The sequence below is a fragment of the Cynocephalus volans genome, chromosome 4 (genome assembly GCF_027409185.1).
Source record: "Cynocephalus volans isolate mCynVol1 chromosome 4, mCynVol1.pri, whole genome shotgun sequence".
Classification (NCBI taxonomy): domain Eukaryota; kingdom Metazoa; phylum Chordata; class Mammalia; order Dermoptera; family Cynocephalidae; genus Cynocephalus; species Cynocephalus volans.
This window is the reverse complement of record NC_084463.1, coordinates 149848812-149920900: the sequence shown is the minus strand read 5'-3', so window position 1 is coordinate 149920900 and position 72089 is coordinate 149848812. Positions and strand designations below refer to the sequence as shown.

General features: G+C 33.7%; 5 protein-coding genes and 1 pseudogene across 5 annotated transcripts; 1 reads left to right on the top strand and 5 right to left on the bottom strand.

The window, feature by feature from the left end:
• Positions 1-546: 546 nt before the first annotated feature.
• Positions 547-1506, bottom strand: LOC134376535 (olfactory receptor 5D13-like). The gene has a single exon (XM_063095047.1). It carries the CDS (start codon positions 1504-1506, stop codon positions 547-549), a length of 960 nt encoding a protein of 319 aa, XP_062951117.1.
• A 12060-nt stretch (positions 1507-13566) lies between these two features.
• On the bottom strand, positions 13567-14511 carry LOC134375435 (olfactory receptor 5D16-like). The gene has a single exon (XM_063093865.1). It carries the CDS (start codon positions 14509-14511, stop codon positions 13567-13569), a length of 945 nt encoding a protein of 314 aa, XP_062949935.1.
• An 8071-nt stretch (positions 14512-22582) lies between these two features.
• LOC134375701 (olfactory receptor 5L1-like) lies at positions 22583-23512 on the bottom strand (annotated as a pseudogene).
• A 4330-nt stretch (positions 23513-27842) lies between these two features.
• LOC134376534 (olfactory receptor 5D18-like) lies at positions 27843-28784 on the bottom strand. The gene has a single exon (XM_063095046.1). The coding sequence runs from the start codon at positions 28782-28784 to the stop codon at positions 27843-27845; it is 942 nt and encodes a 313-aa protein (XP_062951116.1).
• A 10834-nt stretch (positions 28785-39618) lies between these two features.
• On the bottom strand, positions 39619-40326 carry LOC134376532 (olfactory receptor 1165-like). Its single transcript, XM_063095045.1, has one exon. The coding sequence runs from the start codon at positions 40324-40326 to the stop codon at positions 39619-39621; it is 708 nt and encodes a 235-aa protein (XP_062951115.1).
• A 5548-nt stretch (positions 40327-45874) lies between these two features.
• On the top strand, positions 45875-46853 carry LOC134376927 (olfactory receptor 1165-like). The gene has a single exon (XM_063095506.1). It carries the CDS (start codon positions 45903-45905, stop codon positions 46851-46853), a length of 951 nt encoding a protein of 316 aa, XP_062951576.1. The 5' UTR covers positions 45875-45902.
• The last annotated feature ends 25236 nt before the right edge of the window (positions 46854-72089 follow it).

Sequence of the window (72089 nt, the reverse complement as noted above, 5' to 3'; positions counted from 1 at the left end):
AAGGTGGTCAAAGGCACAATGCAAGTGAAGACTGTGGACATTACCAAGTATATGTATGTTGTATCATGTACTATATATACTCACAACTATATATATGAAAATACATACAATTACATATGTATATATGTATGTATGTATGTGCATATATATGTATATATATATATAAAATCAATTTCCTGATGTTAAAGTGACAAGATGTTCTATGTTTTTCCTGACTCCTGTGTTTACCCTTAATATGTCTACAGCAAAAGCTCTTTTTGAAAGAATATCGACCTTTTCTAGGAAAATCACTTTTTAAGGAGAGGGGAAAGAAGGTCACAAATCTCCCAAACACACTATCGATAATCATAATGTTGTTCTGCCAACAATATATTAACCGATAATCTAATTTTTTTAATTTTAACTTCTCAATATACATTGTACTCGATTTTCATAACGCTTTATTAACCAATAATCAGTTGATTAAATAATTGGAATCACCACTTGCACTGTAAGAGTTGGGAAATCAGTAACATAGTAAACCACTTTTTGATAAATAGAATAAATCTAAAAATAGCATAAGGAGTAAGAAAGCAATTTGGTGACAATTAATTTTTTGAATGTGTGCTTCACATCTTTGTTCCTAAGGCTATAGATCAATGGGTTCAGCATGGGAATCACCACTGTATAAAACACAGAAGCTACTTTAACTAGAAGTGAAGAAGTTTTAGGGTTAGGAACACAGTAAAGGAAAAGGATGGTTCCATGGAAGATGGTGATGGCAGTCAGGTGGGAGGCACAGGTGGAGAAGGTTTTTCGGCGCCCACTTGCAGAAGGTATCTTCAGAACAGTGATGAAAATGAGTATATATGACATGAGAATAATCATCAGGCTGCACACTTCATTGAATATAGCAATAGTAAAAAACACCATCTGGATAATATAGGGGTCTGAGCATGAGACAGAGATAATAACAGAATGGTCACAGATAAAATTATTCATGATGCTAGACTTACAATAGGACAGTGTAAGAAGAAAATACGTGAGTGTCAGGGAACACACTACACCCCATGTGTAAGACCCACCCACCAGAAGAGCACAAAGCTTCTGAGACATAGTAGTGCTATAGAGCAAAGGGTTGCAAACAGCCACAAAACGGTCATAGGCCATTGCTGCCAGCATGAACGTTTCTGTCACTCCAAAACTGCAAGTGAAACAAAATTGTATGATGCAGCCTGAGAAAGAGATGGTTCTGTCTTCCACAACCAAGTTCTCCAACAGTTTCGGTGTAACTACGGTGGAATAACAGAAATCTACAAAGGACAAGTGACTCAGGAAAAAGTACATGATTGTGTGGAGTTTTGAATTGACCTTGATGATGATTATCATGCCCAAATTCCCCACCACAGTGACTGTGTAGATGGACAAGAGAACCAGAAAGAGTGGAACCCGAAATTCTGGGTATTCTGAAAAACCCATGAGAGTAAAAGTGAGTGTGCTGCTTTGATTTCCTTCAGATAACGTCATGATTCCTGTTGGATAAAATAAAACAAAAAGTTATTTGTGGAAAGCAGACTGAAGACAGAAATGAGACACAGAGACAGGAAAGAGGCTTCAAGTGTTTCTGTGAAGAGTGACACAGAAGAGTGGCTCTCAAAGTGCAGTCCCCAAACAGCAGCCGCAGCAGCACCTGGAACTTCTTAGGATTCCAAATTCTGCAGCCTCATTATGAGACTTCCAAATCTTGCCCACACTTCGCAGTTTCACCTGGCCTCCAAGTGATTTTGATGCATGCTAAAGGGTGAGAACTAGTGGTATGGAAAATATATAGTAATTATGCTATGGTTGAAAATCAGCACTTGCCAGTATTGTTCATATAGAACAGGAATAGAAATTAATGGTTCAAAGGATATTATACAAAACGGAGGCAAGAGAGACAGAACAGAAGCACAAAGAGCCTTGTCATCATTCTAAGAATGACACTAAAGATCAATAAGATGGCTTGACACTGCGATTGGTGGTGCATGAATGTTAGTATTAATATTTTTTGCATTTTCTACCTTTTCTAGGCATAATACAAGATCAAATAAACCTAGAATTTAAGACTTGGGATGACTCTCAAAATTTACCTGGCCCATAGCTTCTGTCTAGTGTTTCAGAGTTTGTGACAGAATCTGATCAATTAGTTGTTTTTATACTGTCCATTAAAACCTTCCACAATGCACATTGCCACCTACTGTATTTTTATGTGTCTTTTATTAACATTTTGTTTAACTTACATTATTTATTAAATAAAGATAATCAATAAAATTTTTATTAACTGATTATTAACATGCTTTAGGTTATCCTTTCTGATATATACATATACATATCCTGATATATATACATATGTGTGTATGTATATATATATATATATTTACCTTAATATTATTAACAATATTTTCGTAAAAATATATGTTCTGCTAAACAACAAAAATTACACAATTAAAATTGCACATTCCTTAACCAATAAAAAAAATCCCTTTTTTATGATTTGGCAAATTTAGGGAAGATAAGGGGTTAAAGGAGGGAGGACATAAAAAGAATGGTCCTGTAATGAGTGAAGCAGAAGGAATGAAGATATAGACACGAGGCTGCAGCAGAAACGCATGTATAATTTCTTCCAACTTCTCAGGTTTACCTGGAACAAGTTCGGACTCCTGACTCAGCCCCGTGAGTTTCTACCTTTACATGAACTATAAGCAACCCGACACAAAGCATTTATCACGAGCATATTATTTCCAGTAGCAAGTGGGCCAGGTATATGCACTTTAACATTAACTATTGTTCACACTTTTAATAAATGAATCCCCCTCAACATTTTATCATATTAGTAAATCCTGCAATTACTACTCTGGCTATTTGGCACACTTATTAGGTAAATAACAAAAAGATACTCAGATAAAAACTTGATATTTAAGCCTTGGCAATTTCAAATAACTTTCTACCACCAATGGTTAGAAATAGACTTGTACTCAAATCAAAACCAGGCCAAGGGGTGTTCAACATCTACCAATACCCCATATTCTGCAACATTTTTCCATTTTACATCACTGATTCCACTGTTGCCAGTTTCTGTAATATAAATTTAATTCTAATAAATACTTCATGCCTTGTTGGTGAAAATTTAAAATGTCCCTGCACATAAAAAGAGACATATGGAATTTTTAGAGTAATCTATACGAACTAGCCCTCCACGTTTTCCACTTCAGTTGAAAGATGTCAAAAGACAAACTAACCTGAAACCAGAAATTCTTGATTAATTTACTGAGAATTTCCTTTTATAATTAATGAACCTCTGGCAGTTTTCTTCCCAGTAATCAAACATTCCTTAAGATAGCAACAGGCTTGGGATTGGCAACGAAAGCGGTGGTACATTTCAATGAAGGTGCCGGTAAAACAGGATTTCATTTTCAGGACATAAGAAATCTCAGAGAGTACAAGGAAAAAACTGAAGGCTGAATACACAGTCATTACTCTGCTTAACTCTGGGTTTTATACCTGTCCCCATGACTATGGAGATGTAGACCTCAGGGAATTGTAATTGGGATATCCCTCAATGGGCCTCCAAACATACAATTTGTTGAAACACTGTGTCTGGTGTCATTGTGAGAGACGCATTTTTCTAAATTATTAGGGATAATTACTTCACCATATCTCTTCCATTAACTGCTGTTAAGTTTTGAATTGCTGAAATCATACATGTTCATTGAAGACTACATTACGGAATAGTTACCAAATCAGAATAAATAAATAAATAAATAAGTATACTTAAGTAGTTGGTATCATGTTAACTGCAGTTTAATTTTTGTACTGAAATATATAGTGGAGAAATCTGGCAAACACTACATAAGGCACAAGATAAAATTATCATCAGCAGTGATATGATGTGCACATCATGTACCCCTGATATGATGTGATTGAGGTGTCCATGTAGATTAAGATGCAGGTGTCCAAAAAATAATCTGTTCATCAATGCTGTGTTTTCAACTTAGCTTAGCATATTAGCCACACTGGGCACCTTGGAAAGACTGTGAACAACCTATCTCTAGCTTTTCCCATCTAGAGATGATGAAGTAGAAGTATTTATTCACTCTCTACAAGTATCATTCATTGAGACCCATTTCTGGAGGTTCCATGTTGGCCTATACATGACTAAACACACTCATGCTACCAGAATAAAAAGCCTCTGGATAGAAAGTGATGGGTAGTTTCAGCAAAATAAAAGAAAAAAAATCTGAAGAAATAAAATATAATAAATAGAAAAAGAAGCCAGAAGAAATTAATGGAGTAAATAGCAAAGATAAAAGAAGAGATAAACAAATCCAAAATTGTTCATTGAGAAAACTGATAAAACTGATTAAAATCTCCTATATTTATTCAAAGAAAAAACAACAGAGATAAGGCAAAAATAACTAATTTTAGTAATGAAAAGTGGGAATCATTATAGATCCTGCCAATTTTAGAAGGAGACTATTATGAAGCATATTGTATCAGCAAATTTGAATACTTAGATATACTGGATGAAGTCTTAAAAGAAACAACAAAATGAATGGACTCAAGAGTAAATAGAGATTTTAATCTTCCTACCAATCTTAGAGAAATTGAATTCATAATTGAAACCTTTTCTGTGAAATAAAAACCTTTTCTATTTTTCACTGAATTCTAACATCATGCATAATTTTTCTGTGGATTGAACAGAAAGAAATACTTCCCAGTTAATTTTAACAGACTCGCATAGATCTCTCCCTCATGTAGTTGATCAAGCTGTAGTTTAAATCCTGCGTTTCTCTGTTGATTCATTTCCTGGAAGATCTCTACAGCTCTGAGAGAAGGGTGCACAGGCCCCCCACACTTATTTCAGGGGGCTTTGTATCTATTTATGTGTAGTAGTACTTGACATGTATATCTGGTTGCTCCAGTGTTGGATGAATTTATATTAATCATTGTTGTGTCTTCTTGCTGAATAGATCCCTTTATCATTATATAGTGGCTTTCTTTGTCTCTGTTTTTAAGAGGAAACACTGGATTATCTTTCTGTTCTCTCTGTAACAAATAATATTATGTACTTGTCATATGAAAAGATGGTCAAAGAGTGTGCGGCCAAAAATATAGGGATAATACTGTTACAGAAAAATCATAGCCAGTTATTTATTTTATAATATTATGTAAATTTTTAAACTTTCATGATATTTGTGGTTTCTATCAGCTTTTTTCCCCTTTTGTATTTTAACTTCTCAATAGACGTTGTAGTTGATTTTCATGTCCCTTATGCTTTAGGTGATGAGGTTTGTCTCTTTTTATGGATTTTGGATTAAAGTCTATTTTATCTTTTATAAGAGTAGCTATTCCTGCTTGTTTTTGGTTTCCATTTGTGTGGTGTATCTTTTTCCATCCCTCCACTCTTAGTCTGTATGTGTCTTTCCATGTTAGGTGAGCCTCTTGAAGACAGCATAGAGTTCGGTCTAGCTTTTATATTTTATTTTCCACTTTTTTTAAGTTTATTTATTTGTTAATATTATTTTTTTTTTTACATTCTTTGATGTTGTTGCAGAGCAGTTGACAGAGAGGGGGAGAGAAGAAAAGGGAAGGAAATAGGGTTGGAGAAGAAGGAAGAAGGAAGGGTGGGGTGAGGCCTGTGGCACCCACCTCATTCCTTCATGAGAAACCAGGGGCTTCCAGCAGTGTCTTGGTCATTGCTGGGCAGGCTGGGTACACATGGCAGGGAGGTGGGGCTGAAGCCCTTGCCACCACGCTGCTCCAGATTGGAAGCCTGGAGCACTTCCTGTGGCAGCTTGGTTGTCATCACTGTGCTGGTTACATGTTTCAAAGGGTTGTGGTTGGCTGAGGCCCTTGGCTACCCACTGCTGCAGCTCAGGAGAGCCCAGGGGCTTTCTGTGCTGGTTACATGTGTCAAGGGGTTGTGGTCAAGTCCCTCAGCCCCACACTGCCCTGGCTTGGGAGAGCTCAGGGTGCTTCCTCTGGTGGTTGTTGCTGGGCTGGTTGCTGTGTCAGGGTGCATGGCTGAGGTCCCCCAGGGCCTCTGCCCTGTCTTGGTAGCCCAAGGGTCTTCCAGTCCTCCTTGATTTTACAGGTGCTCTTTGATGATGTGATAACTTTACTAGTTAATATCAAGCTTTGTCTCTGGTCTGTGGGGATTTTGTTTTTTCTTCTATTTCTGTGTTGGATTATTTGCTGTTCAAATCACTTAAACTCTGCACTGGAACTAATTTTTTTTTCTTTTTCTTACTTATAAAATGGGGGGGCTTTCCTGTGGGGACCAGTACTTGAGCTCTGTGGTTGAGCTAAATTGCTCCTTTGCTGCAGATTCCCTGGGTGCCACAGGCCTCACCCCACCCTTCCTTCTTCCTTCTTCTCCAACCCTATTTCCTTCACTCTTCTTCTCTCCCCATCTCTGTCAACTGCTCTGCAACAACATCAAAGAATGTAAAATCTGAGGTGCAGCTCAGATTTTATTGGTTGACCTTATAGGTATTTCAGGCTCTTGTGAGATTCAGTGCACCTGGGTTGTGTAGAAACTCTGGTTTGGACTTTAGTGTTTTCAGCAAACTGCACCCCTTGCAGTTCTATATTCTTACCTAATAATAAGAATTATTATAATGTGACTCCTTATCTTCAGTTGTTGTGGCTCCTTGCTCCTATGTGCCCATGAAAACACTATTACTCATCTTGCTGTCCTGGGGGCCACCAAGACCCTCTTGTCCACTGCCACTTCCAAGCAACTTCATATGAAGGGTACAGCTGTGGCTTTTGCCAGCTCCTGCTCCATTTAATCACTAGCTCCAGTTTTGAAATGACGGAAGCTCGAAACTGTTGGAGCAGTTTCTTTCTCTCATCGTGGCTTTTCCCACCTCCATGCATCCCATTTTCTGCTTCTCTGTAGAGTTTCAGTTGAGAAGTCTGCTATTAATCTGACGGGGGTCTCACATATACGTGGCTTGATGCATTTTTCATTTGCTTTTAGGATTCCTTCTCTGTCTTTGAGCTTTGCCAGTTTGACTATATCGTGTCCTGGAGATACTTTTGTATTGAATTTGTGTGGGGATCTTTGAGCTTCCTGGATCTGAAGGTCTGTGTATTTCACTATACTTGGGAAGTTTCCCATTATTATAACAATGAATAGATTTTCAATGCCTTTACCTTTCTCCTCCCCTTCTGGAACACCCATGATACCAATGTACATGTGCTTAAGTTTGTCTGCTAGCTCTCATATACTTTCTCCTTTTTTAAAAAAAAATATTTTTCCCTTTTTTAATTTCTATTTTCATCTACCTGTTATTATTATTTTTTTTAAGAAAATTTTTTAGAAATCAGAGATTCTTTCTTCTGCTTGCTGTAAGATTCCACTTCAGCTCTCGGTTGTGTTTATTTCATTGAATGAGGATTTCAGTTCCAGGAGTTCTACTACATTCCTTTTCAAGGTGTTATTCTCTTTGTGAATTTCCTCCTTCATGTCCTGGATATTTTTTCTTGTTTCATTGTGATGTCTTACTGAGTATTCTCTTATCTCATTGAGTGTCCTCAAGATTGTTAGTCAGAATTCCTTTTTATTCATTTCAAAGGTTTCCTGTCCCATAAGGTCAGGTACTTGAGAATTATTATATTCCTTTGGTGATGTCATATTTTCCTGAAATTTTCATTTTTCTCGTATTTCGACATTGATTTCTTGTAATCTTGTAGCTTACTTGCTTCTTCTATTTCTCGGGAGTGGACTTTGAGGAGAAAGACTTCCTCCTCTATTTCTAGGTTCTTCTAGTGACTCTCCTTTGTCAATGCAGTTGAGTATGTGATGAGCCACCTGCATGGTGGTCACAGCTGCTACTGCAGTGGCAAGCTGCACTTGTGGCAATAGAAGCAGTAGTAGCAGTGGTTTTGGATCACCTCTGTGGAAGTGGTTCAAGCCTCCCTGTTCTGTTGGCAGTGCTCCTCCTAGCTCCGGCACTGGCTGGTGGGGTAAATTGGGGCTGACTGGGACACTTCCCTACCTTGAGCTTCCCTATCACAGTGCCAGCTCTCCTGCCTGCTGAGCAAGATGGCAGGGGTGGTTTGGTTCTACCCAGGGTGCTTCTCTGCCTAGGGCCTCCCTCTCATGGTGGTACCATTCCTCCTCTCTAACTTTTTAAATTATTATGTTTCATAGTTTCCAAGACTTTGCTGAAATTCCTCATTTGTTTATGTATGTTGTCGACCTCTTCCAACAAGAGTCCATAGAAGTTGTAGTAATTTTAAATTGTTTTCTAATATTTCTATAATCTAGTTTTTATCTGATGTAGTTCTGTTCATTTGTCTGTTTCATAGAGAGTTGTTCTCTCCTACATTTTTGTATGCCTTGTGATTTTTGTTTTGGAATGAATATAATTTGTAGGATAATAGAAACCAAAGAAATGGTATTTTTCCTGGTGATCAATTCATTTCCTTTGCTTGCTCAGCATTAAGTGTGCAAGTTGAGTGGAGCTTCAGTTCTTCTAATATTGTGATTACCTCAGTATACCACATAACGAATTCCTCTGATTTTGCTTTATATTTTAGGTGGTGACTGGTTTGCCAAAGATTCTGGATGCCTAATTCATTTGAAGCTTTAGGCCTTTCCTTTGCACAGGAACATCTGGAGGACCTCTCTCCAGATATTTTACCTTATCCAGCAATGGAATTCTGTAACTAATTACTCTATGGATATTGTTTGTTTACTCAATGACCTCTGCTATCTTATGGTTTTTAGAATAATTTTAATATTTCAAATTATCTAATTATACAAAAATATCAGTTTTTGTGCCATAATATTGGGACAAAACTCTTTCTAGGTTTCTTCCACTTCGACTTAAGTCAGAAGTTTGATAAAATCGGATTATTCAACTAAATAAAATTAAAATAGGATTATAAAATTTTCATTTAATAAATCATGCTAACAAGTTTTTATAAACTGAGAAACTGAGAAAGTTAATATTTCTAATGACTATCTGTCAATTTCACTTGCCAAAAAGGAGATTACCAGATACACATTTACCAACAAAAACAAAAAATGGACATGAACATATATAGTCAAATATTAAAACTATTATAATATATTCATTGGTGATAAGGTCTCAAGAGATTTTAACATATTATATGTGTGGTGTGAAAAAAAATGTTGACATTGCTATTACAAAAATACAAAAAAACAATTTTTTTTCATCTTTTTCAGTATAAACAAATTTAAGGATGCTGAAACCTATGTCGTTTAAGCAATATAAATAAGAATTTATTCTAGATTAAATTTAGGAAGAATTATTTTTTAAGTTGATTGGAAATTCTACAAATTACATAGATTTTCAAAATTATATCTTTTAAGATGTGCATTACTAAAAAAAATGAATTATACTAATTAATTTATCATGCTCCATAGACCAGCTGTAGGACCTAACAAAGATACATTTATTTTTTTTCTAATTGAAACATGTTAATTAAAAGTATTTTATGCATACAGTATTGACTGCCATCACCTGTATATAACACGTGTCGCTCAAATCAATATCATTAGCATATTCATTATTACAAATGGTAATTACTCTTTGTGCCCCTGCCCAATGTCTCCTCAACTGCTCTCCGCCTCACTCCTTCCACCTCTAGTAACCATACACTGATTCTCTCCTTCTGAAATTCAATGTCTTATTGTGGTCTTTTCTTTCCTTCTTTATTTCCTTCTTTCCTTCTTAGCACCCAGTTATGAGTGAGGACCTGTGACAGAGCTCTTTCTATGTCTGGCTTATTTCACTTAATTTAATTTTGTCCAAGCTCATCCATGTTATTGCAAATGATAGAATTTCATTCTTTTTTATGTCTGAGTAGTATTCCTTTGTGTGTATATACCGCATTTTCCTTATCCAGTTGTCCATTGATGGACACTTAAGTTGGTTCCATATTTGGGCTATTGTAAATAGAGCTGCAATGAACATGGGAGTGCAGGTATCCCTTCAAAATGATGATTTCTCTTCCTTTGGGTATGTGAACAGAAATGGGATTGCTAAATCATATAGTAGTTTTATTTTTAGTTGTTTCAGAAAACTTCATACTTTATTCCATAAAGGATTTACTATTTTACTGTCCCAGCAATGGAATAGGAGGTTTCCCTTTCTCCACATCCTTTCTAGCATTTGTTTTTCTGTCTTTTGGATACTGGCCTATAAAACTGGGATGAGATGATATCTCAGTGTGGTTTTCCAAGTCCTCACCAGCATTTGTTATTCTTAATCTTTTTAATTCGGGACAGTATAACTGGGATGAGATCATATCGCAGTGTGGTTTGATTTGCATTTCCGTGACGATTAGTGATGTTGAGCATTTTTTCATGTACCTGTTGGCTATTTGTATGTCTGTATTTGAAAAATGTATATTCACCTCTTTTGCCCATTTTTTAATTGGATTATTTGTTTTTTCACTGCTCAACCATATTTTAATTGGACTACATATTATTTTCACTGTCAAGTTGTGCAAATTCCTTATATATTCTGGATATTAATCTCTTTTCAGATGTACAATTTGCAAATATTTTCTCCCATTCCATAGGTTGTCTTTCCTCTCTGTTGATCCTTTCTTTTGCTCTGCAGAAGTTTTTAGTTTTATATAATCCCATTTGTTTATTTTTTCTTTTGTTGCTTGTTCTTTTGGTGTATCACTCATAAAATCTTTACCCAGTCCTACTTCCTAAATGGTTCCCCCTATTTTTTATTTCAGTAGATTTATGGTTTCATGTCTTATACTTAAGTCTCAAATATATTTGAGTCGATTTGGGTATATGATGAGAACTGCAGGTCCAGTTTCATTCTTCTGTATATATGTGCCCAACTTTCCCAACAAACTTTATTGAAGAGGTGGTCTTTTCCCTGTTTGTTCTTGTTGCCTTTGTCAAAGATAAGTTGCCTGTAAGTATATGGGTTGATTTCTGGGTTTTCCATTCTTTTCCATTGGTCCATATGTCTGTTTTTATGCCAGTACAATGCCATTTTGATTAAAATAGCTTTGTAAGATATTTGAAGTCACTTAGTGTTATGCCTCTGGCATTATTATTATTATTATTTTTTACTCAGGATTGCTCTGACTATTGAGTGTCTCTTTTCCTTTTTCCATATGAAAGCTAGGATCATTTTGTTCTATTATTGTGAAGAATGTCATTGGTATTTTGATGGGGATTGCAATGAATCTGTAGACAGCTTTGAATAGTATGGGCATTTACACAATGTTAATTCTTCCAGTGCAAGAGCACCAAATGTCTTCCCACTATTTTGTGTCTTGTTTTTCTTAATTCACAAGCATTTTGCAGTTCTCTTTGTAGTGATTTTTCTCCTCCATGGTTAAATTGATTCCTAGGGTTTTTGGTTTTGTTTTGTTTTTGACTATTGTACATAGGCTTGTTTTCTTGATATCTTTTTCTGCAACTTTGTTATTGGGGTATAAAAATGCTACTGATTTGGTGGTACTGATTTTGTATTCTACAACATTCTTAAAACTGTTAATCAGCTATGACACTTTTGGTAAATTCTTTAGGTTTTTCTATATTTATGTTCATGTCATCTACAAACAGGGACAGATGTTAACTTTGTGTTTTCTAGTCTAGACGCCCTTTATTTCTTTCTCTTGCCTTATTGCTCTGGCTAGTACTGCCAATACTATATTAAGTGGGAGTGGTAAGAGTGGGCATCATTTGAAATCTGAAGTTTGAAAATGAAGAAAACAGAATTTTACACCAGTATTCATTGAAAATGTTAGTGCCTGTGTCATTCAATCCTTAAATTATTGTCTTAATTATTTCACCCACTAATTATAAATCTTTGATAAGAGCATATGAATAGTATGCACTCTATTTTCTCAGAATAAAATTTAAGATATTTTCTCCTGTAGTTAATGAAAATGTAATCATCTTTTGCAGTGCAAGGGAGAAAAAATAAGGATTTCCTCTTCGAAAATCACTTATTCCTTATTGCTTCCAATAAAGACTGATATAATTTGCTATTATTTTTCTACCATTATTCTAGATAAGTTAAAGAATAAGAAAGTAGCAATGTAAAGTAGAAGACAGTTTATTTGTGAATATATAATACAATGTTGGTAATCATTAAAATTAATTGGGGAATAAAGGTGATTATAATTTATCATAAATTTATAACCATAAAACCATTGCAAATCATTTATTTGAACTTATATAAAATATTGCTCAGTTTTCAATTTCCTTCCCCAAAACATCCAGAATTTCTTCCCATGATCATTTCTCACTTAATTTGGAAGTTTCATCAAGACACAATGAGTAGAGAACACAGTAAGAATATAAGGAACTCAAGTAAAATTTATGATAGGAGAGATGAAAGAAAAGATAAATAACATATTATCACATTTCCATCTTTGTTACCTGTGTCTGTAAGCATCTCTTATAAATATTATACTTATTAGGGAAATACCAAACCTTCATAATATACACAATAGTCTTGATCTTCATGTGTCTGTGTAGATAACAATAAGAAATGCAATTAATTTACAACAACATTCAAGGGATATCAGCTCTCAATACCTATAACAACTCCATTATTTTACAAAGATTGCCTAGAGAGTTCTGATGAAGAGAATTTTCATATATCCTTGCTCACCCTGCCCTTTGAAACTTTACAAAGAAGAAAAAAAGAAATGTTGAATGTGAACATATCATCTCTATTCCTGTTTTTGGTATTCCATAAAGAAATCTAATATTTCAAAACATCTTATAAATCCATTCATCCCCTACATGGAAACTCTGTCTTAAAATTATTTAGAATACTAGCAACATCTTATTCAAGTGTGCGTTCCTTCAAGCACCTAACAATGTACCTTTCAAGCATATGATATAAAATATTAACTCAAGAATATTTATTGACTCATTTACTTAATAATACATAATCACTTCCTGAACATTGTTTTTTTTTCGTTTTTTTAAATCCTGAATAAAACTTGTTTCTTTCTCTTTGTTTCTCATAAAACCAGGACCATTTGCAAGGCCAAGTTAATATAGCACACAATTCTGAAGCAATCCCTCCTACATCCCAAGTGATATTAATGTACCTCTCCCACCAATCCTACTGTATTTACTGAGATCACTATATTTTAAGTCCTAGAAGGTGAGACTAACTTTTCCCAAGTGCCATTTATTTCATCATATTTACAACACAAAATCAGTTGTTCAATTTAGCACCTACGACCAGAAAACAAGAAATGAGAGAAGTAGACTTTATGACACTTATTCATTACACCAGCATATTGTCCACACTAATATATGCTTTTTGGAACTCTCAATGAACTACATCATATTGTTAAGACTTTATAGGCAAAGTCAAATTCAAGGTAGTTCATCCTCTCTGCTTGATCAAGATGAGCCAAGTGTAGTCTCTCTGACAAGAATCATATATTTATTCCATTGTAAAATGTTTTCTCTCTTTGAAATCTATTTTTTAATAAAATTTGATGCACAGTTCATTAAAAAAATTAATTCCTTCTGCAATAACCAAAAAAAAAAAAAAAGGGATGCAGTCAATGTGAAAAATATTTTCTGTCCATTATCTTGAGGGCTGTATCCTTGACATCTTTATTTCTCAGACTGTAGATCAGGGGATTCAACATGGGGATCACCACTGTGTAAAACACAGAGGCCACTTTGACTGTGTGTCTTGAGTTTTTGGAGTTCGGCACACAGTAGAGGAAGAGGATGGTCCCGTGGAAGATGGTGATGGCGGTCAGGTGGGAGGCACAGGTGGAGAAGACTTTGCGATACCCACTAGCTGAATGCATCTTCAGGGCTGTGATAACGATGAACATATAAGACGTGAGAATGATGAGCAGTGTGATTATTTCATTAAAGGTGGCACCAGTGAAAAGAAGTATCTGGGTGAGATAAGAATCAGAGCAAGAGACGGACATCAGGGACGATAACTCACAGAAGAAGTGATTGATTGTGTTGAAGCCCCGAAAACATAATTTTAAAGCAGAGCACATGAGTGTCAAGGAGCATGCCACTCCCCACAGGTATGATACCACCACCAGCATGGCACAGAGTTTCTGGGACATGGCAACTGTGTAGAGCAGAGGGTTGCAAATGGCCACAAAACGATCATAGGCCATCACAGCAAATAGAATCAATTCAGTGACCACAAAAGTGCAAAAGAAAAAGAACTGCACCATACAGCCTGAGAATGAAATGGTTCTGTCTGCCACAACTAGGTTCAGCAGCATCTTGGGAGCAATGACGGAAGAATAGCAGAAATCCACAAATGAGAGGTGGCTGAGGAAAAAATACATGGGAGTGTGCAGTTTGGGGTTAATTTTGATGATCATAATCATTCCGAGATTCCCGACTACACTGAAACTGTAGATGGCCAGAAATACCACGAACAAGGGAACCTGCAGTTCCGGATAGTCTGAGAAGCCCAAGAGTGTGAAAGTGGCCTCAGAAGACACATTTCTCTCTGCCAGAAACATGTTTCCCTTTGGTGCAACCTGAAAATCTGTCTTGGTAATAAAATATACAAAGTGATTGACACATAGACCACGTGTAACTCTTCCCTCTGTAGAACGTAAGATGAGACAAAATAGATATCTTGTATGATACTCATAGGTATTAATTATCAGAACAGGAATAACTAAACTTTTAGAAATAGAATTACTAGTAAATGTCACTTTCTCAAATATTGCAATATTAATTCTACCATGTGTATCAAGTGTAATTTTAGAAACAAACAAGTGCAATAATTATTAACTTAACCAATTTGTGTGGTAATATGTAATCAAATCCTAATGTGAAACATTTAACTCATTTAACTTCATGAATTCTGCAAAGGAAAGTCTAGAAAAATAAAATGATTTATTATATTGGTCCTACAGTTATTAATGAAAAGTGAAAGCACCTCAATTAACTTCTATAATTGTAGCTATTCCCTATATAACAATGATATGTGCATATATTGTCATATACCAAAAGAGTATATGACATATATATATATACATATATATATATACACACATACATATACATATATGTAGTTTAATTGGTTTGGCATTTTAATCATTACTATTTTTATTGACTAAATAGATCAGACATTCAAGTTAATAACTTATGGTTTTCAACACGATTCCAATTGAACTGCCATATTTTACAGGTGAGCAAACAAAAAGTTGATAAAGCCATGACTTGCCCAATGACAAATAGATATTGGGTGAGCAACAAACCCAGTGTCCTTGACTCCCACTGCTGTATCCATCTTTTTATGCCTGGCTCTGATCTGCATAATAGACAAAGATCTTAACATTTTACTTCGTGAAGATCACATTTTCATACTTTACTTTGCTAAAACTTTTGATCACTTTTAAGGTAATCTTTATATTATAAAACTATGAAAACTAGTTTAGTGAAAGTGTTGAGGGCTTCACAGATGTTCTGAATATTCATGCTGAGATGAAATAAAGAGAATGGAATGTTTAACACATTGTCACCATTTAGGAATAAGTATGATAAAAAACAGACAAACATACATATTGCCGAAAAAACTTGCTTTTCCTAAGCCCCTCTCTCCTCCCCTTGTATGTCACTTAGAACACTCATTCCCTCCCTCTGTTGCCTGTTAAGGCTATGGATGGGAATCTTTAGGAGTCATTACATTCTGATGACATTAATGAGAGAAGTGTTCTTAATAGAGAGAATGCTGGGATTTCTTGAATCGATGCACAGGTAGGGTTGTCAGATACAGTACAGGACCCCAGTTAAATTTGAATCTAAGATAATGAATGATTTGCTATAAGAATATCCTAGATATTGCATGGACAAATCATACTAAAAAGAATTGCAAAATTTAAATTTAATTCAGCATCTTGGTTATCTGTTTCCTAAATCTGGCTACTCTATATGCAGTACAACTGAGAACCTTAGGGCAACCAAAACATCCTGGTTCATCTGGAGCTGTCCGAGTGTTAATACGAGAAGTCACTCACTCCAGAAATTCCATCAGTCTTCTCCCCTTTTAATGAAGACATACTACTCAGACTAACATTTGTGGTAAAGACATCTCGTGTTCTGCAGTATAAGAAATAGGTTCTAGATGTTCCAGCATTAATGGTCTGAGGTCTCATGCAACACTGAGAGCTCTCAATGGCCCTATATGTCCAGATATCCAAGGATTTAAGGACCAATGTGAAGACATCTTTTCCAGTACATTTTCAATATTATAAAACTCTTTCTTATTGCCCTATTTCAGGCTTTCTAAACCTCAGCAGCACTGATACTCTGTGCTAGACCATTCTTTGTCATGGGAAGCTACCCTGTGCATTGTATCATGTATAACAGCATCACTGACTTCTGCCCACTAGATGAGAGTCACAGTACCCCCACAAAGTCATGAAATCATAAATGTCTCCAGATATTGCCAAATCTCTCTTTCAGTGAGAGGAAAAAGGGACACATATACTGCTTTAGTTCATAACTCCTGCTTTTATTAACTTGATTCTGGTATATTTCAGCATTTCTTCTGTCTGAATTCAACTGAAGACTAAGGTGCAATTTAAATATCATGATTCCGTATGACCCAAATTATATTATTTGGGTTAAAATTTTCTGTTATCTGGGAATTCAAGCAGGGTTGTATCTAAAATCTTCTTCCTTATAATATCTTTCCTTCTTTTTTTTCTCATGATTATGCCCTGCCCTAAAATTTTGTGTAGACGTAGTCCTCATTACTATGTTTGACCAGAAGACTCACTTTGTTACTTTAAATTCAATTTTAATTAAATACTTATCTTCCTTGAATAACTTTTCTAAAAGTTAACTGAAGCAAAGGGACAGATATTACTGAAAACAGTCAGGTTCTTGTCATTCTCCAATTGTCAGGAAACAGCTGATCAGGACATTGTTACAGAGGAGAACAGCTCAGCCCTGTACAAAGCTCTGCAGAAAGAGCACACTTCCCATTCCCTGGATGTCCAGATACATAATGTCTTCACTGGCTCAAAATTTCCTCCTAAATTAATATTCCATGAAGAAGTGACAAAACCTAAGCCATCTTCTACATGCATGAAAAAGAATATCCATATTTTCTCTGACCTGCAACCAAACCTGCTCTTGGAAAAGGCAGCTCCCTCCTGCCTCTGGAGAGCTTGTTTATGGGGAAATGCTGAGACTTTTATTTCTACTCCCACTCCCTGTTGCATCGTGATCTGAAGAAAATATATTGCCTTATTCCCAAGGGACCTCAAAACAAGCAATTAAAATTAAGTACTCTTTCTGATGAAATTCTGCCTCTATTGGAAACCTGAAGAAAGACAACATTTTATTTAAACATTTTCTATGAATGTTAATGTAAAAGTTTAAATGTCATCAACTTATGCTCCATGATTATATCCACAGTCTCCAAGTTCTTTTCTGCATAATGATAAATCATAACAATTTGTATCATTTTTATTTACTCAAAACATATTTCTTAAATATCTACAATACTTCTGGGTTTTGCAAACCTTAACTGTCCCTTTTCACTAACAACACTATTAAAAGCAGGGTGATTCTGCCTCTAGGTTCGTTACTTACTTACTTACTTACGTTCCTGCCAAGGATATGAGGTGCAGACCACTTCTTTATATATGTTGAGGTTAGGAATATGAATGCTTGGAATTTATCAGTATCTCCAGGAGAAGCTACATCTGGCTAGAACCAGAATATTAAGGTGTCTAGTGTTATTGCTAGCATTCCATTTATCCTATAGAATAATATAAAGTCTACTCACAGAAGAATCTCTTCTTTGGTTCTGATTGATTGTAAAACTATTCTCAATTCATCCAGACTCTGTCCCTTAAAATCCCACATTTCCACAATTCTAGATTGTCTTCTTCATCACCACTTACATTTCTTTAGATCACATTATTTCACATTTGTACTGTTCAGTGGCCTCCAAATTGGTCTTTATATCTACAAATTTATTCTCTTACATGTCTGTCACACTATCACTAAAACAACTCTTTATAAAAGAAATCAGCTTGTATTTATGCATTTGTTTGAATGTGCATAAACTATCTCTGGATGAATATACTAGGATTTGTTGCATGACTGAGAAACAAATATATCATTTATTTTAAAATAAATACATTAAATAAGCGTAAATTGAACTAAAATTAATAAGTGAAAGGTATAATGATCAAGTCATTCCCCATTTTGTAAAGCTGAATGAGTCAGTCACTTATGCATGCATGTCCATGTTTCTAAAAATGGCATCCAAAGGCTTCTCTACTACACGTGTTCCTTCTCTCTCTGCTGTTCAAATTTCAGTCTCCATAAACATAACTACCTATCTATGTACCGTGTTCTACATATGCCCACTTTATGTAATGTCTCATCAAACTGGGCATCTTTAACTTACCATTCATCTTATTCATCCATCAAAACACCGCTGCAGTGTCAAACTTTCCATAACATTTTTTGACTCGTGCAGATCAAGTTAATTATTCTGTGATAGCCACAACATCTGGATATCAACCTTTATTTAACTACTGTTCAGGCCACTATATGATGCAGTTACTATCTGTTTATGCATTTGTGTGGCTTTCCCTCTTACTAGGGTGTGGTTTTCTGGAGTTCAGGAACAATTTCTCTTTCACCAGTGTGTTCTCACATATTTCTATATCTACTTAAGACTGGATACGTATGAACGTAGCATTAAACAGAATCCTTAGCCTTATTTCCTTCATCTTAAATATTTTCATTATATTTTTGGCCGTGAGACTGTGCCCACTGTTGAAGACCATGTCTTATTATTAAAGCTAAACATAGATCACAAGTCTTATCTTACAGTCCTTTGATATTTTGTCTATACTATACCGACTTTGGTCCTTCAGTATAAGATTAAATATTCATACCTGGGACCACTTGAGTGACCTATGTAAATTCAATTTACAATTCATGGTGGTTTGGAATCTATTGTACTTTTACCTGGCAGAAATCTAGAGGAAGCATTGGCGTTTGCCTGTGATTGGATATATCTTACAATTAATGGTAAGTAAATCGTTGTGCCATAGTTTAGTCAGCTAAGTATATTTCTTATGAAAATATCTGATGATGATGAATTTGGCAATACTTGCACTCTTAAATGCTAATGAACGTAGAAGAAGGGTGCATGGCAAGAAATATTTCAGAAACTTGGAAACGCTGCCCTCATCTGCATAACTATGATCATCATGTCTATATGAAGGCCTAATTTGGTAGTAAAATGGGATTTATTCTTATGAAAGTCCTGTCTTTCAAAGTAAATGTTATGAGGCCAGAGTCTGTAGGTAGATTTGTCTTCAGTCACTGGCAGTGACATAGGCAAAATCTGCAACAGAACCTGTAGTGGTGTTTGCTTGTTTGTTGTGTATGTTCTTTAGCTAAATATCATCACTAGCTACATAAAAATATAATGCAAAAGCACTCTTCTTCAAAGCTGATATCAATGTTATTAATACTAGAAGCATAAAGTGTGTTTTGCCAGCGTCCAAAAATATCCTGAACCTGCTCTTATTCCTACATTTTTAATGCTTAGGTTGCATACAACATCAAAGTGGTTCTAAAAGAATTAAACAAGTTACTAAATTGGAACACATTTTAGAATATGGACAATTTTAACCCTGGAATTTATTTCCACTGTTTTTAAGAAGTCTACTTATTGACATGTTTAGTTCATTTTTAAATTCTGAACATTACTTTTTGCTGGTTGTTGACTTTTCTGTTGAAAAGGGCTTTTTAGTCTGCAGAGAATAAATGCTCATATGGTTGAGTTAATTTATTTCTTGGAGTGGGACTATTAAATAAGATGAACTGATGCCAAAATATAACAAACTGCAATTTTTTGCCATTAAAGGTGGTATTTAATCTTCTTTTAATTGAAGTTAGCCCTCCCCACACTGAGAATTACTGTATGCAGCTAGATGCACAGTATAGATCTGTCCATGTATTACTGTGGCAACGACTGATAGAGGAGAAGTAAGACATGGTGCTGTCTTGCATAGCACCAATGGGTCTTTCAGATAAAATCTGTGTTTTTACTGTTAAATTGCATTATAAAACACTATAACCAGACTCTTTATTAAAAGTTGGGTGGGAACTACAGATGTCTTTCCTGGCCTCATTGAAAGATTAATGCTAATAATGTAGTTTATTTAGAAATGTATGTTTGGGAATGAAATATTACATTCTAGGAGGGAAGGAAAAATTCTCAACAATAATGATGTGACATTGTTATATCATTTGGGATTGGGAGCTGAACAATTACTTTCTATGCATTCATTCATTATTTTTTAAAAATATGAAAAAATAAAATCATTAAATTTAAAACTTCCAATTTTAAGTCAAAATCATGTAAATTTGAGATAAAATATATAATGGACTCAGATTTATTTTTATTGCATTTATTCTTTAAGTTGCCAAAAACTCTGTAATAAATGTTTAAAAAAATACACTACTTATTATACAGTTTGCCTACTACCTAAAATTAAATGATATTACCAAATTAGATTTTTGCATATCTTATCCTTCAGAATTAATTTTTCTTTTTTAAATTTGAAATGTACTGTAAATCATTATGAAAAACATTTAGCACTCAGTGTAAATATAAGCAAAGTGTTGATCAGAAACCTCGCAGAAAATAATTGAAAATATCTCTAGAAATTTGATGTTTCTAGTGTACAAATTCCTCTTCATTTTTTTTTCTCTTTTGTCCTTAATTTTCAGGTGGGACAAAAATAATTTATCCTTTTATAGAAGTCAGCATTAGGATGTCTTCTTCAGCTATATTATATCCAAAATATACTATTATAGAAATATGTTTCTTTAGGAGGTGGGCTATTGAGGAATGGGTCAATGGACACAAAGAATGATTGTGTATTGTAATGATGAATAAGCTTATTATACTGATTTAAACACCACACGTTGAACAAAATTATTGAAAGTCACCATTGTATCCGAGATGTATATATCATAAAAAAATCTTGATGATTTATTTGCTTTGAGTATACTATCTTATTAGACTCAATATATAAAAGATAGAAGTAAAGAACAAGATCTACATGTCCATGACCCAATCAATTCACAATTCCTGAAAACAATTGAAGTGCTATAAATTTATATATGAATGACAATATGTATATCATTAATCCAGCAGTATTTATTCATCTATCCACTTAATAAAAAGTAAAAAAAAACTTAGCATATACTAGTGATAAAGAGGAAAAAATGTTAAAAACCTCTTTCTCCAGTGACTTTATTTGCACACACATTAACTGAGCTCTTTCTAGTTGTCAGTGAGTACTCATTTTTGCCAAAATTTAACCTTAGTAAAATGCTCTGAGGTTAGCAGTATTAGCCAATGTTAAAATGGAGGAAACAGAGGTTTGAAGAAATTAATTTTCTTGACAAATTAAAGAACCTCGGCTGTAACACCCATCCTGGTTTTCATGAACTCAAGCCTACTACTCTTCTAACATTATTATGGATACAAGAAGAGAAGCTTCATTTAAACAAGTAAAGGCAATATTGAAATTGACATAAATCATAATGGACTTACAAAGAAAGTGTTAATGGTACATATGAAAAAGCAATTAATGAAGAGATGTGGTTTAGGTATGTGGGTCAAGGGTGAAAAAGTGGGAATTTTAGAAAGACCAAAAGCACATGTAAATGACATGAACAGGACTTAGAAGTCCACATTCAGAGAAAAGTAAGCATTTCACCCACGATAGATTGTAGAGGTAGCATGAAGATGCGGAGAAGGGATAAAGTGGGAGAAGAAGCTTAACTCAGAAATCTTGCTACTCATAATGATACTTTTTAAATGATTTTTTTATGTGTATGGAGAGAGAGAGAGAGAGAGAGAGAGAGAGAACACTAATTATGTCCCAGGAATTATTCTGTGCTCCATGTACATGCCCCAACTTTGTAATTCAATTTTCCTAAGACGCCTGTGAAATAATGATTCTTTTCTCTATGCATCAGATGACATAGTACCCAAAGTTCCATAGTATTGGACACTGCAGTGACAACAGCAACAAATTTTTTTTTAAATATAAACAATAAACAGAAAACAGAAAAAATGAAAAATACATACGCATATGAGGAATTCCCATTCTGTGCACACACTGTTTGAAATGGTATTATTTTCATTATAAAATAACATAAATTCAATTTTGAAAGAAATGTTAGTTTCCATGATGATTACCACACTACAGTGTGATTGTATGATTCTTCATTTAACTCGTAAAGATTCTACAACTGAATAAAGATGTGTGTCTTAATAGTGCCACTACCCATAACCATTTAAAACATTACAGATTGAAGAAAAACAAAGAAGCAGGCTGCCCATTTTGATATATACTCAATCACACTCATTTTAAATTTAAGATACACAAAGATAAATGAATCAAAAAAAGTCACTCATCACTAACTGGCTCCATCTCTTCTGTCCATTCAAATGCTACAGCTCACCTCATGACCCCACCCCAAGCCTCCACTTCTGAATTCTGAGTCTTTTAAATCGCATCTTCTCTAATTATATATTTTGGATCCAACCACATATGTGAGAGCTTCTTTCACGTCCCTGTTCCTCAGGCTATAGATCAGGGGGTTCAGCATGGGAATCACTACAGTGTAGAACACTGTGGCCACTTTATCCACATCCCCACCATTGCCTGAACTGGGTCGGCAATAAATATAAAGGACTGTCCCGTGGAAGACAACGATGGCTGTGAGGTGGGAGGCACAGGTGGAAAAAGCTTTGCACCTTCCCTCTGCAGAGCGCATCCTCAGGATGGTGATGAGAATAAACAAGTAGGAGCTGAAGATGATCATAATGGTCATGATCTCACTGAAAGTGGCCAGAATGAAAAGAAGGACCTCATTCATAGTAACATCAGAGCAAGCAAGACTTAAGAGAGGGGGGAGATCAAAGAAGTGGTTAATCACATTTGATCTATAGGATGGGATCTCAAGAACCAAGCACAAGTGAATCAGAGAACACACCAATCCACAGAGGTAGCAGCAAGATTCCAGCTCTCCACAGAGCTTCTCACACATGGAGACCATGTAGAGCAGTGGGTTACAGATGGACACAAAGTGGTCATAGGCCATCACAGCAAGTAGAAAGCACTCGTGACCACACATGTGCAAAACAAGTAGAATTGAACCATGCACCCCAGGAAGGAGATGGCTTTGTCCTTGTTTGACATATTAGCCTGCATCTTTGGCACAATGGTTGAGGAGTAGCAGAAATCTACAAAGGACAAGTGGCTGAGGAAAAAGTACATGGGGGTGTGGAGGCGAGAGCTGACTCGAATCAGTGCAACCATGCCCAGGTTGGCCAAAACCGTGACTCCGTAGATGAGAAGCAACAGCAGGAAGAGGAAGACTGTCAGGTCAGGGTCATCAGATAATCCGAGGAGAATGAACTGTCACAGTGCTGCAGTTCTCCTCACCCATGTCCCCACTTTATTTGGGATTGGAAGAAAAAACTAAAAATTATTCTCCATTACATGATCTAAAATTTAGTTTTGTCTTTCTCCTATAAATGGACTTTAGAAGAAGTAAGATAGTTAATTTTATTAGCCAAAAATAGGACTTCTTTTGTAAAATTTATGAAAAGTTCAGAGAGTGTATAATACAGATGCATAAACCTCACAGTTTATTTCAGGGATCAGACAAAAACGTTAACATTTATAAGAACTTCTCTGATACTTTTTATTAGACATTTACAATTGAGAGTTTGACAATCATTATGAAAGAGGTCAATGTATTATTGATATGCTCTGTCAACTTCAAATACTTTTTTTCTGGCAGGCTCTTCAATCAATACTACAATTATTTGGATCTTCAGAAGTAATTCTTAAATTATAAAGTACTCTTCTCTGAGTTTAATACTGAAATGGTGAAATATATGCTTATTTAAGCTTGTTAACTCACAAGTGTATGTATTTTATATATACATTTTACATGGAAAATGTAGTTTTTATAGTCTCTTAGAAATTTTTTATATAATTAGCTCTATGATCTTGTTAATTATAATCTTCACTACTGCCTATGGTTTAGTAAGTTGTGGCTCTTGATTACAGCCTTCTTGCAACTATGACTCTTCAGCCTCAGAAATGGAAAAGGAATTTAATGCTTTGAATCTATTTGAAGAACTGATTAAAGATGTGCACAGAAAATGAAATATGAATAGATCTTACAAACTCTGTCTTATACTCAATACCTCCTTCCTAAAAGGAATAGGGTCTGAAGCCACACCAGAATCCTGCCAAATGCCAGAAAGTGGAGGCAGAAATAAACCTCCTTTGCCGAGAATAAAATAAATTACTCACATTTACTGAGCACTTTCTATATTCTAGTTACTCTTCTAGATACAACTATAAACACATTTCAGCTTTATAAAAATAAGTGAGGTGGTTCTGTTATGCCCTCTTGAAAATGAGGTGACTGAGGCACAGACAGGTATAACTTGCCCAGAGTCACACACAGAATCCCTAGGAGAAGGACACATATGCTGTTGTTTGGTTTGTAGCACCCATGACTGTGAGGACGAGCACAGCTACAGAGAGGTACTGGGGTGGCTTCCTCCCTGCTGAGGGCCAGAGGCCATGAAATGGGAATGCCTCAAGGATCTCTCCCAGGTCTGCTTTCATTCTTGACTCTACACAGTAATGTTGACCGGAACTAATAATAGCACTCAAACCGCATCCTGTGTGTACTAAGGTAAATCAAATATTTCAAGAATTCTATGGATGTAATTAATTACAGGTAACCATTTTTCAATTCTCAACAATCTATATTTGTGTTCCTAAAATTGGTCTATCTGAGAATTCCTTGAATTTGAGGAGTCTTTCTAGATCTCAATTCCCATCTAGGATTCTCACAATCCCTTTTCTTTCTCTCTTGAAAAACAAAGGATTTCTCTTATCCATTCACATCTTACTGTGTAAATTACCTTGATGAGAATAACTAATGCAAACATCCAAAATCCAAAAACATAAAGACAATTGAAACATTGTCCATGAGGCCTGAATTGTTCTTTAGTCAAGGCACTTCAAACCCATGGTATGAGCTCTTGTTTCTCTCTGGTGTGTGTAAATTTCTTCTCATGGAAAAGGATTGCATTAGAGGGGTATTCTAGCCAATATGCATTGGCTATATAGTATAAATACATATGTACAATATGTTTGTATGTGCGTTTATGTGTGTGTGTGTGTATGTATATATATATATATATATGCACATGAGTATCTGTGATATACTATACATAGTCAAATATATAGTCGGTTGTTGAAAATATTTAATACCTATTCATTTTTAACTTAGGGCAGCCCAAACTATTATCACAAAATACATCCATTTTGAAGGAGTCTGATGATAGCAAAGATAAAATAACATCTGTGAAGAATATCATTAGCTGCAGTAATGCCCCATACCATCTGGGCCTCCCACTCACTGCAAAGCTTCTTTGCTTGTCTATTTATCTTAGACTTAAACAGATGAGAGGTGCTTTTAAAAGTTGACTTAAATTTTTTAAATTTCCTTTGAATTAATTTCATGGTCATTATCTACACATTGAATAATGAATATGTGAAGCTCTAATCTTTTGCTGAAAATTATTAAACAACACCATTTTGATAAAATGTTGCATTGGCAAGGTGTAAGGAAAACAACCCTATGTTAACTTTCTAAACTTTTTAATTATATTGTTTTAAACAATTTGACTCTAAGTGGATGAATGACAGATATCTTTAGTTAGTACATGACAAGACTTGGAAAAGTCTTCGTGGGATACTTCCTAGAACTTAGAAAGTGAGTGTCCGCATAACCAACTACTCTAACCTATTGAAACCCTATTACACAGGTCATCTGGGTAGTTTTGCTGATCTGCTCCTGGCATGGCTGACCTTGGCTTGCCTTGCTCATGTGTGCGATATCAGGTGACAGCTGAGAGTCCAACAGGGCTTCACACTCTAGTCTGTAGCTTGCTAGATGGCAGCCTCTGTGAAGGGATGAGAACTATTTTTTCTCATTATCCAATATGCTAGTTTGTGCTTGTTCACATGCAGCTTTTCAATATTATGAGCGTATGAAATTTAACATTCAATTTAAGATAAATATAATGTTCTATTATAAAAGAAAATTGTGTAAATACCAGATATGCATAAAAGGTAAATTTATGACAATCTAGAGAAATAGAAATGAATAGAAAAAGTGTTCCCTCATCAAAATCCATTATCTAGAACACTGTTTCTTACTTTTCTATATACAATGATCATTTGATTCCATATCAAATAGCATGTATGAACTGAATATAACTTGTATGAAATATAACTCGTATGTTAGAACTGGGTAATATATATGAACTTAATAGTGATCATAAGTTCAATGTAATATAAACTTTTCAAATAATTTTATTAGGCTATGTAAAATTGATCCCAAGATTAGTTTTTCTCCCTCACCAAAACACCTGGAAATTTTATTTCTTCCACCATATTGAGGATTTCTTTGGAATTTTATCTGGACACATTAAGTAGAGAAAAGAAGAAGGACATTTTTTAATTTGCTGTGTTCAGTAAGTTCTGATGTTAGTGATTACCTGGTTTTTATTTTGTTTTCAATACATTTATGTAGACAATTAGCTATAAACACTTAGGACAACTGTAAAAACTTCCTTTATGTTTTTGTTTTTGTTTTTCTATCATGGGTGAGAATTCTGTTCAGAAGGATTCAAATATAATTTCTATATGCTCAGCAAAAAAAAAAATTCATAAGAGATTGATAATGTTTCTGATGTCTTTGTAGGCAGAATAATACCATGATATACAGGTTGGGCAGGCACTCTTAATCCCTGGTTTTGTATCTAAGATTTTGTAAAATCTGATCTATAATTCCTAAGTCTCTGGTGGAGGTGGTGTCTTCATAGTTTACCTCACTGTCACACTGGCGCTGTGTTAAAAGCACATTCGGAATATAGACCATGTTTTATTTGAATGTCCACTTATGCCAAGTAGTCTGTATTGTATACATGATACAATCCACATATGTACACACATTTAACATCATAATAGCTCAATAACACACTTGTTGGATCTTTAACTCAGTATTACATTCTTACTTCCTTGATTTTATTTGTGTTGTTTTCTCTTGAATAATGCTCTGTTCTCAATAAAATATATCTCCTAAAACTGAACACATTCTCTTTACAAAGGCTAACTTAAAACAACACGTATTTTATGAAGAGATCCTTCTAAAGTCCATAAAAAGATTTAAACTTTATCTTCTCTCAAACCCTTTATGATACATACTAATTTCTTCCTTACCCAGTGGCCACTTATGTTATTGCCCCATTATCAAGAGTGGGTTTTGCATCCTTAAAAGCAAGGACTATGTCTTATTGTAAATTTTGTTTGTACTTTCATAATAAAAATAACACATATGATTATTAAGAGCCTAGTTTAATGTAGGTATCTTATAAGAAAGGGGGATGGAATTTATTGAGTTACATAGGTGGTGTATGACATGACATACATACTTTTTAACCTTTACAATATGATTATGAGTTACCTCTTGATATTCCACTTTTATAGATAATATATTAAAGATGAGAGAGATTGCTAGTATTTCCGAGCAAGTAAGACACAAATTCAGTCTCTTGAAACCAAAAATCCATTTCTCTCTCATTGCAAAATATTAACTTCATTAATTTGAAAGATATATTTTAAATGAACATTTATAGACACACTTTATTTATATGTCAGGCAGAAACTCCACTAAAATATGCTCAACAAGGAAAGAGTTTAGTGTCCATTATCTTGCTGACTGTATTCTTGACATCCTTATTTCTCAGACTGTAGATCAGGGGATTCAACATGGGGATCACCACTGTGTAAAACACAGAGGCCACTTTGACTGTGTGTCTGGAGTTTTTGGAGTTGGGCACACAGTAGAGGAAGAGGACGGTCCCGTGGAAGATGGTGATGGCGGTCAGGTGGGAGGCACAGGTGGAGAAGGCTTTGCAGCGCCCACTGGCTGAGCGCATCTTGAGGATGGTGACAACAATGGACACATAAGACGTGAGGATGATGAGCAGTGTGCTTATCTCATTAAAGGTGGCAAAAATGAAAAGAAGCAACTGGCTGATAAAAGTGTCAGAGCAAGAGAGGGACAGCAGTGAAGATATCTCACAGAAGAAGTGATTGATTATGTTGGAACCATGAAAAGATAAGTTTAGGGCATAGCACAGGAGTATCAAGGAACATGCCACTCCCCACGCATAGGATCCCACCACCAGCATGGCACAGAGTTTCTGGGACATGGCAACTGTATAGAGCAGAGGGTTAGAAATTGCCATAAAGCGGTCATATGCCATCACAGCTAACAACAGAGATTCAGTTACCACAAAGGTACAAATGAAAAAGAATTGTACTACACATCCTAAAAATGAAATGGTTCTGTCTTTTACCACTAGGTTCACCAGCATTTTGGGAGCAACAGTAGAGGAATAGCAGATATCCACAATCGAGAGGTGGCTGAGGAAAAAGTACATAGGGGTGTGCAGTTTGGGGTTAATTTTTATGATTACAATCATCCCAAGATTCCCTACCACAGTGACACTGTAAATGGCCAGAAAAATCAAGAAGAGAGGGACTTGGAGTTCTGGGGAATCTGAGAAGCCCAAGAGGGTAAACGTGACTCCAGTTCTATTTTTGTTTGACAGTAACATAGTTTCTGAAAAAGTTGGCCCTGAAAGCAAAAATATGAAGGAAAGTGAGGAAATAGGAAGCTTGGTTGACCACCCTCACCAAGCCTGGCAGATGAAGCACATATAGATCAGAATCTATGTGTTTACTGTCCAAGATACACTAAATGTCTGCAATTTTAAAACATCCTGCTACATTTTAATATTTCTTAGCATAGAATAGCTACAATTCCTGAATTAAATTTTCAGTTTTCAAATATAGGTTTTAACATTTCTAAAATATAGTAAAATGAAGTCAATGCTTTTATGGTCATTTTAAATCAAATCTTCACAGAGGACTTTTGACTTTCCTTAAACTTTATGAATTCATAAAAGATAAGCTTAACATAACATGAAGACTGATTATATCAGCCTTATATACAGTAATAAAAACCAGAGATTTCTAAATGAATGCATTTTTATGTGATATGTTCACAGTGACGTTAAATATAAACAGCCCTAACACTGAACCTTTGTGCCTGTATTGTTAACTCCATATAGCACCATATAGTATCTTTGTTTGTCTTTCTGACCCTGTAAATTTCACATCAAAATATATCATAACGTATCTTTTCAGAGTATGCTTCCCTACTGAGGTTGTTCCTTCCTCGGTGCTTTAGGAATAATAAAATTAGAAGAGTTTGTGAATATAATATAGTTTACTTCCTTTTCTCAGAGGTGATAAAACTGAAGCCAGAGTAACCTTGACTTTTACAAATGACAAGCAGATAAAGTGCAATCTACACATCTATCACTAGAGCTGTGATCCTCAGACTCCTAGCCATGCATCTCTTCCTCTACACAAAACCCTGATCCTGTTTTATGAATAATTATATTTCCAAAAAGTGAGCAAACTAGAGACTCCAAATCTATAGGAAATACTCCCATGGCGGGGTTTATTCCACAGAGATACCTTAGAAAGCAGCATCAGCATGAAACATATGAGAACGGGTTTTAGGAAATTTTTCTCATCATGGAACAGCTAACTGCAGTCAACACTATGGTTTAGAATCTTCCTTTGCCTAGGTCTCTCTGTCTGTCTGTCTGTCTCTGTCTCTGTCTCTTTCTCTTCCCTCTCCCTTCTAGGTACATAGGATATTCATTCTGTCCCTATATTACCTGTGAAGGACGATTAAAACTTGAGCTAGAGCTCCACTCTGAAGACATTTCTTGAGAAAACACTAACACAAAGTGTCTTTGTATTTCTCTAATCGGTGTCTAACACCTCTCAGATTCTACCATACCAGGAATCTCTTTTTCTGTCAATTCTGGCAAGATTAGGTCTGGTCACACAATCCAAGATATAGTTTCCAGATGGTCCATCAGTATAGATGTCAGATCATACACAATGGCCCTAACTGTTTCTGTGCATGTGAATTTGAGTATTAAAGAAAAACTCAAAAGATAATCCATCAAATAGCCAGACATTTGAATTATTGAATTTTTCTCTTGATGCTGTGTTTCATTTATGTAAGGCTTTAAAATTTTATTTTAAACTAATGTTATATTTACAGTAGTGGATCTTGTACCGAAAATGCTGTTATTACTATGCTGGTAAAAGTCACTGTATCTTTCAAACCGGAAATATGATAGCTAAAATCTGCCCTGTAGGTTTTATGTTTGTTTGTTTCAATTTCGTTGTTATTATTGCTCTCAGGGGTCACAATGTTTCCTGTTTTATAATCTTAATGAAAGCTTGTCTCTTTTACTTATTTTTTTTTAATTAGGGAGTCTATTTAATCCCAGTTTATTTCATTTTACTTAAATCCTTGTGTATTCTAACTTTATTACTCCTCCAACAATCAACAGAAGCAAGACAATACACACTCCCACATTCTCAGAGCTCTTCTATTCCCCCACCTCAGGTACCTGTTTTTTAGGGACTGCTGCTGAGAACCTTAGCTGATCCAGGCTCTCTAACACAGAGTTCTCAGAAAGAGTGAACTTTCTGCTCCTTATATGCTCATGTATATTTTCCTAGTTCCACTCTCTAGTTTTAAAAGGTAAGTTTCTCTTCATCCAAGTTATTCTCTAGACTGAAATTAGTGTCAATCTGTCTTTAGAATCTTAAAACATACCTGCTGATGGCAAATGTAGTACCTCTGTTGACTGGGAGTTATGCATTGTTCTTATATCTATAGTTATATCCTTGGTGGCATGAACTCTAGAGACTATTGCCCCACTCTCTTGACATCAGAAATAAATTAACTTAATCACTTTTAACTGATGTAATTCTTATATACCTGAAACCCTGGAGAAAAAAAGACAACTATAGCAGTATTGGGGGCATTTCAAGTAAAAAAAACAAATTGTATTTTAAAGTCACATTCACCAGCCCCAGATCACTCCCACACCCTCCTGTAATTATAAACATATATGTAAGTATGAGAATCAACATTATAAAATATGGATTGAGTGGCTATTATTTGCCAGTCATTGCCCTTTTCCTCCATACCACACACTCTGACCATATATTGAAGAAGTGTGAAGATCCAGCTTTCAGGTCATCATGACCCATTGAGAGTTAAGGCAAAAGAATTTAAAAAGTGAACATTCAATGGATGAATGATCTAATCCCTGTTAAATCTTTGTCCTACTACTCCTTTTCCTTACTGTCTCCTCTAACTATTCTGACCTCCTTGCTACTCCTTATGTCCTTTTTACTGGTGTTTTCTCTGACTGGGATTCTTTCCTGTAAGTAATTTTTCCCCAAATGCTCTTTTCAGTGAAATCTTCCATGAACACACTATGAGTATTGCCCTATAACTCACCTTTAGTGGTTAAATTATTTAACATGGTTAATTTTTTAAAAATCCTTATTTACTGCATTATTTACATATAGTTTGTTCCCTCTGATAGAATAAAAGTTATAGGGATGCAGGGATTTTTCATTGTTTTGATAACTAATATGTTCCAAGCTTTTAGATCAGTGATTAGCACAAAATAAGCATAATATGAATATTTATTAAGTGACAAATATATAACATGAATATTTATTGAGTGATACATATGACTTTCCATGTAACTGGGAATCGAGTCAACTCTACCAGAAGTATGGAAAGTTACAGAGTGGAGAGAAGGTAGATCACACACACACAAGGGAGGTCTGGATGTTTTTATAAGAAGTGATTATTTCAAGTTAAATATGTACAATTGTAATTAGTCAATTAAAATAAAATTAAAAAGTAGGCAATCAAAAGTAAACAAAATAAAAGAAATCTTCGATCTACTGGATTTCCTATGTTTATTGAGGTTCATTAGAATAAAAACACTTAATTTTCTAAATCAGGTAGAGCATGGTGAAATTACTTTTAAGTGAAAAACAATACCTCAGATATTTTTCTTTATAAAATCATAAAAGTAGCTTCACCAAAGTTTTATCACATTCGTTCATGAAGCAAACATGTTTCCAAACCAATTATATCCAAGGTTAGGCTATTGATATGTGAATAATACAGAAATAAATCACATTAAAACTTATCTTTCAAAAGATACATAATCGTCCTGTGGTAATAAACATCTCTGAGCATGAACAGCTTGAAGATTATATATTTTTTAATCAAAATAAAATAGCTGCAATTTTGTTAGCATTGCCTTCTCATACCACAACAAGGGAAAGGAAGTTGAGTACATAATAAGAATATATTCATTACTCATGTATTTGTCTACTATTCATTAAACAAATATTTATGACGGGTAACCCTGAGACAGTTATTATCTTAGGTAATGATGGATGGGTAAGAGAATGTCTCTTTGTTGATAAAATTTATATATATTTTTATTTTAACTTCTTATTATACATTCAACTTGGTTTTCATGACTCTGGACATGTTGCTCTCCCACCCTCTTTTCTCTTCTCCCCCTCCACATCATATCTGTTCACTTGTCATAAAAAGTTCAAGGCATTGTTGTGATTGTTGTGTCTTATCCCCCCATTTGTTTGTGTTTGTTTGTTTGTTTGTTTATTTTTACCTCCCACAAATAAGTGAAAATATGTTGCATTTCTCTTTCTGTGCCTGATTTGTTTCACTTAAAATAATTTTCTCTAAGTAAATCCATGTTGTGAATGCTAGTATGTCATTCTTTTTTATAGCCGAGTAGAATTCCATTGTGTAGATGTACCACATTTTTCATATCCACTCATCTGATGACAGACATTTGGGCTGGTTTCAACTGTTGGCTATTGTAAATAGCACTGCAATAAACACTGTAGTACAGGTATCCCTTCTGCATGATGATTTCCATTCCTCTGGGTATATTCCCAGCAGTGGGATAGCTGGTTCATATGGTAGATCTATCTGTAATTGTTTGAGGACCTCCATAACATTTTCCATAAAGGCTGCACCATTTTACAGTCCCACCAACAATGTATGAGAGTTCCTTTTTCTCCACAACCTCTCCAGCATTTATCGTTCTCAGTCTTTTGGATATTAGCCATCCTTAGTGGAGTAAGATGGTATATCAGAGTAGTCTTGGTTTGCATTTCCTGGATGCTGCGTGACATTGAGCATTTTTTCATGTGTCTGTTGGCCATTCTTATACCTTCCTTTGAGAAATGCCTATTCAGTTCTTAATACCATTTTTTAATTGGGTTATTTGTTTTTTTTGTTGTGAAGTTATATGAAATCCTTGTATATTCTGGATATTAATCCATTGTCATATGTATATTTTGCAAATATTTTCTTCCACTCTGTTGGTTGTCTTTTTTTCACTCTGTTGATTGTTTCTTTTGCTGTACAAAAGCTTTTTACTTTGATATAATCCCAGTTGTTTATTATTCCTTTGGTTGCCTGTCTTTTGGGGTCCTATTCATGAAGTCTGTACCCACTCCTACTTCCTGGAGAGTTTCCCTTATGTTTTCTTTAAGGAGTTTTATTGTTTCAGGATGTATATTTAGTTCTTTACTCCATTTTGACTTGATTTTTGTATACGGTGAGAGGTACAGTTCTTCATTCTATCCAGTTTCCCCAGCACCATTTGCTGAAGAGGCAGTCTCTTTCCGTTGTGTGTACTTGCTGCCTTTGTCAAAGGTCAGATGGCTGTAGGTGTATGGGTTGATTTCTGGGTTCCCTATTCTATTTCATTGATCTGTGTGTCTGTTTTTATAATAGTGCCATGCTGTTTTGGTTATTATAGCTTTGTAATATAGTTTGAAGTCACGAAGTTTTATACCTTAAACTTAATTTTTTTGCTCAGGATTTCTTTGGCAATGTGTGGTCTTTTGTTATTCCATTTAAATGTCTGGATAGTTTTTCTATTTCTGAGAAAAATGTCATTGGAATTTTGAAGAGGATTGCATTGAATCTGTAGATCCCTTTGGGTAATATAGACATTTTCATAATGTTAACTCTTCCAATCCAAGAGCACGGGATATCTTTCCATCTTCATGTGTCTTCTCTAATTTCTTTCAACTGTAATTTGTGTAGTTCTTATAGAGATATTTTACCTTTGTTAAGTTGAATCCCAGGTATTTTATTATTTGTGTGTGTGTGTTCATGTGCGTGTGCATGTGTGTGTGTGTTTGTGTGTGTGTGTGTGTGTGTGTGTGTGTGTGACTATTGTAAATGGCTTGCTTTCTGGATCTCTTTTACAGCCAGTTCATTGTTGGAGCATAAAAGCCCTATCTTTTTTTGCTTGTAGATTGTGTATCCTGCAACTGTACTAAATTTGATTATCAATTTTTAAATTGTTTACATTGTTTTTGTAGACATTTTAGGCTGTTCTGCATGAAAGATCATGCCATCTGCAAACATACTATTTGACTTCATCTTTTTCAATCGGGACACCCTTTATTTTTAATAGTAGAAGTTCTAAAATCGTGGTTTTCTAATTTCTTTCTTTTTCCTGCATTTATTTCTTCCGAACTTCCTCTCATTAACTGTTAGGTAGCCCTGGAATATAATTAATGTCATAGGAAAGATAAAACAAATGTTTGTTTCCTTGAATTTAAAATTTTCAGAGTATTGAGTTAATACACCAGTGACCTTTAATTCCAACCATTGTATTTTATTTTTTTCTTCTTTAGAATCTACATTTAAGCATATTTGATGCATTTAAAATAATTGCAGTCAATATTAACTGTTAATTTAAAATTGTCTAGCCATAAACCTGTGGGAGCCCCTTCATATTTTCTCCTAGGTCTCTTCTAGATGATTTGATTAGCTGTTGAGTTCATTTTAGCTTTCATAAATATAATCTGCCCAATGCTCATCTTGTATATTTGTTACCATAGAATCCAAATTAGCCATTTCTCCAAGAAGCACTAGTTCTGTTTGGAAGGAAGAAGGTTTTCTTTTAAAAGAAATTTGGAGAACAGAAATTTTCATTACTACTGAGTTATAATTTTTAGTGGTATGTGTTTCCAAAGAAAAACATTATTTCAAACTATATTTCTAATTCTACTTAAGATAATAAAAAAATTGTATTTCCCTTATCTTATTTCAGAGCTGTAACTCTTTTTTTCATATGCTGATAACCTTGGTTTCAATAATATTTAAGTGAATATTTTATTATCATTATTTATTTTAAGTTTTATTACATCCCACCAGAAACCTTGGGAAGACTGTATAAAACCTAGCTCTAGCTTGTCCCATCAAGAATTGAGGAAGTTGGGTTATTTATGTACCATCTACAGGGTATCATTGATTGAGACCGATTTCTGGAGGTAACTTCCTGGCAATTTCAAGTTGTCCTATGCATGTACTAAGCACACTCCTACTTCCAGGAAAAAAAGTCTCTAGATAGAAAGACAAGGATATTTTCATTAAAAAAAAAATCTGAAGAAATGAAATAGAATAAAAAATAAGAAGACAGAAGAAATTAATGGAGCAAATAACAAACATAAGAGAGAAGAGAGAAACAATTCCAAAATGGTTCTTTAAGAAAACAAACTTGTTTTTAGCTCCCACCAATAAGTGAGAACATGTGGTACTTCTCTTTCTGTGCCTGACTTGTTTCACTTAATATAATTCTCTCAAGGTCCATCCATGTTGTTGCAAATGGCAGTATTTCATTCGTTTTTATAGCTGAGGAGTTAAAAATAAACAAATAAATTCACACACACACACACACACACACACACACACACACACACACACACACACAAAACCCGGGGGGGGGGGAGACATAACAACTATAATCCCTTGAAGTTGATACGACAAGCAAACAGAAAGGACATTGTTGGGAGGGAGGGAGGAGAGGGAGGAGGGAGGGAGGTTTCGGTAATGGGCCACAATAATCAACCACATTGTATATCGACAAAATAAAATTAAGAAAAGAAAAAAGAAAAAAAACTTGATTGAAGTCTCATATATTCAATTAAGGGGGGAAAACAGAAATAAGGCAAAAATATACACTTTCAGCATTGAAAGAGAGAATTATTATAGACTCTGCTAATTTTAGAAGGAGAGTATTATGAAAAATATCCTGCCAACAACTTTGAAAACAAGTATGATGGATGAATTCTAAAAAAAAAAAAAAAAAGAATCAACAAAACAGACAATAATAAATTTACATCATAATTTTCCTACCAATATTAAAGAAAGTGAATTCATAATTGAAAACCTTTCTGTGTGATGAAAAACTTTTCTATTTTCCAGTGAACTCTAATATTATGCATAATTTTTCTCTAGATTGAATAAAAGGAGGCATTTCCAAGTTCATTTTAAGAGGCTAGTATACTTTGTATTTACTTATTTTATTGAAACATAATTGATTTACATAGGGGACTAAGTAACATAAAGAGCGTTGGTATTAATTTTTCCTCAAAGTTTTGGCATAATTTAACATTAATGCCATCTGTTCCTGGAATTTCCTTTTGTGAGACTGCTGATTACTGCTTCAATCTCATTGCTCATTACTGGTCTGTTCAGGTTTTCTATTTCTTCTTCATTCAGTCTTGGTAGTTAACATGTGTCCAGAAATTTATCCATTTTCTCCAGGTTTTCACATTTGTTGGTACATAGTTGTTTATAACAGTCTCTAATGATTCTTCATAATTCTGTGGTAACAGTTGTAATGTCTCCTGTTTCATTTCTTACTTTTGTTATTTGGGTCTTCTGCTTTCTTTTTTTAGTTAGCCTAGTTAAAAGTTTGTCTATTTTGTTTATCTTATCAAAAAACAACTTTATATTTTATTGGTCTTTTGTATCATTTTTAAGCTCTCTATTTCATTCAGTTCTATTTTGATCTTATTTATTTATTTCTGTCTACTAAATTTGGTATTGGATTTTTCTTGTTTTTCTAATTACTTGAAATGTAGTTTTAAGTTGTTTATTTGAATTTTTTCTATTCTTTTGATGTAAACATTTATTGCAATTAACTTTTCTCTTAGTATTGCTTTTTCAGTATGCCACAGGTTTTGGTATGGTGTGTCTTTATTTTCATTAGTTTCATGAAATTTTTAATTTCCTCTTTAGTTTCTCTGTGGATCCATAGGTCATTCAAGAGCAGGCTGTTTTATTACCACGTGTTTGTGCAGTTTCCAGAGTTTTGCTGGTTACTGATTTTTAGTTTTAATCTATTATGATCTGGAAAGATACTTCTTGTATCTTTTTTGTATCAATTTTATAAAAATTTTGAGACTTGATTTGTGACCTAACGTGTGGTCAATCCTGAAGAATGTTCCATGTGCTGAAAAGAATGTATATTCTGTACTTAACGGATGAAATATTCTGTAGTTATCTGCCAAGTCCAATCAGTCTAATGTGAGGTTTAAATTCTGTGTTCCTCTGTTGATTTAGAGCCAAGATGATTTGTCCAATGTTGAGAGAGGGGTGTTAAGATCCCCAGCTATTATCGTATTGGGACCTATCTCTTTCTTTAGGTCTAATTGGGTTTGCTTTATATATCTAGGTGTTCTAGTATTGGGTGTGTGTGTGTATATATATATGAGTGATGTGTCTTCTTGCTGTATAGATCACTTTATCCTGATATAATGGATCTTTAGCTCCTTTCATGGTTTTTGGTTTAAAGTTTATTTCATCAGATATAAGAATACGTAGTCCTGAAAAAATAAATAAATAAATCTATCCAATAAAAACTATACCAAACATTTTAATATGATGTATAAATGATTCTGTGTGAAATCAGGAAGTCAAGGATGCCCCCGTTTAGTAAGTTTTTCAACATTATATTGAAGTTCCTAGCTTAACCAAGGCAAGAAAAATAATAAATAATAATAATATAGGAAATCACACAAAAATACTGTATTTAAAGGGAGTATGTAACATACATGTTGATAATATAAAACAATATGCAAAATATCATAAAATTAATAAGAAATTTTAAAAGTAATATACAAAAATATCTCAATCACCCCTCAAAAAAAAAAAAAACTTTTCCGGAGTTGCTTACTGGATATCAAAACTTATTGATTATAGCTGTTTCCAATAATGAAACAAATAGAAACATTAATGCAGTCTAGATATCGACCAATACATATATGAAAACTGGCTATATGAAAAATTAAATACTATAGAGAAATTTTTCATGCAGTGACTTTTCAATAAATATTGTGGTGCCAACTATGTATTCATTCATTAACATACAAAATAAGTTTTTTGTCATAGCACAGCTAAAAGAAATTCCAGGTCTATCATAGAAATGACTGTGAAAAGACAATGTAAAATCTACAATACAAAGTAAAAGAAAATGAACATAACATGAAAGATAGAACAATGTAACAACTTAGGGCAATATGGCATGTAAAATTTGAGACTCTCCATTATTTTGGAGGAGAGAAATATTTCTTAAATAAGATATTAAAAGCACCTCACAGTATAAAGAAACAATTTGATGAATTGTGCTTCAAGAAAAAATAGAAAATCGTTGTACCTAAATAAATAATCATGACAGTGAAAAGACAAATCACAACCTGGAGAAAATTCAATACAAATATAACTAAATAAAATGTATACAGTAAGATTAACTTTATATGAATTTCAAATTGAGACAACATCAAAATTTATGCTCTCACAGCTATACTTAGAGGGTTTCAGCCGAATAGGAAAGATTTCTTTAATAACACAATCCCTACAATGGATTTTACTCCTACTGGTGTAGCTAGTCATAGTGACAAAGAAAGTTTTATGGGCAATTTGTGAAGTGCTGGTAATGTTCTATCTTTTCTCTCTCAGAGAAAGTATCATAGAAGATTATTACTGGAAAATACTTACCTAAATAGATGTCATATTTCATGATAAGAGACAGAATAACAGAGTGAGAGAGAGAGAGAGAGAGAGAGAGAGAGAGAGAAAGGGAAGTGTAATGTTTAATGGTAATATATTTACAGGCTCTAAGTGTTAGAATATGGACACCTTTAAGGGCCATTATTTAGCCTATTACATTCTGGGAGGAATATAAACACATTTTTATTTCTCATTGTTTTTCTCTTTTACATGCAGGTGAGGTTTAAAGCATACTCAATTTAATAATTACGTGTATATAAATTATCTGAAGATTTTTTTCTGAATAAATTTTAATGCATTATTAGAAGAAAAAATTAATAACCAACAATGCAATACATAAAGCATATTTTAAATACAACTAGGTATGTGTGTGTTACTGTGTGTTTATATGTGATTGCATGGAGTGAAAAAGTATTTTGGGTATAAATTAATGTTCTGACAGTCTCCTTCACATCCCCTTTAAGGCTGTAGATAAAGGGATTTAGCACAGGGATCACAATATTGTAAAACACGGTGCTTATTTTAATAAGAAGCCATGAGCTTTAGGAGTTGGGTACACAGTAGAGAAGGAGGAGAACACTGTGGAAAATAATGATGGCAATGAGATGTGAGGCACAGGAGGAGAAGGCTTTCTAAAGTCCCCCTACGGAAGGCATCTTGATGATAGTAACAACAATGAAGACATAGGAGGTGAGGGTGATCAGGAGGCTACAAGCCTCATTCAGTGTAGAAATGACTAACATCACCATCTGGATGAAATAAGTGTTAGAGAAGGACAAAGAGAGAATGGCAGAATATTCACAACAATAGTGCTTTATAATGTTATGTCCACAGTAGGATAGTTCCAAGAGAGAACATGTGAGTGTCAAGGAACAGAGTGCACCCCATATGTAATTTCCAGCCACCAGGACATCACAGAGCTTAGGAGACATAGGAACTGTGTAGAGCAGGGGGTTACAAACAGCCACAAACTGGGCATAGGCTATCACTGCTAACATGAACATTTCCACAGTCACAAATGTGCAGGCAAAGAAAAATTGTGTCATGCATCCTTTGAAGGGGATAGTTCTGTCTTTCACAACTAAGATTTCTAGTAGTTTGAGTGTGACTACACTGGAATAACAAAAATCCAAGAAGAACAGATGGACAAGGAAAAAGTACATGGGTGTCTGAAATTTGGGAATAACATTTACGACCACAATCATACCCAGGTTCCCCACCAAAGTGACCATGTAGATGGCCAAGAGCAGCAAGAACAGGGCTGCCAGGAGGTGTGGGAACTCTGCAAAGCCCAAGAGGACAAATTTCATTTCCCTCTCATTTCCCTTAGTCAGCATCATCATTCCTGTTGGAGGAAATCAGAGAGTTCATCCTGAGAAGCCAGATATAATTTTTGACATTCAAATTAAAACTTTATTTGAAATCAAATGAAGCCTTGAAGTTTACATTATGAAAACCACAATCGGACTTTAAGCAAGCAGATACTGGAAGTGTTACTCCTAATTTATGTGTAACTCATTTTTGGAGCATCAATATATTTGAGAGGTGTCAAAATAATTCTGAATGCCAAGAAAAAGTTTAATTTACTTCTAATAATGCATATTTTCATTATTGAGTGATTCTATGATCAACATTAATAAAATGTACTTTTTGATCACCTGTTTTCACAAGAAACTTACTTCTCCTATTGGTCTTCTCCTTATTAGTAAGTGATATGTTCATCTATTCAGGGGCTTAAACAATGGAGAAAAAATATTTATTATTCTGTAGCCTCCCACTAACATCTTTCAATAAAACACGTTGTTCAATTTTCAAAATAAATCTACTTCTTCAAGTGTCTGCTCTCTAAGCTGTTGGTCTTTAGCATTTAGTACAAAATAAATCTACTTTCTTATTTATTAACCTTTTATAAGTCAATATTCAACAATTTCTATTATAATTTTTTAAAATGTATAATCAGTTTATTTTGTTCTCCACCAAAACTTTATCTCATTCCAAACTATTGGAACTGTCCTATAGTTTTGTTTTATATTTATGACAGAAGTCCAACTCTTCACAAAATGTGGCATTTGCTTAATTCTCTGATGTCATCATTTTAAATTTAAAATATAATTAAAAATATTTTTAAATAAACGCTCATGTAATTCTCAAGTAGATCAAAAGACAGGACATTAGCATCACCTCTGAAGCCAATCACTAGCCCTTTCCTCCCACTCCCAGCAAGAAACAAAAGTATGACTATTATCATAATGATGCACTTGCTTTTTACATTGATTCACTGACTATGTCTCTAAACAACTACAAATTGATATTCACTCTTTGCAAACTTCAGGTGAAGGATATCATGCGGTATATATTCCATGTATAAGACTTTATATATGAGCATTGGAAATTTTTAGATTATTCATATTGTTTTATATATTTATAGTTTGTTCCATTTTGTTCCCTTTAATATTTTGTGGTATACATATTCCACATTTTTTCTTTAATTCAGTCTGCTATAATGGATATATGGGATGTTTCAGCTTTGAACATATATACCATTGTACTGTGCATAAGTACTCATTACAATGGGGTCTATACCTAGAAGTATTGTGCATTTAATTATTTCTCAATTTTTCAAAGTTGCTGTATCAATTTATACTCCTAATTGCAATGATTGAAAATTCTAAAGTTGTGATCCACTTCTTCACCATCACTTAGTATTATCAGACTTTATGGTCTTTACAAACTTGCTATATGTAGAATATTTTATTATAACTGTAACTTGGACATTTCCAATTATTGATGTAAGGCACATTTTAATATGTTACTTTTTTATTTACAAAATACTTTTATAAACCATTTTACCAACCTTATTTTAAATTATTTGTCTTTGTTCTTATTTATTTGAAAATTTCATGTATATTATGAATACTATGTCTTTATCAGGAATATACCATGAAAATATATGTGCATTTTGGCTTTAGCTTTTACTTACTTAAAGCCCTTTGATAAGAAGTTTGAATTTTAACTTAGTTAAATATACTACTTTTCTAATTATTTTGAAATTGTTTAAGATTATTTGTCTACTCCTGAGGTCAAAAAGCCACTCTTCTATATCTTATTCAAGGATGTTTATTCTTCTTTGTATTTTTCTCTCTGGGTCATTTGCAATTCATTTTCTGTGGATGACACAAGTTTAGGGTCTATGACAGATTGTTTTATTTGTTCATCATTACTACTTCTTTCTTCATCTTAGTCATGCTTCCCTGTAGACAGAGAGAGGATAATTCCAATGTGACTAGGTTTAAATAATGCCAAATGAGTGGAACTGTTGTAAACTACATCACAGAAGAAGCTTTACATGCCTCTGTGTGGTGTGAATTTTTTCTCCTTCAGCTTATACTTTCTGCCTGGGGATCAATACACCACCAGCAGAGAGTGTTCCTTCCCCAGGGGTCCTGGAATGAGAACATAAGGGAATTGGGATCATGATAATTTAGAAGGGTGATTTAAAATAGAGAAGTAAAAAGAAATATTTTCCATGTATAGTAAATGAAGTTAGGAACTTAAATGAAAGTCTCAACAGCACAGTAAACAGAGCTGTAGAGAGAAATAATTTACTGACAGATTTATCACAGGAGAAAAATAGAATAAAATGGAGTAATACAAAAAATGGAAAACCATATAAAGTAAGAGATATTGATGGGACAATGCTTGGACTAACATGCATTTAATTGGAGACTCAGAAGTAGATAGGAAAAAAAAAGATAAAGAAACAGCTATATATGAAGGGATAATTGTTGTAATGTTTTCTGAAATAAAGGAAAACATCATTACATTTTTATGCATGCATGATAGTAGAAAACTGTAGAAAACACAAAAAAATCAATAAGAAAAACATATTAAAAGGAGCAAAAATTATAAATGCAAGTTAACCCTCCAAGTGGCGATTTGACTGATAGTTAACTTCCAACCAAGAAAAATGGAAGATGAGATAGTGAAACGATATTTTCAGGGGATTGAAAAAAGATATCATCTATTGATGTCTACACTGAGCCAAAGTATCTTTCAAGAACTAAAATAAAGTTATACTATTTTTCTTAGAATATAGCTTGGAAGAATTTGTCTAAAAATTTGCACGTTAACATAGATTTGTAAAGATACATACCTCTAGAGTTTCTGACAGAGTTTCTTATGGAATTTAGGCAACAGGAAACTAATACACCATATTATTCATTTTATATACCAATTGCTTCACTGAACAATGTCTATTCAACATGAGTTTAAATTTTAAAAAATAAGATAAAATAGTAAGTGACAAGGGCACAGTGTCAGGGCTACATGCAAAATGATGCTGAGTATGTTATTTACAGAAACAATCAGACATCCAAAAATAGGAAAGCTAAGAGAAATTGAAGAAGCTCTATTTACTAATCATAATATGTTGGCGTATTGGAAATAGGATTGGGAATTTTGGAAGTTTTATGTTTTTAATAAATACATAATGAAACAAATTGTAGGTTGATTGGTATTGTTATTTTTCAAAGACCAAATAATCAACATGTTCAACCTTCCCATATAATTACATGATTTAAATTAATTGCATTCTAAATTAGGAGGAAGGCACTTTTTTTCAAATTGTGTGGCTTGTACCTCATTGCAAATTCCACTAAAAATTCTCTAGGGCTTGATTCCTCAAGGTCTTGCAGTTAGTTTTAAAATATACAACAATAGGGCCGAGCCTGTGGCGCACTCGGGAGGGTGCTGCGCTGGGAGCGCGGCAATGCTCCCAGCAGCCGCGGGTTCGGATCCTATATAGGAATGGCCGGTACACTCACTGGCTGAGTGCCGGTCACGAAAAAGAAAAAAAAAAAAAAAAAAAAAAAAAAAAAAAAAAAAAATAAAATAAAATAAAATAAAATATACAACAATATGCCTGAATATAGGTTCCAAGTCTCTCTTACTCTTTAAAGGGTTTCTATGCTGTCCATGATAATTTTTTATAATGAGAAAAAAATGTAATTTGCTTTGCACCTGCAGTGCCATATACTTTAAATGAAACTCTTGTTGACTAATTATAAAGGAGAACAACTTTCATAAAAATTTACATTTTTGAGAAATAATGTTCAAAAATTAAATCAAAGAAACCTTTAGTAAATAAGTCTACAAAGGATATCTGAATTCCTTGTTAGTCTAACAAGTGACTAATTAGCAGTGACTTGTAAATCTAAGTGCTATATTTTAATTCCGATGTGGTAAATTCTGAAGTGAGCTTAGTAGTAGTGCAGGGGTATACAAATAATTAAGTTGGAATAAGAATAAAGGGCAATGAATTCTATTTTGTTTACTTTAAGAAAGTTAATGTGGATTTTCCTTGGAAACTCATTTATGTACTGTAATAAGATTTAGTTACCACAGTGAATATTAAAGGGATTTAATTAATTATTTGTTCTCAAATTTTGACAATCTTTTAAGGGAAGACTGAAAAACTTATAAAACTGTAGATAAATATGCAAGACTTGGTATAACAATTGTCATTTTAAAACCATGTAGGTGGAAACATTCAGAGCAGTATAACTTTGAAGTCCAGATAAATCACCAAAGATTTCTGAAAGAGAGTTGCCTGGAATTTGTCATTAAAAGGTAAGAGTGCTTAGACTTTGATTCAGAAAAGGTCATTCAAGTTCGAAGAGATACTTTAATGAAGGTATTACATTATGAAATAACAAGTTTGTGCATGAAAGATTGAAAATGTTGGTTTGAGTGAAATAAAAGGAAAAGCAGTGAAGAGTCTGGATATGCAGTGATATTATTACTATGGAAATCCAGACAAGTGTTTAGATTTCAAGAGTATTGTAAGAAGGACATTTTGAAAAAATGTATAAGGATTTGACACAATGCTAAAATAGAATCTAAAAAATGTCAGTCTTGCAGGGTGAGAGAAGGCTGACTGAAGATCCACGGTTATCTCACAAGGTAGTGGGTGTTGGGGTGGGAAAAAATATAGCAGAATAGTTTGAAAATCTCTTTCATTTTCCTCTGACTGACTTTCTGACAGTGTGAAGCTGAGATTAAAAGAGAATCAGAAGGAAAAAAAGAAGGCCTGGGAAAAGAAAAGAGAAAATAAATATTTTGTGCTGATGGATTCAGATATTGGTGGAAATCTGAATCAAAGACAGATGGAAAACTTAGAAGGGAATTAGGAGAGAAAGCTTCTTTTATCATGCCTCTTATAATGGTTTCCACTTCCCTTTATCAATTTGCACAGTTACCTGCTTCCTGTAGGATATTTGTAGAAAAGCTAACCCTTTAAAATATTCATACAGGATTGGGAGTGACAGCTCAGCACCACTCTAAGAGAGAATACTTACTGGCACTATTGTCCCCTCATGTTTTGAAATATGAAGTAATAGCATAGAAACACACTGTTTAAATCCCCAGTGTCAGGCTCTGTTGAGTCATCTCAGTTGTAATCTGCCCTATTGCCGCGAACTAAGATGTGTTTCCTTGTTATTCTTTAATTTGTCATATTCTTCCTTCACAAGTAATAGAATTTTATGTGAAATTCAGATATAAGTTCATAATTATTTAATTATTAATAAGGGGCAGAAATACTGCAAGTATTTAGTGTGCACATATATATTTACAATCTGTAAAAGCACTTTATGTGATAATCACATTTCTACTTTTATGCAATAGGAAATGAGTTACAGATGGGTAAATAAAATATTCCATGTTCAAAAAGTAAGTTAGTGGCCAAAGAGAAATTCAAATGAGGCAGCAAAAATGCCAAAAAATAAAACATGAGTGCATATTTTGTATATCACTCGGTGGTACTTCTCATTGGGAGCCGTCTGCATCCCCTCATTCCTACTGTCTCATATCCGGCTGCTCAGGGTGAACTCTCTGATTTCCTCCAACAGGATCTGCAATGATGAATGAGGGAAATGAGAGTGCTGGAGCCACTTTTGTCCTCTTGGGCTTCTCAGAGTTCCCACACCTCCAGGCACCCCTCTTCCTGGTGTTCTTGGCCATCTACACTGTCACTGTGGTAGGGAACCTGGGTATGATCGGGATCATAAGGGTCAATCCCAAACTCCATACACCTATGTACTTCTTCCTTGGCCATCTTTCCTTTTTGGATTTTTTTTATTCCAGTGTAGTCACACCCAAACTACTAGAAATCTTAATTGTGAAAGACAGAACTATCTCCTTCAAAGGATGCTTAATACAATTTTTCTTTGCCTGCGCACTTGTGCTTGCAGAAATGCTCATGTTAGCAGTGATGGCCTATGACCGGTTTGTAGCTGTTTGTAACCCCCTGCTCTACACAGTCGCTATGTCTCCTAAGCTCTGTGCTCTCCTGGTAGCTGGAACTTACATATGGGGTGGACTCTGTTCCTTGACACTCACATGTTCTCTCCTGGAACTATCCTATTGTGGACATAACGTTATAAATCACTATGGCTGTGAATATTCTGCTGTTCTCTCTGTATCCTGCTCTGACACCTACTTCAGCCAGATGGTGATGTTAGTCATTTCTACATTCAGTGAAGTTTGTAGTCTCCTGATCATCTTCACTTCATATGTCTTCATTGTTGTCACTATCATCAGGATGCCTTCCACAGGTGGACTTCGGAGGAAAGCCTTCTCCACCTGTGCCTCCCACCTGACTGCCATCACCATTTTCCATGGGGACATCCTCCTTCTCTACTGTTTGCCCAACTCCAAAAGCTCAAGGCTCTTCGTTAAAGTAGCTACTGTGTTTTACTCCATTGTGATCCCTATGCTAAATCCTCTTATCTACAGCCTTAGAAATAAGGATGTGAAGGAGACCATCAGGAAGTTAATTCACACCAAACTGCTATCTCACTCAGTGTAATCTCACACATGCACAAACACAGATACAAACACACAGTACACACAAATACACGGTTCCTAGTTATTTTTTAAAATGTGCTTTATGCATTGCATAGATGGTTATTTATTCTTCCAATAATGGGATAAAATTGATTCAGTGTATCAGATAATATATATATATATATATCCATAATTACTAAATTTCACTATGTTTTAACTATCAGCTGTCAGTAAAAGGAAAAAAAAAAAAGAAGATTATGTTTATATTTCTTCCATAATGGAATAGGCTAAAATAATGGTCCTTAAAGGTTTCCATATTCTAATCTTCAAAACTGTAAGTTTTTTACCCTTGCATGCTGCCCTTCCCTTCTACTCACTCTCTCTCTCTGTCATTTGAATTATGACAACCATTTATATATGTATTTTTGAATAATAATCCTCTATGACTTCTTCCAAATAAGAAAAGAGAGAACATTTCAGCACTTTACGAATTACACATAAGCCCTTTTATGTTCACTGTGCTCACCCAGCACAAATTCACTGTGGGGATTGTGTTATTCAGAACATTTATCCTTTTGAGCTGCAACCTCTAAGTAGAGGTTCTGAAAGTAAAAATTTTAATTTTGCATCTATTTGAAATTTGTATAAATTGAATAATAGAGTATATATTACATTATGTCATATATGTGTTTAATTTTCTCCCCTACTGTGATTTGTTTTTTTTTACTGTCTCGATGTTGTATTTAGGTGCACAGTTTTTCTGATTTGTAGTGAAACACCACTCATCAAATTTTCCATTTATACAGTGCAATGTTTTTAATATTCTATTTAAGAAATATTTCTTTCCTCCAAAGTAAAGAAGATATAGTCTCACAATTTATGTGCTATATTGCCCCAAATTCTATACATTATCTGTCATTTATATTATACTTTACTTTCTTTTATTTTGTATTCTCAATTTTACTTTGTCTTTTTATATTGATTTCTACATTCATTTTTTATGATAATTTTAGAATCAATTTTTGGTGTAATATGAGATTAGGCCTATTTGGTATTTTAAATTACAAATGTATATTTGTCCCAACAATATTTATTAAATAGATACTCCATTATACACTTTTCTTCAGTTTTATAATTTTCATAAGTCAGTATTCATATACATATCAGTCAATGTCTAGGCTCTATGTATTATTCTACTTGCTTTATAGTCAGAAGCACATATAACTAATAAGTTTTGATATCCAGTAGGGCAACTCCTAAAAATTTGTTATTGTTCTTACAGTGTAATTAGGATATTTTTGGAAATTCACCTCTCCAATCAAAATTTAGCATAATACCTATTTGCATTAATGCTAGCATTGCAGTGAATTTATAAATATATTTAAAAAGAAGTAGTAAGTTTGCATCACCAAGTTTTCTAAACCATGAGCTTACTATGTCTTTTTCTCTTAATTTAGATTTAATTAAATTTTTATAATAAACATTTTATTGTATGCTTTTCTGTAAATATTTTTCACATATTTTATTAAATAAATAACAGAATGCATGACATTTTTTAATGCTATTTCTCAAGTCCATTGAAAACGTGGTAGATTTTAGTACAGTACATTTTCATATTTATTTTTCTTCTGTCAACTATAACAAAATCTCTGACTAATTTTATAATTTATTTGTACACTTTTTTTGTATTTTCAATATGTATATCACATACTCTGATTAAATACTGTCAATTTTTTCTTTCCAATGTTATTCCTTCTAATTATTTTTCTTGCTTTATTTAAATATCTAGAAACTTCAATATAATGTTAAATTATCTAGTAAATGTGGGCATCCTTGACTTTCTGATTTTACAGGAAAATCATTTTGATTTCATATTGAAAATGTTTGCTGTAGGTTTTTTGGGGATAGATTTCTCTTTTTTTCACATTAGTAAAATCATCTACATTGTTTTATTTTGACTTATTTTTGCCACATCACTATATTTGTTTCGTGGTGAGTGGATACAGAGCTGAAAACAGGGCTGATTCAGGCTGTGATAAATCTAGCAAAGCCTCCCCTGTACTGTGGGGAGCTTTGTCACACCTAAGAGTGTCTGAAATGACCCCCTTGGATCAGGCATTTATACTCATGACTAATCAGTGAAGTGGGCACGCTGGCTCAACGGTGAGGAGGCCAATTTTGAAGGAATTGACAGCTGGCGTGACAAGTTTTTCTTTAAAGGGGTTCTGTGATGTGAATCTTCAGAGACTCTCATACTTGCTGGTGAGAAGGCAAATTGTTATAATCAATTTAGAGAGTAATTTAGTAACCACCATCCAAAGAAAATGTAGTTTGTGACCCAGCAATATTACTTCTGATAATTCACACTGATATTTTGAAAAGCAATTGTGAATATATAAATGTGGATATCCTTGAAGCATTATTTTTTAATAACAAATGACTGGAGGCACTAAAATGCCACTTGATATGCATTTGGTAATAAACCATGGTATTTTGAAAAAAAATATACCATATACCCATTGAAATTTAGGGCATTATTTATATATACTTATTTATTTTTTATATTTAATATCTCCAAAATAGAATGTTGCAGAAAAATTGAGCAAGAACCACACAGTAGTAATTCAGATACCATTTATAGAAGAAGTAACTATGTATGTTGCTGTTATGGATGAGCATGTATGTGCACTTCTATTTCTTGATGACTCAAATAAACAAAGAAAGAAAGAGGTGGCAGTGGTTACCTTAGGTGGAAAAACTGATAGATTGAGGGTGAGTAGAATGTGGGAAACTTTTTTTTAAATTGTATTTTAAAACACATTAGATAAGTGTATTATCAAATCAAAGATCATTACATTTAATTCATCACAAACAATTTTAATGTAGAAATTGATGACTTAAAAAACTTGGTATTATATCACTTTATGACCAACATGGTATCTGAAATTTTATGATCACCAATTGTCTGTCTTCATCTCCTTATCTTTGTAGGCAGATAGATAGTTACACATATTTACATATATAGATGCTCTTACGAACAGATAATATGCAGATAAACTGTATATTAATATATTTGCACTTTGCATAATTAGATATTGAAATGTTTAGTGTGTATACTGTGGACTACATATAGCATATTATACTACAAATACCTGTATATTACTTCAGGAATCAGATTATATTGGACCTATAGGAAGTAGTCAGTCTACTTCTGGAAAGTTTTCATTATGCTATATTTTGTGGAGTGTTAAATGGGTTAAAAATATTTCAACCTAAAAAACCAACAGAGACATAGTCCAATGATAATAGGTTTATTGGGGAGTGCACAGAGGATTTGTCAATCTGGGATACGTGGGCTATGGACACTATAGGCTTATCCAAAGAGATTGACACAAAGAAATGCTTTTAAAGGCAAAGGGGAAATGTACACATCATTTGTTTTTAAACAAAGGGAACATTGATTACAGGGGCTTATCACAGGGGTTGACAGCAGTTTATTAATGAAGACAGTATGTGTCTAATAAGAAACAGGGAAGTGTTCTTGTGCATTTGGATATCTGTCCTTTTGATTCATGCAGCAAGCTCCAGTTTTAAAAGTCCTTGATAAAGGTCTTTCTTACAGACACATGTATGTGAGAACCATTTATCATAGGCATGTGTGTGAGGGCCCTCCCTTCTTAACCTCTTGGCTTTATTTTCTTGTTATAATTTGACACAAGTGACTATATTATGATTCTGTCAGCTTACACATTTCCCCCTTTGATTAACATTTCTCCCAAACTATCACTGATAAATCCTCTTGTAGTTAGGCTGAAATTGTCCTTCAGTGCCAGAATGATCCTTTCCGCCTTGAAGGACTGGTCCCACACTAGACTGTGCCAAGAATTTTAAGTCAATGTCAAAACCTGTTTAGCCACAAATAAATGCTCTTTCATTTATCCAAGGCCACCAAATATAAAGTTGTCACATAAAAAAGGGTGTTCGGATGTTTTTGTTACTTTTTTAGTACCATTTTTCTTTTTGTTGGTTTTCCTCATTGTGAAATAACTGGTGGTTTATTTCTGCTTAATACAAAAAAAGACTTCTCCTCCTGTACCCTGCACTTGACAGTTGTGACCATTTTCCATGGGATCATCCCCCTTCTCCACTATGTCAAACTGGCCACTGCGATGTTTAGAGTTGTAATCCCCATTCTGAATTTCCTTCTCTAAATCCTTAACAGCAAAGATGCAAAAAGGGCACTCACGAGGTTAATCGACTGCAACCTGCATTCTTACTTAATATAATTCATTCAATTAAATGTGTATATACATTTCTGTTCAAACTGTGTTCAGTTTTTCCTATACATTGTTGGCAATATTGTAGCTTTCTTTTAAATAAATAAATAAACAAACAAACAAACAAACAAATAAACAAACAAACAAACATATATATATATATTATATAATGTTTTAAATCAATTAAATGTTGCAGATGCCATTATTTGTCATGTTCAGAATGTCTTACAAATATCTCTGGTTTTATATAGATACAATGCATTCTGATTCGCTTCATCTTAGGAAGTTTCATAAGGAAATATGTTTCAAAATTTCTACTTTGGACTCTGGGAGTCAGGATTAAAAAGAAGTTGTCTGTATTTAGGATTTTTTCCCCTTCATTTATTTTAAATTTTAAATTTGTTCAATTTTTAAATTTACTTGTGCAATTTTTTGGTAGAATGTGTTGTTACAATATCCTGCGCAGTGATCCACTTGGGGTAAATAGCCTAGTTTTGTACCCTTTAGCTCACTACTTCTCTTATTATCTGTCAATTTTTCACTGTTTGTATTAATTTATACTCCTAATAGCAATGTTTACAAGTCCTAAAGTTATGATCCACATCCTCAGAAGCACTTACTATTATCAGACTTTATGATTTTTACTAGTTTGCTCTGTCCAAAATATTTTATTGTAGATTTAATTTGAATATTTATGATTATTGAAGTAGAACATATTTTAATGTTAACTAGATGGAGAACATCAGTCATATTTTATTATAGGAAAGTGTCAAACCAAAGATTAAAGACTAAACACATTTGATGACTTACTTGACCTGATCAATACTCATTTTATAACCAACTCTTATGATTCAATAAGATATAGAAAAGACAGCATTTTGTTTCAACTTAAAACTTTATTTCAAATCAAATGAGGATTTGGAGTTTAATTATGAAAAACTATCAGACTTTAAGCAAGTAGATGCTGAAAATATTACTATAAACTGTATGTGTCACTCATTTTTTGAGTATCAATGTAATATATTTGAAAGGTGTTCAAATAATTCTGAGTATCAAGAAAAAGTTCAATGTACTTCTAACTGCATTTTTCCATTACTGAGTGCTGCGAAGACCAAGGATAATAAAATGCACTTTTCAATCACCAATTCTCACAATAAACTTGTCCCTCCTACCAGTCTTCATGTCAGTAAATGATATCCACATCTACTTAGTGGATTAAACAATGGAAAAATAACATTTATTATTCCATATTCTGTAGCTTCTCAAAAACATCTGTCAATAAATTATATTGTTTTTATTTGCAAAATAAATCTATTTCTTCAAGTATTTGCTCTCTGAGCCATCACTCTCATTAAGTTGGTCTTTAGCAGTTAGTACAAAATGAATCAACTATCCTTATTTGTTAATCTTAATGAGAGCTTCAACAACTATACAAAATCAGGGGCAGTTTCTAATAGCTGAAAAGATACAATTTGAGGTGAAAGGCAGTATTATTACTGAAAGTTAAAGTATATGGCTAAGAAACATCCATGACATTCTCTAGAATCTTAAAGTTCTACAGAGTGGTATGGTTGGGGTCTAAGAAATTCTGACTCCTGCTGTTTCACTCATGTATATGCAATTTGAGATGAGTCTGAAAGCACTCAGACACCTACATGAATAACTAAGACAAGAAAGGCTCTGAGCTGTTCTTTTGCAGTGGGGTCTGTGGTCATATTATCAGGAGGAACATTCCAAGATCAAATTTCAATTGCCCTGAGTAATAGACTTTGCTGTACTTCTTACTGAGACAGTAATTTTTAATAATCTATGTGAGAATCAGTTACCAGATACAGGCAGTTAAAAAAATTGTTTTATATATTTCAAGAATAATTATAGTAGGTGAATTTCACAGAAAAGCCAGGATTCCAATTAGATGTTTGAGGTACCTTTGACTACTTTTTTCTAGAGCCATTTGCTAAAAGGCTGAGCTACACTTTTTCTTCCTCCTGTGTCCACAAGTAAAGGTCCAACTTAAGGATACTCAAAGTTGAAGACTCAGAGAAAACATTCCTTAATGTGGATTCAGACTCTGGACAAAAAGTCATGGATTTAAAGTGATCAGGAGATAAACCCTAACATTGTCAGTCTGAAACTGAGATGTTGCTTACCTAAGTGGCTTGGGAAATTTTAATCCTGGAAATTGGATGAAGGTTGTACTAGACTGCTTGTGTTCTAAATGCCTATTGGAAACACATAACAATACAATCATGGTGAAGATCAAATCATTGAAGACCTCAATTCATGAGTTTTTGAAGGTGATATCTGATACATAACCAAAATTGATAAAGCACATTAAAAGACAGGGCAATATAAGGAATATGAGGTAAAACAAATTACAATGTCTAAAAATTTGGATTGTTGCACGTATATTGTGAATCAACTATACACCCTATGATTACGAAGACAAATTTAAAAAAATAAAATAAATTTTTACAGAGAACTGGGAATCATGAAAATGTACTAGGGTAATTAAAAAATAACTAAATAAAAGTATTATTTTAAAAGTATTTTAAATAAAGTTAATAATATAATTGAAAGTTTTAACAGCAGATTAAACACAGTTGAAATGAGAAATAGTGTAATGAAAGATATATCAGAGGAGAAAATAGAATAAAATGGACTAAAACAAAAAATAGAAAAACATAAGAGGTCAGAGTGATAGAAGATACAATTCTTGAGCGAACATATATTTAATTGGAGACCCAGAAGTTGATGGCAAAAAAAAATAAAGAAGTCATATTTGAAGAAATAATCTCTTAAAATTTTCCTGCATTAAAGAAAGACATCAAGTTATGTATATATTTTATGCATGCATGAGAGTAAAAAATTGCTGGTTGATTGTTATTGTTATTTTTCTAAGGCCAGCACCTTCCCATATGATTAAATGATTGAAAATTTATGCTGTTATAACTTAATAAGAAGGGATTTTCTTCCAATTGTCTTGTTTATAGCTCATTGCAGTCCCCCAGTCAAGATTCTCTAGGGTGTGATTGCCGAGGGTCATGCCGTTAGTTTTAAAATACATAACATATTACCTAAATTTAATTTCTAAGTCTGTCACTCTATGCTATGATTTTTTTTAATGTAATGAGAATCAATGTAATTTTCTTGGTACATTTAGTGGCATATTATTTGAATAAAACTCCTTTTGTCTAATTATAATCTATAATGATTTTTATAAAAAGTTACATTTTTGGGAAATGATTTTCAAAATTTGATTAATTGAATAAAAAAAACACTTTAGTAAATAAGTCTATAAAAGATATTGGACTTCTGGTGAGAAGGCCAGAGAAAAAAGGGGAAATTAAAGATTTTGTTTTGATGGATTCAAATCTTGGTGGAAATTTGGATCTAAGACAAATGGAAAATTTAGAAGGGAATTGGGAAAGAGAGTTCTGTTTTCAGCATGCCTCTGATTAAGTTTTCCACTTCCTGTTCACTGTTTGTACCATTTCCTACTACCTGTAGGGTATTCCTAGAAAAGGTAACCAAAATAGTCATACAGAACTGGGAGTGACAGCTCAGTAAACTTTAAATGAGGAAACTTACTACTACTATTTTTTCCTCACTATCTTAAAATATGAAATACCAGGACAAAAACACACTATTAATGTCCCCAGTGGATATGGCTCTGTTGAGTCATGTCTAATTGCCATGAACTAAGATATGTTTCCCTGTTATTCTTCTATTCTTTTTAGTCTTCCTTTTCATGTAATTGAATTTTAGTGAAATTCATAGTGGTAGGTCATAATTATTCAATCTTTAATAAGCGGAAGAAATCTTTTAAGCATTTAGTATTCACATATATGTTAATAATTTGTAATAAATGTTACGAAACAGCCACATTTTCTGTTTTTTAGATGAGGAAATGAGACAGTGACTGGTAAAGAAAACATTCCATTTTCAAATATAAGTGGCCTAAGAAAGACTCAAATGAAGGAGAAAAAAGGAAAAACGTAAAAGCATATTCCATAAAAACAGAAAAACAGAGAATGGTTTCTCATTGGGAGCCCTCTCCATTCCTCATTCCTACTTTCTCTGTTATATATACATACATATATATATAATGTATATATATGTGTATTATATGTATATGTATATGTATATGTTATATATACATACATATATATATATATATTTTTTGACCTTGAGTCATAAGAGTAGGTCATGAAGACCTGAGTATGGATCCAGTAAAGAAAGTCATCAACAGTGTTTGCAAAACTTTGATAACAATTTAAAGCTAAACCATAACACGTCTCATTTTTCATAAATCCCTGCATAATAACAACTTCTTCTTAATCCTGACTTCCATAGAGACCAGAGAAGAAATTTTGAAATATATTTCTTTATGAAACTTTCTGAGACGAAGTAAATCAGAATGCATTACAGGTATATTAAACCAGAAATAACTGTAAGACATTGTGAACACGAAAAACAATGGCACATGAAATATTTAATTGATTTCAAACATAATTGATTTTCTTTAAATAAAGCTGGACTATCACCAACAATGTATACAAAAATTTGAACACATTTGGGACATAAATAAGTATACATTTATTTGAATTATATTGAGTTAGAATGCAGTTAATAATTGATTAACCTCCTGACTGTCTCTTTCACATCTTTTTGTCTAAGGCTGAAGGTAAGGAAATTCAGCATGGGGATCATGACTTTGAATAACATAGTGTTATTCACTTTGACCAGGAGCCATGAGCTTTCATAATATTTGGGCACACAGTAGAGAAGGAGAATGATGCCATGGAAAATGATGATGGCATTCAGGTAGGGGCACAGGTAGTGAAGGTTTACTAGAGTTCACCCATAAAAAGGCATCTTAATAATAGCGACAACTATGAATACATAAGAGGCGAGGGTAATCAGGAGGATGTAAGCCTCACTAAACCTAAAGGTGACTAACCCCACCCTCTGGCTGAAGTAGGAGCCAGCAGGATAAAGAGAGGATGACACAGTACTCACAGCCAAGGCCATCTATGATGTTCAATCCACAGTATGAGTGTTCTATAAAGAATATGGGACTCTCAGAAAAAAGAGTCCACTACAAATGTAAGTTCCAGCTACCAAGAGAGTACAGAGCTTCTGAGACATAGCAACGGTGTAGAGGAGAAGGTACAAATAGCCACAAACCAGTCATAGGTCATCATAACTGAAATGAATATTTCTGTAATCACAAGTACACAAACAAACAAAAATCAAATCATGCATCCTGTGAAAAAGAATGTTCTGTCATCCACAACTAAGATGTCCAGCAGTTTGAGTGTAAATAACGGGAATAAAAAAATCCAAAAAGGATAGATGGCTGAAGAAAAGGTCCATGTATGTATGAAGTTTGAAACTGAGCCTTATGACTCTAATTATGCCCAAGTTCCCCAATGCAGTGACTATGTAGATGGTCAAGAACACCAGGAAGAGGAGGTGTGGATAAACCTATGAGCCCTAGAATTGTTAGATCATTCTCAGCCTAATAGAAACTAAGTGCCCCTCCTGGAAGACACTAAATCAAAATTAAGACAAAACTTGGTGCAGGTGAAATGCAGATAAACCCTGACTATTTTCACTTGTCTTATGTTTAGTCTTCATTGTTACTATTTTTACTGTTTGGTCCTTACATTAAAGCTCCCGTCCTCACATCTAAGGGTTCCTCTTCACAACCTGTCATTGAAACAAACCAAAGTACTAACCATCATTGTCAATTCCACATTTCAATATTTATCTTATGTCCCTTAATAGTACTTATTTTTCTTATAATTTTTAGGTCCTAATAGGTATATTTTTATTTCTGGAGTAACTTGAAAAAAAAAAGTTGATTTACTGTATTTTACAATGCAGACTTTCAAATATTTCATGACATTTTAGCTACTCCTCTTGTTTTTTTATGGGTGAATAATTTTAATGTTTTTGTTTGCTTGTTTGCTTAATTTACCTTCCCACACTGGTTACTAAAACATCTCAGAGAGTCTACTCAATATTCTTGGTATAAAATAATCAACTTCCTTAATTCTTCTGTAAAGTTATATTAGGATGGATATGTTATTTATGTGAATGTGCTAAAGATTATGTGAAATCCAGGAAAGACTGATGGTCCTGCTGTGATGCTGTCAGTTATAATTGTGGTTGTTTTGTTAAAATACAGTATGCAATAGAAATAACTAAATTATTTTGTCAATTGCTTAAGTGTTTTCAGATTTTTAATCAAGGCTATTCTGTTTTGCTTTGTTTTGTTTAATTTGAAGTTTTTGTTTTAATTTTTTCCCAAAAATGTTGGCAATAAGAATATTTTAAAAAATCCAAAAGTACTCTTATGTACAGGTTTCCAAAAACTTTAAGATCAATTGACTAAATAAAATTTTCAGAACTCTAATGAAGAAACTAAAGAGCTAATGAAACTACTAATCTACATCAAAAGGAACAGAATTAATTATATGAGATTGAATAACTGATAAAGAAGATGTTTTTATGACTTTTATTTAATTCATTGTTGGTTCCTTCCACCTGATGACAGAACCAATGACATTCAAACTTCACATCAAGATGAGAACTTGATGACCTCACACTGTTAACATTTTTTTCCAAAGTATCAGAATAAGACTATATCATAACGAGACTCTTAACTCTCTTAATGCTTACCATTTTCATTTGGCAGAATAATGGTGTAATTGTAATTACACAGTCAATAGCTACTGCAGGAAACTTGACAAAACTTGAGCTAAGAAATCCTTAGGCCACCTAGTGGGTAACTTTAATTCCTAATGCAACTGTGGCTCACTCTGCTTTTAATCAACGTAGACAGGGGATAGAGATAAAAAAAAATAATCTCGATTACCTATTTTTTAAATAAGCAGGTTTCTTTGCTATGGATAATATTACATGCTTTGTCTGGATAAATTCCTCAGGGAAAAATTGAGATGATTGCATAAAATAAGAGCACAATCTAATAACCAGAACAAGTCTCAGCCAGTTTGCAACTGTCTTCTAATTTGTTTAATTGGTTAACCTTTGTCTTGGGTCCTTTCTTCTAAACCATTGTGCAAACTGGATTTGTATTCATCTTGTTTATTCTTAAAATATTATTTCCTTTAAACTTTCTATCTGTTGCCTACACAACCTCTGCAGAAACAGTGCTCCTAACAATGTAATGCTGGACCAGTGCTTAAAAATGATATCCAACACCTTTGAAAGATTCACTTTGCCTCAATCTCTTTCAATATGCCTATGGTTCCCATAGACCACATATCCTAGATTTGCAAATTCCTTTTTCACTCCTGAATATACTTAATATATTTGAATAATCTCTCTGTTTATTATTTAGGTTGACATATTTTAACACCCTATAACACTCTACGCAATAGAGCATAATGAAAACATTCTAGAAGTCTTAGCTAATTACATACAAAAAAGACTGACTATAGTCAAAAACTGAAAATAGATTGAAAGCTTATGATTTCATGAAAGAAACTAAGAGTGTAAAATATTAACATTGCCTGAAATGGTTAAAATAAGGATTAAAGGAAAAGAGATGCACCACATTTTTGTTCCAAGAAAGCAATAGTAATTCATCTAAAATTAGGATACTTAAGAATGAGGCTGAAAGTCACCGATCTGGCTCAAGAATTAGTATACAGTTATTTGTGATGTAATATACTATATGTGGTCCATAATATCTACATTAAACCTCTAAAAATCTAAATATGTAAGATAAAAATCTATTAAAATGCAAAGTTTATCTACATATTACCTGTACCTATTGGCCTCTCTATATGCAAATATGTGTATCTATCAGTCTACCTACAAAGAGAGAAAGATAGAGATTGAGATAGATATTTGGTGATCACAAAATTTCAGATACCTTGTTGGTCATAAAGTGGATATCATGCCAACAATTCTTACTCATCAATTTCTATAGTAGAATTGTTTATGATAACTAAATATTATGGTCTTTGATTGGATAATTCATTTACCTGATGTGATTCAAAGTAGAAGTTTTAAATAAAAGTCTCTCCCTCAGTACATCAGTTTTTCCACCTTCGGTAACCACTGCCACCTTCTTTGTTTGAATCTTCATGAAATATTAATGTATTTTCATACTTATACTATACAGGAACATACAAATTCACTTCTGTAAATGTGGTCCAAATGACTACTGTGTGGTTAGTTATTGCTCAGTATTTTGCAACATTCTCTTTTGGAGATAATAAGCATAAATGAATTATAAGTATATATAAAAAATGACCTAACGATTTTAATGGCTATATGGCAAGATATTTTTCAACATACTATCAATTATTACCAAATACATATTAGTTGGCATTTAGGTGTCCACAGTCTTTTGTCGTTTAAAATATATTTCAAAGACATTCACATTTTTATGTTCACAATGTTTTCCAAAATATCTTGGAATAAATTCTGAAAAGTAGTATGGCTGAGTAATAAGCTATATTTTCTTAGGACAGTGATTACTAAAGTACTCCATAAAGTAATTCTACCAATTTGCCCTCTCACCAGCAATGCATGAGAGTCCCTGAAGTTTCACCTTACAAGTCCCGCTTTAAAGAAGGATTTATTTCCCTGCTTTCAACTCCTTCAAAATTGGCCTCCACAACTTGGACCCACTATGTCCACATGACAGATTAAGTTTGGGTATAAATGCCTGACCCGAGGGAATCATTTCAGATATGTCATAGGTGTACCAAAGCTCCCCATGGTATGTGGAGGGATTTGCTGGATTTTTCATAGTCTCAGTCATCCCTATATTCAACTCCGTGTCCTTCTTTTTCTTCCCATAGGGGTTTATCCCCAAGAAATACTATATGTGTCAAACCATGTCTCAAGATCTATGTTCTGAGAACTCAACTGCAACACTTTCAGAAAAAAACGCAGACTGGGTAAGTATTGCTAAAATATCTACATCTTCTTTTAAATATTGAATGATTTTAATTGAAGTATAACTTAAATGCAATGAACCAAAGAATTGAGTTCAATGAATGAAAGTGAACAAACTTGTACACATACCAACAAGATCAAGATATCAATCATTACCAAAATGTTGCCCAGAAGCATACAGTATGACCCCTTCCAGTAAGTAGATTTCTAAGGATATGATCGATTCTGACACATTAGTATAGACTATTTTGCCTGTTTATAAACTTCATGTTAACATAATATCATGATATATACACTTCAATATTTGCCTTTTATTGCTTAACATTATAGCTGTAATATTCCATGACGTTGTCGTGAGTAGTGGTAGTTTTTAAAATTTTTTTTTCATTTCTAGAAAGTATTCTGTTGAATAAATACAATAAAATATTGGTATTCTTTGATGTATGTATGTGTTATTTTCTGCATGAGGCAATTAGAAATAGTGTTGGAGGAACATTTTTTGATGCAAATAATGTGTTTCTATTGAGTACATACCAAAGAATGGAATTATTAGCATATTTTTCCAAAGAGGATTTCAAAGTATTTGATAAACTTTACAGACAAACTCAGCACTTGCAATAATTTGGTAATCCTCTTCCATGCCAACTGTTTGTTTCACCAATTTAAATTATTTTTGAAGTTTGTTTATTAGATTGTTTACTAGTATTTCTTGGGTATCTTTTGTATTTTATACTTCATATGATAATTACTATGCACATGTCTCACATATATTCCAAAGATGTTTTTTAGTTTTTCCTACATTGATTTCCTTAGTAGAAGACACCAAGACAAGGATTTGGATGCAAGTAGTTTATTGGGGTTTAAAAGGAGAGGGAGTGAAGAGTTAGTTCTCTCTTCTCCACTATTTTTGCTATTTGAGACCTGCATTCTTATGCAGTTACCTCACCAGAGTCTTCGCTGGACCTTGTACTTGCCAGATGTGACTGTGAGACTTTGAACTTTTGAGTTGAAATGAGTTAAGACTTTGGGGATGGAATGAATGTATTTACCTGTGAAAAGGACATTAATTTTGGATGCCAGTGACAGAATGATGCATGAGGAGTTCTCTCTCTCTCTGTGTGTTCCACAAAATTTGCAACATGATACCCTGCATTGCTGAAATCACCACCAAGAAAAAGCTTCAGCAGTTGTTTTCCCTGGAGTTCGGACTACCCAGCCTCAGAGACTGATAGTGATAAACTTAATTTTCTTACAAGTTATCCAGTTCCAGGTACTTTGTTATAAGTGACAGAAATGGCCTAACTTTGTTATAAGTGACAGAAATGGCCTAATACAACGTTAAACTCTGTTTCATTGGGAAAAATATTTGGTTCAATATTAGAAAATTCAAAAAATTTAAGTTGCCACATTATGATCTTAAAGGGGTTAAATAGCATGATTACTTAAAAAATCAAGAAAAAGTAGCTTGAAAAAATTCAATATCCACTCACCAAAATGAAAATATAACAAAAGGTAATAAATTTTAAAAATGCAGATGACTTTGCTAATCTGGAAAAAGAAATCTACCCACAAACAACCTCCAGTAAACATCCTCAACAAGATTTATAAATGACTTCCCTCTAAATTTGGAAAGACAAGAATGCACACATTTACTTGGTTAATTCAATGTTAGGTTGAAGTTTTTAGCTAATTACTCAATTTAAGAAAAGAAATTTTTAAAAAATAGAATTTAAACAACAGAATAATACTAAACTTAACCAAAGAGTATATGATAAACATGTAGAAAATACAAAATAATCTACAAAAAAATTTGACAATTAATAAGTTTTTGTTAGAATAGCCAGAGGAAAACTCAACATATAATATATCATATTAAGGTCTAAAAATGCATATTTTAATATAGGCATTAAAAGTAGCTTTTAAAATACTAAGGACTCAGTTGTGTTTAAATAAAATATGGGCAAGAATGTTTAAAAACATAAAATATGATAAAACTTTTATTACAAAAATAGAAGTAAATCTAAATAGAGACATATAGTAAGCTTATGATTTAGAAGACGTAGAGATACAAATTTGTGATTTCTTTCCAAATGGATCTATAGAATGACTATAATTTTACCCTAAATCCAAACAAGGATACGGCTAAAATTTCTTTGGAAAGGTGAAGGCCCCCAAATATATCAATCCCCCTGCAAGAAAAATAATGCATTTTTAGGAGTTGTTCTACTGGATATTAAAGCATATTAGTTATAGGTGCTATTCTTCAAAACAAATAGAATCATATATGGAATCTTGACATTGACTCAAACATATATGAACACTAACTTTATGAAAAATATAACACCGTCAAGCAGCGTATAGGGAGTCAGTTTTCTGTAAATACTGTTTGGAAACATATATATTCACATCAAAATACCAATGACATTCTTCACAGAAGTAGAAAAAACAAGCCTAACATTCATATGGAAAAATAAAAGACCCTGAGTAGCCAAAGCAATCCTGAGCAAAAAATACAATAATAATAAAGTTGGAAGCATAACACTACCTGACTTCCAATTGTACTACAAAGCTACGGTGACCAAAACAGCATGGTATTGGTAAAACAAAAACAAACAAATAAACAAACAAACAAAAAACCAGACACTCATCCCAGTGGAACAGAATAAAGAATGCACATACTTACAGACAAATGATCTTTGACAAATGCACCAAGAACATACGATAGTGAAAAATAACTGCCTTTTATAAATGGTCCTGGGAAAATTGGACGTGTATATGCAGAAGAATGAAACTAGAACTGCATCTCCTGCCAGACACGCAAATCAACTCAAAATAGATTGAAGACTTAAAATAAGATCTGAAACTATAAAACTACCAGAAGAAAACGCAGCAGAAACACTTCATAACTGGGCAAAGACTTTATGAATAAGACTCCTAATGCACAAACAACAAAAGTAAAAGTGAACAGATGGGATTATTTCAAACTAAAATCCTTCTTCACAGCAAAGAAAATAATCAACAGAGTGAAAAGATAACCTACAGAATAGGAGAAAATACTTGTAAACTATACATCTGACAGGGGATTAATATTCAGAGGATACAAGGAACTAAAACAACTACACCCTAAGAAAATATAAATAACTTAATTTAAAAATGGGCTAAGGAGGTGAACAGACATTTCTCGAAGAAAGACATACACATGACCAACAGGCACTTGAAAAAATGCTCAACATCACTAATCGTCAGGGAAATGCAAATGAAAACCACACTGAGATATCATCTCACCAAAGTTAGACTGGTTATAATAAAAAAATACTGAGAATAAGAAATGGTGGTGATGATGAAGAAGAAGGGAAACTCTCCAACACTGTTGGTAGAAGTGTACATTAGTACTGCTAATATGAAAAACAGTATGGAGGCTTCTCAAACAACTACAGCTATATCTACCATATGATCCATCAATCCCATGTCAGATTATATATATCCTCAAAAGAATGGAAATCTTCATGTTGATATGATACCTGCACTCCCATGTTCATCACAGCTCTATTTACAATAACCAAGATATGGAATCAACCTAATTGTCCATTGACAGATGATTGGAAAAAGAAAATGTGACACACACACACACACACACACACACACACACACACACACACACAGAGTGGAATATTGCTCAGCCATAAAAAGCATGAAATTCTTCCATTCACTGCAACATGAATGAGCTTAGAGAAAATTATGTTAAGTGAAATATGTCAGGCACAGAAAGAGAAATAGCTCCTGCTCCTAATAAGCAGGAGCTAGCAGAGAATGAAGGAAGGAAAAAAATAACACAGTTGTACACTGGACTTGCAGGTGGAGAGAACAGACCTAGGGTTCCTAGGACAGGGGTGGGGAAGGGTGATTGGGAACAGATTGGGTGTGGGACCAGGGGAATAATTGCAATCTAAGGTGGTGGGCTTGCTGATGTTATTGATCTGGTCATCACATCTTGAGCACAGGTGCTGATGGTTGGCTCTTTCCCACATGAATGTGTATAATCAATAAAAACATTTACAAAAACCAAAAAGTATAGTTTAAAAAATAAACCACATTAAAACACAAAGTCAGTCCATTTTCATATTACAGCAAAAATAAATCCCCGGTTAGTCAGGAAATGAATCTGAAAATCAATGTAAAAAGACAAAGTAAGATGTAAAATACAAAATAATTTGATATAATAGCATTCATTTATTTTTCCTTTGGTTATCTATGCTTTGGGGGTCATATATATGAAGTCTGTATCCACTCCTACTTCCTGGAGAGCTTCCCCTGTTTTCTTTAAGGAGTTTAATTGATTCAGGATGTATATTTAATGCTTTAGTCCATTTTGAGTTGATTTTGGTATATGGTGAGAGGTATGGGTCTAGTTTCATTTTCCTGCATATGAATATCCAGGTTACCCAGCACAATTGCTGATGAGGCAATCCCTTCTCCAGGGTGTAGACTTCGTGCCCCTCTCAAAGATCAGATGGCTGTAGGTATATGGGTTGATTTCTGTGTTCTCTATTCTATTTACTGATCCATGTGTCTGTTTTTATGCCAGTACCATGCTGTTTTGGTTATTATAGCTGTTTGGTATAGTTTAAAGTCAGGAAGTGTTACATTACTTCTTTTTCTAAGTATTGTTTTGGCTATTCATTTTCTTTTCTTATCCCATGTAAATGTCTGGATAGTATTTTCTATTTCTGAGAGGAATGTCTTTGGAATTTTTATACAGATTGCATTGAATCTATAGATCACTTTGGGTAATATGGACATTTTCACAATTTTAATTCTTCCAATCCAAGAGCGTGGGTTATCTTTCCATCATCTTGTGTCCTCTTTAATTTCTCTCAACAGTTGTTTGTAGTTCTCATCATAGAGACTTTTTTATGTCCTAGATTAATTTTATTCCAAGTATTTTATTTTTCTTGTGGCTGTTGTAAATGGGCTAGCCTTCTTGATTTCTCTTTCTGCATGTTCATTGTTCGAGTATAGAAATGCTACTGATTCTGTGTGTTGATTTTGTATCATGCAACTTTGCTGAAATCACTTATCAACTCTAAGAAGTTTTTTGTAGAGGCTTTGAGCTGTTCAATACGTAGAATCATATCATCCACCAACAGGGGCAGTTTGACTTCATTTTTTCCAATCCAGATGCCCTTTATTTCCTTCCCTTCTCTAATTGCTCTGACTAGCAGTTCCAATGAACACTATGTTGAATAGGAGTGGTGAAAGCAGCCATCCCTGTCTAGTTCCTGGTCTTAAGAGAAAAGCTGAAGGCTTTTCCCCATTCAGGATGATATTGGCAGTGGGTTTATCATATATGGCTTTAACTGTGCTGAGGTAATTTCCATCAATACCTAATTTGTAGAGAGTTTTGTCAAGAATGCCTGTTGATTTTGACAAATGTTTTTTCAGCGTCTATAGAGATGATCATAGGGGTTTTGTCTTTGAGTTTATTGATGAGGTGTATCATATTTATTGATTTGTATATGTTGAACCAACTTGGCATCTCTGGGATGAATCCCACTTGAACACGGGGAAAAGTTATTATATGTGTTGCTGTATTCTGTTAGCTAGTATTTTATTGAGGATTTTTACGTCTATATTCATCAAGCATATTGGTCTGTAGTTTAATTCTATTGTTGTATCTTTGTCTGGCCTTGGTATCAGAATGATATTTGTCTCATGGAATAGGACACCAAAAGCACAGACAACCAAAGGAAAAATAAATGAATGGGATTATATCAAAATAAGTTTCTGCACACCAAAAGAAGCAATCAACAAAGTGAAAAGACAACCAACAGATTAGGAGAAAATATTTGCAAAATATACATCTGACAAAGGATTAATATCCAGAATATTCAAGGAAGTCAAACACCTTTTCAGCCAAAGAATGAGTAACCCATCTAAAAAATGGGCAAAGGAGCTGAAGAGGCATTTCTCAAAGGAAGAAATAGAAATGGCCAATAGCCATATGAAAAAAATGCTCAACATCACTCATCATTCGGGGAATGCAAATTAAAATCTTATTGAGATACCTTCTCACTCCAGTTAGGATGGCTAATATCCAAAAAACTGAGAATGATAAATGCTGGAGAGGTTGTGGAGAAAAAGGAACTCTCATACACCGTGGGTGGGACTGCAAAATGTGGCAGCCTTTATGTAAAATAGTTTGGAGCTTCCTCGAACAATTACAGATAGATCTGCCATATGACCCAGCTATCCCACTGCTGGGAATATGCCCAGAGGAATGGAAATCATTATGCTGAAGGGATACCTGTACTCTGATGTTTATTGCAGCACTATTTACAATACTGAGAGTTAGAACCAGCCCAAATGTCCATCATCAGATGAGTGGATAAGGAAAATGTTGTATATCTACACAATGGAATACTATTCTTCTATAAAGAAGAAAGAAATACTACCATTTGCATCAACATGGATGGGCTTAGAGAAAATAATATTAAGTGAAACAAGTCAGGCACAGAAAGAGAAATACTACATGTTCTCACTTCTTTGTGGGAGCTAAAAATAAATAAATAAATATACAAACAAATAAATGGTTGGGGGTGGGAAGAAGACACAACAATCACAACAATTCCTTGTACTTGTTAAGACAAGAGAACAGATATGATGTAGTTGGCCTGTGGGAGAGAGAGGGAAGCAAGAAAGAGGAATAAGGAAAGAGAAATGAAAATCAACTACGAAGTATATTGAGAAGTTAAAATAAAATAAAGTAAAATAAAATTAAAAAGCTACTGAAGAGATATATGTAATGAACAACAATAAACACTTTTTAATAAAAATGAAGTACATTGAGAAATAGGGAGTGTACATGAATATATATGCGTATATTGATATATATTTAGATAGAAGTTTGCTAGTTTTTTCTTGGCAAATTACTTTAAACAATAGTGTAACACAAAAATGAATATTGTGTTTTTCTCTCAATAAATATAAGCATACAAAAAATAATAAAATACAAAGTAAAAGAGAATAGAATACAAAATACAGAAGAATGTATGTAATTTGCTATAATATATCCCATAAAAGTGAACACTATCTTACTTATTTTGGAGGAGAAGAATATTTCATGAGTAAGATATTAGAAGTACTTCACTGTATGAAGGGACACTGAGTAATTGTGCTTCATTGTAAATCAGGAAGTCTGTGCAAACAAATAAATCACCAGAATATTGAATAGATACATCACAATCTGGGAAGAAACTAAATACAAATATGACATAATTGAATGTATGCTCCAAGATTTAATTTACATGAATTTCAAATAGAGGCAAACTTAAAATTTAGACTCACAGAACATATAATTAGAGGTTGCAGCTAAAGAGGAAAAATTTTCTGAATGATACCATCTCCACAATATATTTTACCCTAGCAGCGAGGGGCAGGCACAGTGACTAGAAAAGTGCTTATGAGAAATTTGTAAAGTGCTGATAATGTTCTCATTTTTCTTTTGTGAATAAAGTATCATAGAGGATTATTATTCAAAACATACTTATCTAAGTAGTTGTCATATTTCATTGTGATAGAGTAAGGAAGAAAAGAGAGAGAGGGAGAGAGAGAGAGAGAGAGAGAGAGAGAGAGGGAAGTTCAGCATATAAGAGTAACATATTTACACTTTACAAGGATTAGAATATGGACATCTTAATTAAAGGACCATTATTTAGCCTGCTACATTCTGGAACAATACAGACAGAATTTTCTTCCTCTTTTTCTTCCTTTACCCAAGGTGATTTCAAAGCATAGTTGAGTTTAGTAATATTGAAAGTATATAAATTATCAAAGCAACTTACTGAATTAATTTTATCCACATATTTGAAGAACAAAAATAACCATCAATGCATCATATACAGTGTATTAAAAAATAGGGACTTGTTTATGTCTGTGTGTATATATGTGCATGTGTGATTACGTTGAGCGACAAAGCAGTTTGGTGTGAATTAACTTCCTGACCATCTCCTTCAGATCCTTGTTTCTAAGGTTGTCGATAAGAGGATTTAGCATAGGGATCACCATGGAGTAAAACATGACACCTACTTCAAGGAGGAGTAATGAGCTTTTAGATTTGGGCACACAGTAGAGGAGAACTCCACAGACAAGGATGATGGCAGTCAGGTGGGAGGTACAGGTGGAGAAAATTCCAAAAGCCCACCCATGGAAGGCATCTTGATGATAGTACAACTATGAGGACATAGGAAGTGAGAAAGATCAGGAGGCTACAAGCCTCATTCAGTGTAGAATTGACTAACACCTTCTGGATGAAGTAGGTGTCAGAGCAGGATACAGAGATGATGGCAGAAAACACACAGCAAAAGTGACTGATGGTAGATACACAGTAGGACAGTTTCAAAAGAGGATATTTGAGTGTCAGGAAACAGACTGCACCCAATATATAAGTCTCAGCTACGAGGACAGCACAGAGCTTACAAGACATAGCAACTGTGTAGAGCAGGGGGTTACAAACAGCCATAAACCAGTCATAGGCCATCACTGCTAATATATTTGCTTCTGTAATCACAAATCTGCCGGCAAAGAAACAATGTATTATGCATCCTTTGAAGGACATAGTTCTGTCTTCCACAACTTTTCCACACAATTTTTATCTTACTAAAAATGTAATAAGATTACATTTTTCTAGCTATAAAAAATATTCATAGACAGTATAGAGCCTCTGAAGAGTGAGTCAGATTTGGAAATTAAATTTATGTAAAGTGTTGTGTATTTTCAATGTAGCTGTATGATCTTGAGGAATCACACCCTAGAGAATCTTGACTGGTGGTTTTCAATGAGCTACAAACAGGACAATTAGAATAACATCCCTTCTTCCTAACTTAGATTATTAATTTTAAATCATTTAATCATATTGGAAGGTTCATTTAGTCTTAGAAATAGTGATAACCATCAACCTACAATTTGATTCATTATGTATTTATCAAAAATGTAAAACTTCCAAAATTCACAAAGGGAAAATTACTATCCTAGTCCAATAAACCACACATACTATATGGTTAGTGAGCTATGTTTCTTCAGTTTCCATTAGAATTTCTATTTTTGTAAGCCTGTTTTTCTTAATAACTTACTCAGCATCATTCTGCATATACACTTGATACTGTGCCCTTATATTTAATATTTTATCTTAATATTCTTTTTTATTAAAACTTGTGTTGAACATACATTTTTCAGTAAGGCAATTTATAGGTATGGTGAATAATATAGTGTAGTTTTCTGTCAGAAAATTCTGTCAGAAACTCTATCACAAACTCTGCAGGTATATATCTCTACAGATCAATGTGAATATTCATAAGATTTAGAAAATTCTCCCAAGTTAAATTTTATGAAAAATATAAGTTATATTTAATGAAAAATAGTTTTAATTTTTTGTAGTTCTTGAATGATACTTTTCCTTGGAATAAACTTCAAAACATGAAATTATCTTTTCTCAACCCACTGAAGATATTTTCTCATTATCTTATCTTCCATATTTGCTATAGGAAATCATCTGTATGTTTCATGAAAATGTTCAACATTTATGCCTTCAAATGTTACTTCTTCTCTTTATATTTTTTCTTATCAACTGGATCACCAATCAAGTATGTGTTAGTCCAAGCATCAAATTATCCCTCTTACTTTATATGTTTTTCCATTTTTTGTCTTACTCCATTTTATTCTATTTTCTACCTTGGAATATCTTTCAATATACTATATATCTCTCAATTATGCTTAATCTGCTGTTATTATATTTGGTGTCACGTGGTTTTCTTTTTCTTCTTTTTCTTTCTGTTTTTGTTTGTTTGTTTGTTTGTTTGTTGTTTTGTGGCTCCAGCCCTGCAGATTGATTTTTTATTTATTTATTTTTTAATTGAAACATAATTGATTATACATATCTGTGGGCTACAGTATTGAGTATCAACAGCTGTATACAATATGTGATGTTCAGATTAAGATAATTAGTTCATTCAATCTCACATGGTGTAATCATTTTTTGTGGCCCTTTACCAACTTCTCACTAACGGCCATTCCCCTTCCTTCTTTCCCAGATCTGGTGGTCTCAGTTCTGTTCTCTTCTTTGAAAGTTCAATGAATTATTGTGATTGTTATATCTTTCTTTTTAACTTATTTTATTTATCAGGTTATTTTATTTTGCTCTCATTTATAAGTGAGAACATGCAGTATTTCTCTTTCACACCAAGCTTGTTTCACTTTACATAATTTTCTTTAACTCCATCCAAGTTGCAAATGGAAGAATTTCATTCTTTTTCATGGAAAAGTTATATTCCATTGTGTATGTATAACACATTTCCCATATCCAGTCATCCCTCAATTGACACTTATGTTGGTTCCAACTCCTGGCTATTGTGAATAGAGCTGTGATAAACATGGGAGTGAAGGTATTCCTTCTCCATGATGATATCTATTCCTTTGTGTACATGCCCATTAGTGGAATTGCTGGATCATATGGCAGTTCCACCTGTAGTTGTTTTGAGAAACCTCCACACTGCTTACCATGACAGCTGTACTAATTTACAGTCCCACCAGCAATGTAGGAGGTTTCTCTTTTCTCCACATCTTCATCTGCATTTGGTATTTTCTCTCTTGTTGATAATGGCCAGTCTGAATGGAATGAGATGATATCTCAATGTGGTTTTGATTTGCATTTCCCTGATGATTAGTGATGTTAAGCATTTTATCGAGTACCTGTTGGACTTTTGTATGTCTTCCTTCAACAAATGTCTACTCAGCTCCTTTGCCTAGATTTTAAATAGGATTATTATTATTTTTTTCTTTTCTTTTTTTTTTTTTTTTACTGTGAAGTTGTTTGAGTTCCTTATGTATTCTGGAAATTAATCCCTTGTCAAATATATAGTTTTCAAATGTTTTATCCCATTCTATAGGTTGTACTTTTGCTTTGCTGTTTTTTTTTTTTTTTTTTTTTTTTTGCTGATCAGAAGCTTTTTGTTTGATATAATCCCATTTCTTACTTTTTCTTTTACTGCCTTTGTTTTTGAGGTCTAATTCACAAAGTCTTGTGCACTCCTAATTCCTGAAGTGTTTCTGCAATTTTTGTTTGTTTGTTTGTTTTGTTAGGATTTTTATTTTTCAAGACTTACATTTAAATCTTTAATAAATTTTGAATTGATTTTGGCATATGGTGAGAGGCATGGGTCTAGTTTCATTCTTCCACATATGGATGTCCAGGTTTCCCAGTAATATTTATTAAAAAGGCAGACTTTTCCTCAATGTATGATTTTGGATGCCTTTGTCAAAGTTCAGTTGACGATTAAGTATGGGGATTGATTTCTGGGTTCTCTATTCTATTCCATTTGTCTGCTTTTATACAAGTACCATATTGGGGTTTTGTTTGTTTGTTTGTTTGTTGTTGTTTTGTATTATAATTTGAAGTCAGGTAGAGATATGTCTCCAGTTTTGTTTTATTTTATTTTGGGGTCAGGATTACTTTCACTATTTAGGGTCTTTTGCTGTACTTTACGAATTTTAGGATAGGTTTTTATATTTCTATGAAGAATATCTTTGGTATTTTGATGGGGCTTGCACTGAATCTGTAGAATGTTTTGGTTAGTATGGACATTTTCATAGTGTCTTAGTCTATGCATGTCTTTACAGGTGAGGTGAGTCTCTTGAAGTCAGCATGTTGTCAGGTCCTTCTTTTTAATCCAGTCAGTAAACATGGTGCCCTGATATCCCTCATCAAGTCCAATGGCCCTTCATTTCTTGATTTAGATGAAAAGAAAAGAAAAAAAAATTGAGCAGCAGAACTTGAGAAGGTGGGGTGGGAAGAACACAGGAAGGGGTCAAGGTAAACAAGTGAAAACAAATATAGTCACATTCATTCATTCCCTTTTTGCATCATGTTGACTCTTACTTTACAACTTAGAAATATTTTGATTGCAGACAATTAGCTTTATCCTTCAGTACTTTATTTCCTTATCTGAAAAAAAATTTAAAATGCTTGTACTTAGTATTATTATTTC

Coding starts and splice junctions, on each gene's coding strand:
- LOC134376927 (XM_063095506.1), top strand. CDS start 45,903: ATGATGAATGAGGGAAATGAGAGTGCTGGAGCCACTTTTGTCCTCTTG.
- LOC134376534 (XM_063095046.1), bottom strand. CDS start 28,784: ATGTTACTGTCAAACAAAAATAGAACTGGAGTCACGTTTACCCTCTTG.
- LOC134376535 (XM_063095047.1), bottom strand. CDS start 1,506: ATGACGTTATCTGAAGGAAATCAAAGCAGCACACTCACTTTTACTCTC.
- LOC134376532 (XM_063095045.1), bottom strand. CDS start 40,326: ATGATGCTGACTAAGGGAAATGAGAGGGAAATGAAATTTGTCCTCTTG.
- LOC134375435 (XM_063093865.1), bottom strand. CDS start 14,511: ATGTTTCTGGCAGAGAGAAATGTGTCTTCTGAGGCCACTTTCACACTC.